We start from the raw sequence: 72,089 nt of genomic DNA, 5'->3' as shown, positions 1-72,089 counted from the left end.
ACAATTTAAAGAAGTCTAGAGAGTATAATCAATCTGCCTACATCAAGTTAAAACTCAATATGATTTTTTAAAAAATTACAGATTTAACAATCTAGGGTTTCCCCATGTTTACCTTGTTCTTCCTTTCCTCTGCGTCGTCTTTGTAATCCAGATTATACACCCAGATTTACCTTTTATGTTGCATTCGAACTCACGTAATCACTATCACTCGATTTGCTCTTTCTATGATCACAAATCCTCAATTTATCTTTCGATTATCAATTGCAGGTGAAGAGAATAAGAAGAGATAAGGAGAAGAAGAATAATAAAGAACGAAGAGTATGAAAATCTGGAGGAGATAGAGAGTCGGCAAATGTAAGTATTGTCCACTCCAACGACGTTAATTAACGTCCAGTTAAATATTCGGTGTAAACAAAGTGTAATGAATTATTCAGGCACAAACTCCGACAAAATTATTGTCTACCCACCTTTATCTTAACTGTGTTACTAACGGCCGGTTAAGTACAGGGTGCAAACAGAGTGTTATTCAAATTTTAATGCTCTCACCAATAGAGTCCCGCCACTTGTCCTCTCTAGAATTGCTCTAATTCAAAGCTTTTATCTAATTTAATTTGAGAGGGGTGTCACACTCACCGTGCGACGTGGGAGCTCATATGACTTTGTGTTTTAAAGGAGCGGAGATTAACTAAGAACCAAAACTACATGGAACCTAAGCAATTCATGCGGAAAAAAAAAGAAGACAAGTACAAGTGAAAAAAAAAAGAATCTGACAAACCACATGAGCCAGACAAACAAATTAAATACATAAATGCTCTCCGTGATGATTTAATATCCTGGCTAAATTGGGGCCTATGCCACTTAATTGGGGCTTATAGATTACTTCATCTACCTAATACACAATGATAAGGGGTGTCTAATATTTACGTAAACTACCAAAATTACCCTCAAATAAATATTAATATTACTAAATTGCCCCCATCAATCCTTAATAAACCTAACTAAAAAAAATCAATTTTCATTTCTAACCTAAAAACCGATTCTTCATCTCCTCTACTCCCTCTCTTTTTATATTTTTGAAACCGAAAATCGACGATGATCGACGATTCAAAAACGATTAATCGTTTCTTTCTTCTATAAAATGTCCAAACCAAAAACTAAGTATGCTACTAACAGGAATCATTCTAGTGCGGACAATCCCGGACTTGTTGAAGCGATTCGAAATAGAAAGAAGGAAGTGCAAGAACAATCTGAAACCTCTCGTATCGCACAAGAGGAAGAAATGGGTCGAATCAGGTACTTTTCTATCAACCCAATGCTCTAAACTAGGTTTTAGTAACATGCATTAAGTTAGAAATCGAGAATTTTGAAATCAAAAAATTTCAGTATTCACAGAATCGGGTTACGTTAATGTCGAAGTAACCCGATGCTTGTTAGAAACGGATTATGTTCTTCAACTTATACACCGATTGTTCTGCATGTTAAAAGGAATCGGGGATCGTTAATGTATAAATAGCCCGATTGTTATATCCAATATTCCTGGATCTTTATTTTGTTGGAATCGGATTACGTATGTCTTCACAAAAACAGATTGTGTAGTTGGAATCAGACTTTATATGTATATCGAGTAAACCGATTTCTGGAATCGGTTTATATTAGCACTTAACAAAAACCGATTGTGTACCTTGACTTAGAAAAATGCATTCGACTCCATTGTTGTTTGTCGAATAACTCCGTATTCTACATGCCAAACAAGGACAACCAACAAAAGCAAGCCGAAAAGAAATATAAGAAGAGACATGACCTTGCTACTCCTAAGCCTTTGGAACCTCGTCGAAAAGGCGGTCAAAATTTGAATGCTTCCCACCGAAGGGCCACGGGGAGTAAATCCAAAGGGATCAGCATCAATGACCCACCACCTCCAGCGGAGCAAACAAAAAAAGAATCTGATTCTGATACACCTACTGCACAAGAAGGTGGTGAGGAGGAGATGAATGTAGAAGAGGAAAGTCGTGGCAAGAAAGGTGTTGAAGAAGAAAGTGATGAGAGTGAAAGTGATGAAGATAGTCGTGGCAAGAAAGGTGTTGAAGAAGAAAGTCGTGGCAAGAAAGTTGTTGAAGAAGAGAGTGATGAGAGTGAAAGTGATGAGGAAGGTGGTGGCAAGGAAGGTGGTAAAGAAGAAAGTGATGAGAGTGGAAGTGATTAATAAGAAGTTGAGGATGAAAGTGAGAAGGAAGTTGATGAAGAGATAAGAGAAGTCGTTCAAGAACAAGTGCAATACCAAGGAGGAGACGCTCAAGAAAAAGGTAAGAAGAAAGAATGAGCAAAGAAGAAGAAAGGGACCACATGCCCGACCCGCTGAAGATGTTTGCCCGCGGTCCTGATGATCCACCTTTAGGGATACCCGGTGATGGAGGAAATGTATTATGGGATTACAAAAGCAGTTGGGCCTCCGTCGTTTATAATACCATAGTAAGTACCTAACCCTTATGCTATGTGATGTAAACATTATTATCCGTGTAGTGTTCTGATTATCCATCGTGGTTGTTTTGTTTTATAGGATCACAAGGATGTCGTTCGTCTTATGAATCCAGGAACGTCAGTGAGTATGATGAGGCAATGGCCACTTATAGAACCAAAATCCACCGAAGGAGAAGTTCCGGAAGTAGTCGATCTAGTCAATTCTACGGGGTTGGTACCTGCGGTCGACAATTTGGACCACCTTGGTTACGACAGACCTCTTTGTTCCGCCTTTGCCGAGAGATACTACGTGGAAACAAATACTTTACATCTTCCGTTTGGAGAAATGACGATAACTCCAAATGATGTGAAATTCATTACCGGGCTAAGCATAGAAGGTAAAGTCGTGAAGCACAAAGGGTACACGCAAGAGCTTGCGTGGGACAATATTTATGCGTGGACCAAGGAAGTGTTCCAATGAGATGAGGAGAAGACCAAGAAGGAGATGCTAGTAGGCAAGCCAAAATCAGATGATATTCCATCTCTCGAAGCTGAGGGACAACTTCATGGGAACAAAGAAGCTTCGTACTCAGGGAAAAGAGGTGACGCCACAACGTATCATCGCCACGGTCAATACGTCCTCTATGTCCTGGGAGATGTTATATTCCCCGACATTTCCGGTGCGCGTGTGAGCGCCAACTTTATCCAGCTGTTGCAACCATTTGGCAAAATGCACGAATACTCTTGGGGAACTGCCATGCTTGCACACTCGTTGAAGGAGTTGAGAAAGGATTCTAGGGCAGCCAGGAACCAACTCGGAGGGAATATGGCTTTTCTGCAGGCGTGGATATATTTGCACTTCCCAATATTTGCTAAAAGGGCTTTTAAGAACAAGGAATGGGACGGAGAGCATTATGGAGACAAGTACAACTACAGAAGTAAGCCGAAGAAACAAAAAATGGGTTTTCTGAATTTGAGACGCCAGTTAGACAACTTGACGACGAAGGATGTTGTCTTTGATCCTTACAAGCAGGATTTGGCTAAAGGAAAAGGAAAAAAGGTTGGATGCAGAGAGAAAAGTGAATATTGTGGGCCTTTGTTTCACCCAAGAGGATATGTAATGTACAACCCGACGAGAGTTGCAAGACAATGCGGTTACGTACAAAAAATCCCATAGGCGCACAAGATGTTCAACATCAATTGGACAAGAACCAAATCATATGATAATGATATTGTCATTGTTCACAAGCCTTTACCATCATGTGATTACTGGGACGACAGAGCGTTTCACAGATATCCTTTGGATGGTCCATCTCGAGCAGATGACGATAGATGAGAGGCCCAAGATAGAGGACAAGGATACGGCTCTCGATTACTTGGTGTGTATTGTTACTCAATTACGATTTTGTTAATGGTTTTAGCATTATATATTGAATGTTTGTTATTTTAAATTGAAATAGAGAAGACGAGTCGGACACTTGATAACCCAGGCAAAGCTAGAAATCAGGGAAGGGAAAAATGTGAAGGCCAATGAAAAGTTAATTGACGAATTGAACGGTCTCGAAGATGTAGAAGCTGGTGGAAAGTTTGGGGAGCAGGAAGAGGATGATGATGATGATGATGATGATGATGAGGAGGAGGAGGAGGAGGAGGAGGAACCAAAGAAAAAAAGGAAGAGAGCACCCCCAAAAAGGATGTATGAAGGTGCATCGAGCAGTGCCTAACCTCCTAAACGAGGACGCAGTGGACGTGGTCGTGGTAGGGATGTTGATGAATGAATGGTTACATTCATGTTTATATCTTTAATTATGGATAATTATGGAGTCAAAACTTATGTCTCGTCTTAAACTTATTGTCGAATTATGTTTGGTTATATTCCTAGTTTATGAATGACCTAATCGGGTCTCTTTAAAAAATTGTTTGTGTTTGTCCAAGACGCGATAAAATAACCAAAGTTATATATCAGTCAGAATCGGTTTACATGTAACTATATATAAACCGATTCTGACAATTTCCCAGAGATCCAATTTCAGAATCGGTTTTCATGTACCTTTATAAAATCTGATTGTCATGAAGAAAACTCCTATAACTTTTGAAACCAATAATCGGTTTTTATGTACATAAATGTAATCCGATCGCTAAGAAGAAAAGTTTTGTAACTTTTAGAATCAGTTTAGATGCATAAATATGTAGTCCGATTTTTATGAAGAAAAGTTATGTAACTTTGACAATCGGTTTACATGTGCATTAAAAAAGCCCGATTATTGAGAGGCACAATTTATATGATTTTTTAAGGACACAATCGGTTTATGTGCACATACCTAAAATCCGATTGTTTGATTTGAATTTGAAAAAAATAGCTGTTGAGTCCTTATCTATATAAGGACAATCTCTTTCAGCCACTCCCATATCACACACACTTAGCCTAGAAAATGGAATGGGAACCGTTTGAAGATTTGTGTCTCGTTAAATCCTTTGCTAATACGTTCCGTGAACGTCCGAATGAAATCTATTCAATGTTTTGGAAGAGAGTTAAAAATTTCTTTTACGGGCGTACCGGGAATCCCAATAACCACAAATGGAGAGACTTGGCATTTCGATACCAATACATTAAAAGTGCAATGCGAGAGTACATAAAAGTTAGAAATATGGTGTACGACTATCATCCACGAGCTCCTCTTAGGGAAAAAGTGAGTAATGCGATCATTTTTATACCTATGTCAACTACACTAGTTCACATACTAACATATAAGAATTCATTGAATTTCAGCTGGAACGTTTCAACGGGCTATGGAGAATTCATAATGGGGAAAGAAAGTTCATTCACCACAAAGAATACACGATGTTGTACCAACGTGCTCGGAGGTTCATTGACGAGCATTTGATGTGTCAAATTCTAGAATTCCCATATTGAATCCTATATGTATTGCAATAATTTCCTAAACTATGTAATGAATATTTTGTTCCTGAAAGTAAGGAATACGGATTATATAGATATATATAAACACTGATTTTGTGAATCGTTTTATTTGGGTATTGTTAAAACTCCGATTCTGGGTTTACTTGAAAATACTCAACCCAGAATCTATTTACAAATTAACTAACATAAACCGATTCTGGATCGAGTCTTTCGAAAGAAAATTAAAAAATTTGACAACTGTTGATTATGCATTAATGAAAGTTAATTTCAGGATTAGCTTGATTAAGTATTATTTAATAATCCGAATTAGCACTAATTTAACAAGGGTATATTAGGTATTAACATAAATAATGGATAAGGGGTTTCTATGAAATATTTCTTAATGAGCATATTTTGTCATCTAGCTATATGCCCTAATTAAGTGGCATAGGCCCCAATTTAGCCAGGTTTAATATGGCAATATATTGTTTTATTATCATTTATGTGCACCAATGTCACTTTAAAAATCAATGTAGACTCAAATTTGAAGGATCAAATTCTCCAACAAAAGAAATATACATTTCAAAATCCTCGCTTGATTGGGGTATACCTAGATTAATTGGGGTATACCCAATTTTAAGTGGACTCTTTTTAAAGATTTTAGGGGGAGTCCTAATGGGTAAGTTACAAAAATACCCTTACCCTTTATAATCCTATTACCCTAAATCAGTTTTATTATTTTCATTTCATCTTCCTTCTTCTCTTCTTCTGCTCCTCCACAACCATACCGGCTCTCTTCTTCTTCTCCATCAAAACTCGAAATTCGTCGATTAATTCATCGAAATCGTCGATTCGAAAACTCCGATTAATCTTCAACAATGGATTCGCCAAGACGTAAAGCTACTCGTATGAAAGACGCTAATCGAAAACCAAATGAGTATAACCCTGGAATTGCAAGTTTGGTTCAAAAGAAAGTGAAGAAAAAACGGTTGAAGAAGAAGAATTCGTAGCCGCTGAAACACGAGAAATGGTGCGATTAAGAAAGTAAGGGCATACTTAAACTCACTCCAGTACTTCAATTTTATTTTTGCATGTCAAATTAGGTCAAAAATATCAAATTTGTGAATCTGCAGTTATACCGCCGGCAGGGTATTACGTTATCGATCCTGCCGACATTTCATATTTAGGGTTGGCCGGCAAGCTATTAGGTTGAAGATCTCGCCGGCTGTTTAATATCTGTAACTGCTACTTGCATGGTCGGCAAGGTATTCAACCTAGAACCCTGTCGGCATCAGTTTTTTTTTAGCCGGGTTGGTTATATATTTTTACCTTGCCAGCGATACTTCGTTTTTTTTTGTGTCTCATGATGCCTTGAATTTTAAAAGTCGGAATGGTATTTGGATAAAACCATGTCGGCTGTGTGTTAGCCGGCAATGTGTGGGTAATGGACCTTGCCGACTGGTTTTGTGGAAAATCCTTGTATCCCTTGTGTTTGCATAGGTTGTTATTAGCCGGCAGGTTATGTGAATATTACCTTTCCGACCTCTGTTTAGCCGGCATGCATTATTTAGTCGACCTTCCCGACTTTTATGTAGCCTACAAGGTTATATTTGTCGACCCTGCCGACTTATGTATTTTTTTCTTAATCGTTCTTGTTCAGGTTGCAAAAGGAAAAGAATAAATCTCTGAAATCTCTTAGTCCTCCTTCAAGACCTCCTCGTGTTGGTGAAAAACTCTTGACTTCAACACATTGATCGAATTTTATATAGTGGTAAATAGAGTTGTCATTCACTCGGACTTGATGAATTGATTTTAAGAATTAATAAACTAAAAGAAAAGAAAAAATATACACAAAATATTGTCACAGGATGAAGAGTGTTACTGGGACTAGGATTTCGTCGAATTCATAACATAGGGTTCAATTTATTTATTCTCAATAATTAAATCTCAATGAATAAAATTAAGATGGACTCTGGTTTTGCCAAGGTAGATTCTCAAAAGATTAGTTGTAAATCCTAAGCATGATGTATCAAAACATTTAAGCTAAGCATACCTCATCAAATTAAATGACAACCAATTAATTCAAATCATATTTCAATTAAAATTAATGCAAAAGTCTTAAAAAAAATTAAATAATTTTACCCATGTATGAAATTCGTCTTCCTCCGTCGTCCCAGTGTTGGGGTTTAGCTCATCACGTCGAAAACACACTTGAAATATTTATTCTACAAGATGATGAAATGTAATGAGAAGAATAAAACAATGATTTTGCTCTCCCAAAACTCCTCTCTCTCCCTCCATTTGTTTGGTCCTACTAGCACCCTATTTATACACAATAACCCATTACTCAAACATCTTTTCAAAATCTTCTTCCATAACTCCATCAGATCTTCTCTTTAATGAAAGATATCTCATGAATAATTTCTTTCTCTGTTATCACAAATCTTCTTTATTTGCTAGAATAAAATCTTAGGGATATTATTATTATTTTTTTTTAAATATAACCCCAGATTTTCTTTCTCCTTTTCAATAAAAACCAACTCATAAATATATTATCTCCTTAACCTTCAAGATATGGAAACTTTATGTATAATAGGCAAGAAGATATCTTTGCCTCGAATCTTTAAAATATCCCATAAATTCTGTGAATTTGTTTCAAAATGAAGAAGGAGAGGGTGCCTCTATCCATTTGCTGGGTGCCTTTAACAAGATTGGTGCTTTTATCTGAAATGAGGATGCCTTTAACACTTTTAAGCCAATTCTTCCAAAAATGTTTATTCCCCAAAAATACCTAAAAACACAAAAAACATTGTAAATAAATACGAAATCGAGTGCCAACAATATATAGTATTGAGCTCAATTTAGACACAAAAATGTGTCTATCAAATACCCCCAAACTTATTATTTGCTAGTCCTCGAGCAAAACTAATCTTGAAAATAAAATCCTAACTCATTAGGTGGCCCTAGTGACCGAGTTAATCTCGGGAGGGTTTACCAGAGGTGTACCCACAAAACCGTTACTCCAGATCCTAACTATCTACGCTGAACCTTGGAAGGCACTAAAGAATCTCCTTGGTTATCATACTTATTGACTACAGGAGGAAGTACCCTGATGCGAAATTCCAATTGATGTACACGAGTTTTCACTCAAGCATACTAAAATTCATATAAAGTGACAGAGCTCTACTCAGATAGGTTCTGAACATCATAAACCGGAGTCAACCAATCACATGGATAGATTAAGAAGATGGATGTAGAGAAAAACGTAGATGATGTTAACTAAGGTGCATCTATCCTAATGGACTGAGATATTGGTTTGGACTATTATCAACACACCGGCATATACAAGGGAACCAGTGGTCGATAATCCTAACTCTAGGTCAACTCAGGTGGCATATACAAGGGTACCGGTGGTCGACTTTATTGTATTTATTCCGGTTGGTCTGGTGGTCTGGTCTCAATTTTTTATTTTTTTTTGATCTCAGTCGCTCTATTTCACCCTAGCAATGGTAAAAAGAAAAAAAAAACTGATCAGGATTCTTTCGATGTTTCCATCACAAGGATATGGCGAAACTACCATGTTTTTTTTTTCTAACACCTGAGCTCTGTGCTTTTATGAATAGACTCTTTAGATGTTTCCATCTAATCATATTGGTTCCTCAACTCCTATAACCAAGATGCTTCCATCCACTTAGATTGGTTAGTGCCATCCTTAATAAGCATAAATTTCTAGGCTCTGGAGTTTATTTAATGCAACTAAAAAGTTTCTCCCATACCCCCGAACTTAAATCTAACATTGTCCTCAATCTTCTAAAGATAAAATTAAAAGCATGAACGAGGAGAAACTATTACCACTTGAAGCAAAAGATATAAGGAAAGATATTACCGAGTCGCATGAATATTTGGTTACCTCCCAAGAAGTGCTAAGTTTAAAGTCTTCAGCCAGACTAAGAAAGGATTAGTCACCACGAAGAATCATATAGCAGCAGCCGGAATAAATGCGGGTCATCTGAACCAAAAAGTGTTACCCAAAATAAAAGAAAATCGTATCAGACCATGAAGATACCGAACATACCCTTATTTAACTTTAAGACAACAATATCTAGTTGTGGTTCAGGTTCAGGCTCTATAAAAGGGTCTAGATAAAAGGTTTTCATTAGCTGGACTTCCTCAAAGGAAGGATCCTGAAGGTCAGGTTGTAGAGTCTGGAAATACTCAACTAAGAATTTATAAGCACATAAAAGTAACCTGAATAACTGGGGATCCTCTAAGTCAATCAAATTTGACTTACACAGCTGACTTAAACAAATGTGTCGACCTTAATCTCTTAAAGTAATTATGTTTAGTCTCAAAACTCAATAGCCGACACATCTAAAATTCAAACGTTCCCACAATTGGAATAAAATTTTTTGGTGGGAAAACAAAATCAATCTGGGTATCATATCCTGGGTAAACCACATCAACCAGAGGATGGGTTTCTAACAACTGAACTTCTTCCTGGACATTATTAGGTTCAGGAGAGCTAGTATGAAGGTAATCTGGCACAATGGTTGAGGCACATATATCAAGTCCCAAGTGAGGGATCTCTGTAAGAGATAAAGGTAAGGCACAAGGAGAATGATAATCACCCCCAAACTTAGAGTTTTGGGTGTCTCTAGATAGACTAGCTACAATTTCCCTAATTTCTAGATCATCGGAATCCTGAAAATGGTCAATTGCTTCATGTAGATTATACTCAGGTGGTGCATCCTCACTCATATTTAAAATCTCTACGATTTCATCTTCTTCGTCTAAGACTAATGTTTCTAAATCGCTAGACTCTAAAACATTATTCTCAGAATAAACTCGTTCCTCTAAACTATCAATGGCTTCGTAATCATAAGGAAATACTACATCTTCTAAAACAGGAGTATCTCTAGTCAAATCCTTGTCCTTTTGAATATGTGAATAATTATTAAAATTATTTGGATTTGAACAAGAAACATTATCATTATTAAGTTCAATTGGAGTAACAAATTCCTGATCATTATGCCTACTTATTTCAAATTCTTCATCAACACTATCCTCATCATAATCATCATTATAATAACATGAAAATGGTTGGACCTCATCTAAACAAGTAGTGTTACCAATTTTATCCTCTTCATCTTGATTATGTGAATAACTATCTTCATTCTCAAAGGTATTATTGGATACACTATATTGGAAATTCAAGTTATTTCGAGCAATACTTTCATTCGTCTCTAACTCAAGTCTACGTCTCGACTCAGCTATCCTCTCAAGGGTCTCCTCCAAAGAAAGTTCCCTTAGTGTTGGATCAAAGTTTTGAGTTAATCTATTGAGGATATCTTCTAAAGATTCAGTCGTTGTTGCAGTCCTTTCGTCCATAACTACGTTATTCACCTCAGCTAACTTACATGTCGATTCAGCTAACTTTCGTGTCGACTCAGCTAAACTCCTGAGAGACTCTTCTAGAGAAGGAATAGGAACTGAAGGATCATAAAAATGACTACTTTTCAAAAGTTTGATTGTATCCTCTGAATACGAAGAACTAGTATTATAATCTTCTTGCTCGTAAGACTGATGCGCATGCGGATAGTAATTGGGCTCACCATGGTATGACCCAAAATCTTGAAAAGGTTGGCGTGCCCAACCACTATTCACACTATGATCATAAAAAGAGTAATTTCCATGTTGCTCGGTTGGATAATCATTGTATTGGTTATACCAGTTCGACATCCTAACTGCAAGGGGATTCTAAACAAGCACAAAGAAGGTTGACTCGACCACAACAAGCCTATTTTATCTAGAAAACAAAAAGCATGATGGCTCCACTTAGATTGTTTCTAGACCAGCTTCTAATCCTTCGAAAGGGAATTCGTTACAATTTAAGCAAACCCCTCTGGAATCAATCCGAGTCAAAGTAAGTTGAATAGAGGCGAGGGAAGCTGCGTGGAGCTTTGATACCCAAGGCCTCACCGCATTACAAGGCGGCGCAGTCACGCATTCAACTCACAGAAACCATCATGAACTTCGAAGTATGCTTAAAAGAGTAACCAATATTTTTCGAATGACTTTCCTATTAAGCTCGTTACTCTATCGGTCTCGTTCTAGTCAAAATTTTAGGCTTAGGTTCGCGTTTGGTTTCGTTTTCCTAAGGAGGGCAAGAATAGAACGGTGATGAAATCCGAACCCTTATCTTGTATGGCCAGGCCTTTCCCTTTACCAGGAAATTAAAACAGCCGTATTCGATTCCTCAACATATATGCATATAAAATCATCCAGTAAACCCGCTGACATGGGATTCGTGGGTGTTTAGAATTCTTACCTCCCGTTCCAGACGGGGGATGAACCGTTGAAGTCGACTCAGGCCACAACTCCTATGTCATGTACGAACCCGAGGGGCCGAGGCGATATCGTAATCGCCGTCCTTCCCTGTGTAGTTTATATTTGAAACTACCCTTCCGTAAGGTTTTAAAAAAAATTAATGTCCAATGTTCAATTTCCGGAAAAAAAATTCCAAAAATAAAAGATTACAAAAATAAAAACCTTAATTACAATTTCTAAAAAAATAAAAATAAAATAATATACAAAATCTTCTTCTTCACTCCTTTTGGATTCCTCTTTTCTTTCCTTTTTTGGCTTCGCTTTTGTTTTCAGTACTTTCTCCCTTTTTCTTTAGCTAAGCTCCAAATCTGAAAACAAATAAAAAAATACCAAAAGTCGTAAAAAAGAACAAAAATAATAAAAATAAAAATAAAACTTAGAAACAAATCTATACACAAGTCCGTGTCGGCGGCGCCAAAAATTGTTCGAATTTTATATAGTGGTAAATAGAGTTGTCGTTCACTCGGACTTGATGAATTGATTTTAAGAATTAATAAACTAAAAGAAAATAAAAAAATATACACAAAATATTGTCACAGGATGAAGAGTGTTACTGGGACTAGTATTTCGTCGAATTCATAACATAGGGTTCAATTTATTTATTCTCAACAATTAAAGCTCAATGAATAAAATTAAGATGGACTCTGGTTTTGCCAAGGTAGATTCTCAAAAGATTAGTTGTAAATCCTAAGCATGATGTGTCAAAACATTTAAGCTAAGCATACCTCATCAAATTAAATGACAACCAATTAATTCAAATCATATTTCAATTAAAATTAATGCAAAAGTCTTAAAAAGAATTAAATAATTTTACCCATGTATGAAATTCGTCTTCCTCCGTCGTCCCAGTGTTGGGGTTTAGCTCATCACGTCGAAAACACACTTAAAATATTTATTCATGGCTCAAAAAGTGTTTACAAGATGATGAAATGTAATGAGAAGAATAAAACAATGATTTTTATCTCCCAAAACTCCCCTCCCTCCCTCCATCTGTTTGGTCCTACTAGCACCCTATTTATACACAATAACATATTACTCAAACATCTTTTCAAAATCTTCTTCCATAACTCCATCAGATCTTCTCTTTAATGAAAGATATCTCATGAATGATTTCTTTCTCCGTTATCACAAATCTTCTTTATTTGCTAGAATAAAATCATAGGGATATTTTTTTATTTTTATTTTTTAAATATAACCCCATATTTTCTTTCTCCTTTTCAATAAAAACCAACTCATAAATATAGTATCTCTTTTACCTTCAAGATATGGAAACTTTATGTATAATAGGCAAGAAGATATCTTTGCCTCGAATCTTTAAAATATCCCATAAATTCCGTGAATTTGTCTCAAAATGAAGAAGGCGAGGGTGCCTCTATCCATTTGCTGGGTGCTTTTAACAAGATTGGTGCTCTTATATGAAATGAGGATGCCTTTAACACTTTTAAGCCAATTCTTCCAAAAATGTTTATTCCCCAAAAAATACCTACAAACACAAAAAACACTGTAAATAAATACGAAATCGAGTGCCAACAATATATAGTATTGAGATCAATTTAAACACAAAAATGTGTCTATCACACATAGAGGGGCATACGTTGTGTCGGGAACGCTCAAGATCCGTGTACCGAATGATTTTGAACCACCATCGGAACCCAGTGATTCAGAAGAGACTCCAGATGAAGACCAATCAATTCCATCTGGTAGAAGAGGTGTTGATGATGATGTTGATGAAAGCACTCCGGATGCTGGAGGAGGTAACAATGATGATGATGATGGTGATCAAGAAATGCCTAATGTTGGAGGAGGTGATGATGATGTTGATGATGATGATGATGGTAATGAAGATAAAGATAAGGATATCGAAGATGAAATTGTTGAAGAGGCGGTGGAAGAAGAAGAAGCAGGAGGAGATGGAGATGGAGAACAAACTCTAGTTATTGCTCAACAAACCGAAGCTTCGACTTCAACTGAAACTGGAAAGAAGGAGAGGGTGATCACTAAACCAACTAATTCCCACATGCCTCCCCCTCACTTGATGCTTACACTAAAAGAAGGTGAGCTTCCAAGGGGGACCCCAAGAGATGGTGGAAATGTTCTTTTTGGATACAAAGACTCATGGGCATGTACGATCCATAATACTATCGTAAGCAATCTCAATCCGTCTTTGTTTTTTATTCAAGTGTGTATTTATCTTAATTTGCGTCAAGTGTTTGTATTTATTTTCATTTTGTTTTTTGGTATTTAGGATCACAAGCATGCCGTCCGTTTCATGAGGCGCCAAGCTTCATGCTCAGTGACTAAGACTTGGAATCTTGAGGATGAATGTGAGGAGGTGAAAGTGATTGTCAAGAACTACGAGTTATGGCCTGTGGTGGAGAGTTAGAATATTGAGCATGATAGAGTTACTGTATCTGCATTCTATGAGAGGTTCTACGGAGAGACTGATACAATGTTATTCCCATTCGGTGAGATGGCGATAACTCCCGATGATGCTCATCAAATTCTAGGCCTCGAGGTTGAGGGAAAAGAAGTCAGTGAGGTATTCGATGATGATTTTTCTTTCAAGGATATTTACAAATTGAGTCAGAAATTTTTCGGTTGGAATCAGATTGAGACGGAGTCTATGCTTGAGAAGAAAGAAGGTCGTCTAAGCAAGAAGTTTAATCTGAAGCAGTTGAGGGACACATTATCTGGGACCAAGAAAATATTTGATAAGGAAGGAAGGGTGAACCCGGTGCGAATCAATGCTACCGCGTCGGCTTATTTGCTATATGTCTTAGGCAAATGTATCTTCCCCGACAGTTCCAGAAGCTTGGTCGACGTCAGTTATATTCCACTAGTGGATCCCTTAGATAAGATGCGTGAGTATTCTTGGGGTACTGTGGTGGCCGCCTTCTTAAACAATGAGTTGAAAAAGGGTTCTAGGGCACTCACTGCGCAAGTTAACGGAAACATACGTCTCTTCCAGGTAATTTTATTGTCTAAATCATTTATATTTGCAAAATTCTCGTAAGATAAGATTCTTGCTAAACTTTGTGTTTGCATAGGTTTGGATATATGACCACTTCCCTTTTTTGGTGAAATCCAACTCCTACATCAAAGTGGATGCGAATATTGCGGTTGATAAGCCAAGAGCGCAAAGGTACAGTTTTAAGGGTACTCAAGATAAGAAAATGCCACAAAATCTTATCAAACTCCGAATCGCCATCGACAAATTGACTGCGGGTGATGTGTTACTTTATCCGTATCGAGATGCTAGAAATCAAGGTTTAATCCAAAGGAGAGATGATGTTGCATTATACTATGGACCCTTAATGACTGCGGATGGTGGATATTCAATGTACGATCCACATCGGATAATGCGACAATTGGGTTACGTCCAAGAAGAACCTCATTTCGATGAAGATAAGATGTTCTTTACTGTGTTAAAGGCTAACTGCTCCACGTCCCAAAAAACTATTAATGTCGCTTACGATCCACCGCCAAATCAAGAACATTGGGACGATAGACGTGGTCGTATCATCGATGTGAGTCTTTTCAACGAGGTGACAGAAGGTCATGAAGCTAATGAGAAATACATGACGTGGTACTTGGGTTGGGATCGTCCTACTGTGATTAGGGAAATGACTGCTGAAGAATTGGCTCGTAAGAGGAAGATGGCATCGAAAGACCCAGCAACAAGTCTTAAGTTCTTTGTAAGTATTTTAGAGTTGCTATTACTGTTTTAAGATTACATTATCGAATCATTCTATTAATTGTTTGTTGTTTAATTGAAAATAGAAGGATCAGTTGAAAACCTTTGTGAAGGTGTTGTGTTGCGCGAAAGACAGAGGAGAGCCTTTGTCGATTGAAGAGCAAAGCAAGCACATTGACTATGCTTGCAATATTGACAATGAGGATTCCCATGAATTTTTCAAGCAAGCTGATGTTGAAGTAAAGAGGGAAGAAAAAGCCAGGAGGGAAGCACAAGCCAAGATGAATGCTGACAAAAAGAGGGCTCGTAGTGATCGTGGTGGTGAAGGTAGTAGTAGTGGTGGTGTTCCTAAACGGGGTCGTGGTCGTGGTGGTGAGTGAATGCAGTCTCGTTTATTTCTTTATGTTGTGTTGGAAAAACGTTAAGGTTAACGGTTGGACAAATGTTTTTTTTTAAGGTTTATGGGACATGTTTTCGTATTTTGGACAACAAGTGTTGGATTTCTAGTTGTTGAATGAATGGTTTGTTTAGCTATGTAAAGTTTCAATACTTATGCCAGCATGCTTTTTTTAAGTTACAGTGCCGACCACACCAGGGCCGGCAAGGTTTTGAACTGTCAGACTGCCGACCCTGACACCAGAAATTATTTGCATACCAGGGTTGGCAGGGTAATCAGATCAAAACCTAGTCGACTGTTAACAAGACGGCAGGGTAATATATTATCGACCCTGCCGGCTATGTGTTGCAGCAAAAACCTTCTCCTGATGCCTAAAATCATCATAAGGCCGACATGGTAACAAAATTCCGACCCTGCCGGCCGGACTTAGTCGGCAAACTGGGGAAAACAAACCTCGTCGGCGAATTCAAAATTCAAATTTTTTGCAAGTACAATTTCATTGATTGACTTGTACTTGGGCACTATAACGTCCAAATTTGGCCACCATCCTATAAATACACTGCTTATCTCTACCAAACAGCACAACTATTTGCATATACTCTCCAAAGCTCATATCATCATACACTCCATCTAACTCACCCAATAACTCTCTACATACAACAATGGCTTCATTTGATTCAAACGAAGATTTGGCAATCACCAAAGCGTGGTACGCGGAAACTCGAGTTAGACATGAGTCCTCCGTAAGGGTGGATGCCGTAACCTTTTGGCTAGGGTACACAACAAATTTAGGCAAGAGTTTGGGAATCCGAATGGAAGAAGTGTGCAACAAGTGCATGATAGGCACTTAGTCATTGAAAATGCGATACTCGCTTTTTTAGCTCTCCAACCCCGGATTTTCAACGCTACCAACTTCAACTGTCCATTGAACAATTTGTAAGTGTTTTTGTGGTTTATTTTATGTGATCCATGTTGTTTGATCTTCCTACTAAACACCACTAACAAATTAAGTTTGTGTTTTGTTTTTGTATCATGAAGCCGTGAAAGCGCGCTACTTGGAGGAAAAGGGGGAAGCATTCGCATTCGATGCAAGCTATGAATTCATGGTCTCCAAAATCCCGGAGTATGCCTCGGACTTCATGCAGCCCGGAGATGAATGGGATTCCTCCAACGAAGATTGATGGTTTTAGTGTAGGTTTTGTGGGTAGATCTCTATGTAAACTCTCACAAGACTATAACTCGTCAACTAGGGTCGCCTAGGGGTTCAAAGGCTTGATGCACATGCTAAGTGCATTCGTTTTTCCGTCGACAAGGAGTTGTATTTTATGTTTCAATCAATATAGTAATCAAAATTGCATGAATAAAGTGAATTACATCTTCCCATATTCTGTTTTCTGTTTGGTATAAGTACACGTCGACAAGGTTATAAATCCTTAGCATGCCGACTACATGTCAGCCGGCAGTGTTATAAATTATGTGCATGCCTGTAGGAAATATTTACATGCCGACCGTAAGATTGCTGGCCCAAGATAGTCGGCGTATTCTTCATTCAAAGACCATTCCGGCCTAAAAAAGGCCGGCATTTTCTTCATCCAAGGACCATGCCGGCTGTATTTGGTCGGCATGTTATTCAAACGTCGACCATGCCGGCGAAACATAACCGGCACCTCATTCAAACGTCGACCATTCACATTTTCAAAACCAAATTTTTTGATCGAAATCGAACTCATAAGACGGATTAAATATTTAATCTACTAAATTCATAATTTCAAAATTTTAATCTAAACTCAATTAATTAACCTAATCAGAATTTTTAGTGTTAATTAAACAAAGGCATATTAGCCATTTAGAAAATACAAGGTTAAGGGTGGATTCTTTTACTTCATAATGTCTTGGGTTTTGTCTCATTAGGTATATCCCAATTAATCTGGGTATATCCCAATTCAGCCGGGTTGAAAATCGATTTCTTAAAACTTTCTTTACATAATTATAAGTTTGACTCTTGTGAAGAACATAAGAAGGCATGTTGCAGGCCTAAAAACTCGTAGGAAAGAAGATATTTTGCATTATTAATGATAGCAAAGCAACGTACACATTGCAGGGTCATGTGGAGGGGACTTTGACCTATACGGATTGGGGTGAAGTATTTGTTTCCATTCCAAAGTGAACAGCGGGGATATAAGAGAGACTAGGTTATTGCTTATTGGTACGTCGTCATGTGAAGTGATATCCTAGGAGGGATAGAAAGTGTCTAAGTTATTTGTGAAAACTGGAATAGTTGAAACTTCAAATCATCAAGTATATGTTTATCCGAACTCATGTCCGATACATGAATCATGAGAGCATCTTCAATACAAGGGGTCAAGGTCTTAAAATTGCATCATACATGGGATTTATAAATGTAAATAAAAGGTCTTAGATAATATCTTGGGTATTGGAGATTAATTTTAGGGAGTTCCCATTTTGGTCTTACATGAACTCCCTTAGAGCAACTGCAATGGACGAGTAAACCCAAATTTTCAGTCGAGTGGGCTGGTATAGTGGGACGGACCATCGATCAAAATTTGATCAAAGAGTAAAATCCAGACCAAATTTGGTCTGCGATCAAGACCAAATCCAAATATAGTCGGGTGTTGATATAATCTCCGCTACACATCGGGCGTTGATATAATCTCCGCCATTCATCGGGCGTTGATATAATGTCCGCTACACAAGGGGCGTTGATATAATGTACCCCTGAAACGGGGCATTGATATAATGTACGCCCGATGGGGCGTTGGTAAAGACAACGCGCGAAATGGGGCGTTCATATACTTAACGCCCCACTTTCACAATTTATGAAACTTGCATGGGGCGGGCTTTATACCTCCGCCCCATTTTTTTTTTGTTTCTGAAGCGTATACTATACCAACGCCCCACTCGCGCGTTATCTTTACCAACGCCCCACTCGGGCGTTATCTTTACCAACGCCTGATCCCAGACGTAATGTTTATCAACGCGCGACCAAATATACTCTTTTCCCCGTACGCCACATGACGGACTAAACCCAAATTTGGTCTTTTTTTTTAGTCTTTGGTTATACTCGCACCACTGTGGACGCTCTTAGTCCCTTATATTTATTAAAGTCTGCCTTTTGTCTGTCCGTCAGCAATTCTTATATCACGTTTGAATACTATTGTGAAATCTCTTGAATTGATATGAAGTAGATATTCTTATACAAGATTATAATCAGATGTATATTACAGACACAACTAAGGTGTATTTATATGGCTCAGACAGACTTAGTCAGTCAAGTCAACATGACTTGACTTGACTGGACCTTATACTCCTAATACTCCCCCTCAAACTTTACAAAGAGAACCGTAAAGTTTGAATAGGAAAACTAAAAAATCAACAGTCACTCAAACAAGAGCCACAATTTGTAAACTACACATACTCAACAAGATCCAATGTGACACAAAGAAGAAAGAAAAAGTAACAAACTAAATTGTACTAAAAAGAAAGATAGTGCAATGAAACTGACACACAAAGACTGCAGCAAAGGTAACACAAGCAAAGCCAATATAAACTGCAAAGGTAAGTAATACTGTTAGCAGCTAGAAGTAAGCAGTCGTGTCAGTGTCCCAAGTCTTGATGACAACACTTGAACTCGTAAAACGATGCAGAACTATCAGCAATAAGTAGTCATCAAGTGACATGTAACCACCAACTGAAGAAGTAGCACCAGTTGTTTCACTAAGGAACACCAATAGTTGCAGAAATACAAATAGCCGTAATTGCAGCATCACTTATACAAAATTTGATGAAGTAACATCACCAGTACTTAATATGGCAGCATAAAGCAATGTTGGCAGCAACAAAAATAAATAAATAATAACTCTGACAAATTTTGTAAAGGGAGCAAAGGCAGGACAAGGAGAGAACCATGTGCACAAACAGAAGGTGCATGAGAAGTACTAGTGACAGAAGTAGTTGTTCAAGTAGAAGCAATATTGTCAACAACTAATGATAAGCACCAAAAGTAATGTTGCCAGCAGCAAAATGCAGGAATAACAAGCTATTGAGTTTAACTTTGAATGCATAATTTCATGAAGTAACAACACCATTTGTTGAAGCACCAGTAGAAGTATTAGAAGTATGAACAACACCACTAGAATAAGCAGAACACAAGGTGGATAACAACAAGTACAGTAGCTTCCAGTATTCGTTTTGGTGTTCTCTGTTGGTTAAGAGACTCAAAATGTTGTTGGTGTTCTCTGTTGGTTAAGAGACTCAAATTGATATTTAGAAACTAGTGTTTGTAAGACCAGATCTGTAAAGGTATTGATATGACTTGTTTTGAAGTAACAAGTCATATAACTAGTTATTGAAATGTTTTTAGGACCAGTTAGGTATTGAAAAATTATTACTCCATATGCGAAAGACATACAAAAGAAGTAAAAGTGAATAGATGGGAAAAATTTTAAGAAGTTATTACCCATATGAATGTTGATATACCCGGAAGCTGCTATTGTTGTTGAATTGATGATGATGTTGCTGCTACTATGGCATCAGTTGACACTTTTGTTGTTGTTGTAGTAAACTGGTCTTCAATTTACTTCAGCTGCAAGTGCCGTAGGCAATTTTGTTGCAAAAGTAATTCTTTTTGATGTTGCAATAAATAAATGAGCAATTTTTGTTGCAGGACCTCAAAAATCATTCACAATAAGCTTACAATGAAGAAAATAGCGATGGAATAATACAGTTCCGAGACTCAAAATCATGGAATACTCAATTTTTGTATCAGCAAAAATCGTTACAACTGTTATTACTTTCACTAATCCACGTGATTGAAGATCAAGAGAAGAAGACATTATAGAATAACCTCTTGATAAGATGAACTTGGAAGCATTAGCAATTTCAGTATCAAATTCAGAATAATCATTGGCAGAATAGAGTAATCATCCATGAGTAGTTTGATAAGATGGATCAAAATAAAGATCCAAAATCTATAATAACAGATTCACTTAATGCAATTTTGCCTCCATTCTCAAAACTAGAAACCAACAAACTCTGATTTGGGAACAAAGTAGGAATTTTAGTACCATAAGGAAGTGATTTTAGGGTTTGAATTGAGAACTTCAATGGTGAGATATGATACTGTAATAGATTCAAACTAGATTTTCCTAAATTGACAAACGAAGTATCAGAAGGAGCAAAGAACACTGTAAAAGATAATAAGTGCTGCTTCAGCATTACCAGTAGCATAGCAGAAGAACTAGGAAAGTTGGTTAAACAAAAAATCAGAAGAATTACCAGAAGTAGCTCCTTCAGCAGCGGAAGACAAGATTGATGTTGATATTGTTCTTCACCAGTAACGATTTAATTGAAGAAATTTTCAGAAAAGAATAACTGAGTTATTCAAGAACAGATAGGGTTTTGAAGTTATAAATTGAGAAGATTGAAAAATACGGTTGAAGATATGAAGATTGATGTTGTATAAGATTTGAAAGTGTGATTGAATAAACTAGATAACTGCCGCAGCAGTAGAGGGACGACCAAAGAAAAAAAAGAACAAAACTAAAAAGTAACAAGCGATACTTGTACATGTCCGTGATAATCTTTTTTGCAAGGCATTTTATCAAACAGGTTGGATAATACTGTTTTGTTCCTACTTTTTTTTTTGGCACATAGAGCAAATTTGATTAGGAGTCATAAAAAGTGATAGAAGAGATACAAAATCTATATTAATCAAATTGACACATTAGTTCCATGTTAGTTAAAACCTTAACACACCCACTTCTCAAAATCACCCATTCACTTAAAATTAAAATTAGGATACAAATTACATTTCCACTGTTCATAGTAATAGAAATCAAGAAGGATTTTGGTTAACAACCCCATACCTTTGCCTAGATTTAGCTCAACATAAGAAAAAAAAATTTGTCGTTTTGAATTGTGTTCGTTGTAATTGAAATTCTTCTGAGTACTGCCTGCAAAAGAGAAAGTATACAGAAGTATAAAAAAGTGGTTTATGGATTTCGGGTTTTAACCGAACCACGACTGTATCCGAACCGCAACTCCATCTTGTTAATCCGAAAGCTGAAGAACAACTCTGTTTTTTTTTTTTGTGATAGATGATCAACTCTGACCGTATATAATTTCTTCATATGTAGCGTTTTCAGTGGTACAAACCAGTGATTCCTTCACTATTAATTCACTTGTAAATGTGGGTTTTGAAAATGAATGAAGTATAGCTGTTTGAACTATCAAAATATGATTGATTTAGCAAAAATTGGAAAATTGGAAAAGTGATTTTGATTTCCTGATTGATCAATTCTGATCGATGTAATGGATATCTTAAGAAATCTTAAACTGTAACTCTGTTTCTTTGGTAAGACTTGAATGTAATTCGCAATCAATTTAGTTGATTATCTCAATTCGAATGTAAATTTGATGAAATTGCAAAATCAAAAAACCAATTCAATTTCTCTGCACATTTGTTGTGACGAACAACATTGGTTATTTTTCATCACATAAGGACTCCCTTTGGTCGTCCAATTAGGTCAGGATCGAACGATAATACGATATATTACAGACACAACTGAGGTGTATTTATATGACTCAGACAGACTTAGTCAGTCAAGTCAACATGACTTGACTTGACTGAACTTTATACTCCTGATAACTATTTTACAGTTACATCTCGATACCTAAAAAAGAAAAAGTCAGAAATTAGTTTGGTTACACAATTCTAGGATGACTTCTAAAAATAAAAAGAAATAGATTGTTTCGAGACCACTCCAGAAGTTACTTTTTTGACTCTTGAAAGCAGAAAAGTCGGAAGTTAGTTTGGATACACAATTTCTAAATGATTTCTAGAAATAAAAAGATTGACTTCTTATGAAACAAAAATATTTTTCTTCCAACTTCTACTTCTACTTCTGGTATTGAAACACAATATTAATTTTTGCGAATCACCTTACCTCTAATATCAAAACGTCCTCGAAGTCTCCAACTTACAAGTCCTCTGGTGATCAAACAGGCTATTGGGACAGGTCGAAAGATGATGGGTCATGAATCTCATGATCTCATGCATGCAGTCTCGGCTGTCTCGCATATAAACCGGTTTTGGACTGGATGATGCACCTACTCTTCCAATAAGTGTCCCAACTAACATACGGTACCCCAACTACACATCCTTGCCAAGCGCATTTTAGCCCCAAACAGTACTTCCCCAGTTTCTGTTTAATCAATAACAAACTAATTTAATCTTCCAAACCCTAAGGTGGAAGACCAGTAAGTGAAAAAACCAACACACAGAAATCCACAAATTCCGATTCGATTCACCAGAAATGGTGAAGAAAGGTGTACCAGATTGGCTAAACAGTTCTCTGTGGTCATCTTCAAACCCTTCATCGGAATCTGATGATCGTGTTAACAATAATAATAATAATCATCGTCATTCTTCTTCTCCCAAATCAACAGCATATAATTTTATTGAACCACCTTCTCCTCCTCCGATCCAACCTCCAATTCCTGAACCACCTCCAAAAATTACTGTACAGAAAGTGGAATCACCTGAAAATGATACATCATCATCATCGTCCTCGGTTATTTCAGCTGAAGAAATTTCTCGTCAGTCTCAACTATTACAAGAGGTGCGCGGCTTGTTTCATTTTAGGGTTTCTTTTTGTATCTCATTTCCAATTAGTTATTATTTGTGAATTTTAAAGTGTTTAATTATTGAATTTTGTTTGTTTTTGATTTTTGTATCTCAGCTTTCAAGGAAAATAGTTAATATACGTGAATTGCAAAAATTGGCATCACAAGGAATACCGGATGGTGCTGGGATTCGGCCTACTGTGTGGAAGGTAGTGTGATTTTGTTTGAATTTGTGGGTTGGAATTGAACTGAATTGGTTTTCCATGAGAATTAGGGTAAAGAAAAATGAGATTTATCTGTTTATATTTTTAGAAGGCTTATTTGTACAATGTGGGATGTTTTGCAGCTATTATTGGGATATTTGCCAACTGATCGTGGATTATGGATGTCTGAATTAGTTAAGAAGCGATCTCAATACGAGCATTTTACTGATGAGCTTCTTCTGAATCCTGTGAGTCGAACTTAAGCATATTCTTAGTTATAATTTGCTTATTTGTTTATTAAGCATGCATGGTTATATATGTTGTTCACTGTGATCATAATGATGACCATTTAGCTTTTTCTTGCCTATGACAATTGTTAAAATTGAAAGTTATGCCTACATTGGCAACTAGGTTTAGAAATGAGCTTTGTCTGTCTCTTTGTTTGTCTTGGAACTATGAGAAGAATATTTGGACTGAATTCTTATGTGGCTAGTTAGTCAGAAGTTACTAGGAGGATGGAGAAATCTGCATCGGGAAATGATGGCGAAGGGACTGGAATGCTACCGAGGGCAGAGATTACTCAGGACGAGCACCCTCTGAGCCTTGGAAAGACTAGCGTATGGAATCAGTTCTTTCAGGTACCTCTCAACTTTAAGTAGCCTTGCATTATGATTTTCCTTTTCCAGTCAATAACTGAATTTCTAATGTTGAACTCGAAAAGTCGTACAACTGTGACATCTTTAACCCATCTTATTGTTATAGGACACTGAGATCATTGAGCAAATTGACCGTGATGTAATGCGCACTCATCCAGACATGCACTTCTTCTCGGGGGATTCATCCTTCGCAAAGGCTAATCAGGTGAGACCTAGTTATATTTTTGTTTTTGCAGTTTCGTTAGTCCTACATAGTATAGGCTCGAGGGATTTGGCTGATGCATGTTTTAAACCCTATCTTGCTTTCAGGAAGCCTTGAGGCGTATACTGATTATATTTGCAAAGTTGAATCCGGGAATAAGATATGTTCAAGGAATGAATGAAGTGCTGGCACCTCTTTATTATGTGTTCAAGAATGATCCAGATGAGGAAAATGCCGTAAGAAAAGCTATTCATTTCTTGTATCTAATTTCTGTATCCCACATATAATAAGTCACTCATGCATGGAAACATTCTGCAGTTTACATTGCTGTTGTATCTGAAACCTCACATTCCCGACACCATCATATTGAGCCTTCGATTTTACTTCCTAGTTAATACATTGTCATTTAATGAGGAATCAAACTAGTTCTTATATGGAGCTATTATCGTATAATTTACCAGTCTTTGTTCGTCAGAAATTTTTTCCTTAGAATACCATGAATTTTATCTCACAATTCTTTAAGCCAATTTCAAACACCAGCTAGTTGAAAATCCATATGAAACAAACAACAACTATGAATACGAGAGCAAGCGTAAAAAATGGTTCAAGTTTGCATAAGAAAATATTTCCTGGTAGTGGTCGTGAAATTTAGTGACATTATTTTCGTGGGAAAAAAAATTAAGTCTGTGTTTTAGGAAAAGGAGCATTCCTTTATTCTATTCACCGTTGTCTTTTTTGTTTTGATGTGCAGGCTAATGCAGAGGCAGATACCTTTTTTTGCTTTGTTGAGTTGTTGAGTGGTTTTCGGGATAATTTCTGCCAGCAACTTGATAACAGCGTTGTAGGCATCCGTTCCACAATCGGTAAATTGTCACAGCTTCTAAAGGAGCATGATGAAGAGCTCTGGCGTCATTTGGAGGTTACTACAAAAGTAAGATATGATTCAACTATGATATTGTCAGCTTTAAGTTTTCTTATATCTTTCTACAGAACATCTATGAGCAGAGCCTGAAAGTTGCTTTGCAAACTAATCTAATAATGCCACATGTACTAAATTTTGGGCCTCAAAAAATCACTGGCCGTTAGGATACTTGAGTTCCACCAATCCCTGATCTTAGTTGCATGGTATGTATCAACTATTATGAGCACATCATGGTAGAAATTAACTGACTGTTATCTTAGTTAAGAGTGAAACGTACAGACTAATATGAGCATATCATTTTACCAATTATTGTGTGGTCTTCTGACTTTCTCCAACCTATTTTGATTATTCGAACATTTGCATTCTCATTTGAAGATACTTAGGTAAAGTCTCGTATGTCGGAGTTGTAACAATGATGATCTCTTACTTATCACTCTTAACCAACTTGTATTGTCTTATCCTGTGACACGTTCTAAGCTTGATACAGTATGTCGTCTTTTGGGTTATAGATACATGGGATTCCTCGAGCTGCATTTGCTAGTAATTAAATTGGTCCAAATTACAACATGATTTTATTTGCTTCATCGCTTTGAGTTGTCAACCTGGATTGCCCACACCTGTCTGACATTGTCCTTGCAAGTAGTTTAAAATAAAGGTTTAGCATTCATTATCAATCTCTAAGATGTTTAAAAAGATTATTTCTAGTTGCTTGAATAGATATATTGCATCTTATGCTGATCTGCTCTTCGTTTGAACTGGCAGGTCAATCCCCAGTTCTATGCATTTAGGTGGATAACCCTCTTGTTGACTCAAGAGTTCAATTTTGCAGACAGTGTTCATATTTGGGACACCCTTTTGAGTGACCCGGAGGGTCCTCAGGTAAGCTTTGTTCTTTCTAATGGATTTGTTAGGGGTAGCTCTGGAAACCCTTTTATCCTGTCTAATTTTGCTTTGAGTAGAAAAGTGTGGTCAGTTATGGCAATTATTGCTCTTAGACATTTTATCTCTTAAACCTTATTTGTTTCTTTTTGTGATCTTTGATCGAAAGCCTTTTTTTTTTCTTTTCTTTGAGTCCAACAATAGTTTTCCTGAATATGAGATCTATATTTCTGCAATTCTACAAATACGAGGCCTCTTTATGACACAGTTTCAGAGGCAAAAACATGTCCTCTATCTAACTGCTTTTTATGACATTCTTTCACATTCAGGAAACTCTACTTAGAGTATGCTGTGCCATGTTGGTTTTGATCCGCAGACGTCTAATAGCAGGGGATTTTACTTCCAATCTCAAGCTTTTGCAGCATTACCCTTCAACAAATATCAGTCACCTGCTTTATGTTGCTGACAAATTACGTGTTCGATCTGCTGGACGCCTTTCATAATTGTTGATTGATTTTCTTCTGTTCCTTTGAATGCCCTCAAATTTAATGTTTGTAAAATTTGGTAGCTGTAAATGTTTGCTGTGGTAACATAAATTTGAAGGAAAAAAAGAACAGTGCTTAGTATCATTTTCGTTTCTTTTTACTTTCGTAAGTTCTTATTTGATAGTGGTACTGCATCTGTTCAGTGTACGAGAGTTAGATCTGAAGAATTTGCATCACATACGCATGGATTGTTTTTGCTCTAAGCGCCTACTAGGACAACCTTTTTTTGATCCGTGTCTTCTGTGAATTCATTTTGGCTGTAAGCTTACTGTTACCAACTTACTACAGCATACTTTTAGAGCCGATTTGCTATTTGCACCCACGGGATGCTGCAGTGACCGTGGAGTTCCCACAATGCAATAGTTGTAGGATGGTACCCTATTGTACTCGATGCAATCAACTTGGACAAAGGAACCTCCATTAGAAGCAAATTAATTCTTTGAGCAAGCAAGGAACTCGAATAAATCTGAGTTGTACCATTTGGTGAATATGATGGTTAAGACAATGCTAGAAAGCAATTAAGCTAACAAAAAGTACATCATAATCACATTGAAGTTCTCGCATTCTATTATTCTAATGCAAGAACTGCCGTAAATTGTTGGATTCTGACTGAAGTTTTGCAATTCTAATGAGAGAAATGCCGTAGTTTCATGGGATGAAATTGTTAGATTCTGACTGTTGTGTTGCATTTTGATTACGATACAATAACAATTACTTCCCCAAACAACTATCTACTGACTGCCGTTTCCAACTTGTTAGAAAAAAAGCTGAGGTTGAACGAAATGCTATGGATGATAAGAGACGGAACCAATTTGCAGCCACATTCTTCCGTTAAACTTTAATCCTTTGGAAACAAAAATAGATAATGTTCTTGACGTTCTGTATGACAAAACAGTTCAAAGAGGCAAAATTAAATACACCTGCAACACTTTCATGCCAGCTGTAAGATAAGACTGTCTTCAGGACTCGTTAGAACAAAACAGGTACAGGTATTGAGCTTCAAACTTAACCCGCAGCGGAAAACAATCAACGGACAGCCATCATTTAATTTCCACATAAGGCTTGATCTTAATACTTGCGGCTTCGAACTTGACCCGCATTAGGAAATGATCAACCAGCAGCTGTCATTCAACTTTTCCGGGCCAAACTTGAGCATGGCTGAAAAGAAGATTATAATTCCTTACTTGGTTGTGAGTCGAACTGTAACTGTTATCAGGACTATCTGTATGTACAAGGAGGAGGATAAGCCTAGATGACGCATTTGACAGACCCGTCAATATATCCAACACTACGTCAAGCGACTCTGACTTGGATAATGAGATGCACATCCTTCTTGAATATGGATCTCAGTTCTTCATTTGCTTCCATCCCTATTCTCCTGTTTGGATAAACCCACAAGTACACACAACAACTCTTCGTCAGTTGCCCAAAAAATCAATCCCAAGCAGTATAGGTATACAATATATCATTTTCTCAAATTTGGCCATGTTTGGTATCAGGTGAGTATCTATACAATGTAAATGCAAGACATGCCATACTTTGAAGGGAGGAAATTGTCAGATTCTGACTGTTGATATTGAGACTTCATAAATCAAAACACCAAAAGCCTGAATATTCAGAACTTCTATAACATGAAAAAACTCACAGCCCGTTTTCACTCAATTATTATCCAATTTATAACAACAACTCATAACCGAAACCAAATGACGAAACTACAAAACAAATAAATTTCTAATACTTGCATCACCCCTATATTAACCAATACCAACTGTAGCAAGCATAATTAAAGAGAAAAGGTATAAGGAACAATCCAAGAACAATTCAGTCAAGCAGTAAGACTACCATTTGGTACTTTCACACGGTGTCCAATCAACAAAGCTCTGAATAGAATAACTAGATTGGACGACATTAACCACATCCATTCAAGCAGAACTATATATATACCCTAGTAGTGTTCACCCGCATTGCCTATGTTCTTTGGAGTTAAAGAGGCTGAGATGGGAAAAGATCTCAAGGAAGAATACTGCATTTTTGGCCTACTTTAGATGTCGAAGAAACTTAAGTAAACAATTGAAGGGGTTATTATGTTAGGATTAGGTAAAAAAGAAAGAAAAAAAAACAGACCCCCCCACTCAAATATATACTATATAACATACTTAAGTTTAATTACTAATGAAATTGCCACAATTTCGTTCCTTTTAAAATTTTCGTACTTTTGTTGTCTCAAATAGCTTAAAATAATTCCAGAGCAAGGACACACGAATAAATCTGGGCGAAGAATTAGGGATATGTCGTAAGTTAGATTACCCTATTTTAGAGCCTTTCTTTCCGATAAGTATTCTGCGCTGACTTGGTTTAGAAACAATCAAATGCTGCTCAATCCTAAGAGAACCATCTTTCAAATCCTTCCAGTCGATCAAGCGATGTTCTAGAGTATAAGGAATTTCCTGAGAGGAAAAAAAGAAAATGTTACGAGGAGCTCTTGCCCAAGGCGTAACTATACCTTTAGAATACATGGAAAGAACATAATCAATACCTGGTGAATATGGTCTAGCAACTTTTCACGCACAACTTCTAATGATATATTTTTCATAATATCTTCAGTCATAGCAGTCGGATCTTCTTCCCACGGTCTTTTAACTGCCTAATCATGATAAGCACTGAAAGGTTTAGACATGAAGATTACAAAAACATCCACTCGATGTGATTTTAACAATGATGTTTAATGATAAATACTGAAGAGTTTTCTAAGAAAATGAAGGTCTTGGAGTAATATATCCAATTGATTGCATGAGTACCAAATCCATTTTTTTTTGTTGACCTTTCACTACGATGCCATTTTTTACGACTCTATGATGTAACCTGATGCTTTTATATGATTAAATGAGTACCAAATCCAATAGTGTTAGATCTACTAACAGTATATTAATTTGTACTAATGAGATCAGGAAGTGGGTACATGCCTGCTCCATCAAATATTTAGAAAGATCTTTAACCCCCGAACCTTTGAGCCCAGAAATCATAAAATATCTATATGTACGAGGATTAAAAGAGAAATTAGAGAATAAATCGTAAGTAGAAGATCAGCACACCACATAAAATTCATTATCAAACATAATAGTAAGCCAAACCTCTCATAACCAGGAAGATCTCCAAATTCCTTGGCAACCTTCAACAAATCTTTTTTATTCTCGACTAAATCAACCTTATTCATGCACAATACCCGCTTCTGTTTTGGGTGTACCTGAGCTCCTACGTGGTTGATCAATCTTATCACCCTCTTGTCAGGCCTAGATATGAATTTAAGAATTAGTCCATGATTCAGAGTATAATACCCAGTCATCAGATAGAAAACTAAAATGCATTCATATCTTACTTGGAAAGATGTCTGTAGACGTCAAAAACAACCATAAGCACATCATAAAGATTAACTGAGCTCCAGGCGCTTTCAACCCGAACTCCTACATCTGTTTTACAAGGATGACCGCTACTTCTTAACATCAACCCCGGTGTGTCAAAAAAGCACTGTGTACAACAAGCAATTAATAAACTCTCAAAGTAGATTGCAGTTTCGCAACATAAAAAGAAGAGATACCACCGAGCTCACTTCTATGTTGCCTCATTAGCAGTTGAGCATTTATCAAGATTAATAGCAGGGGAAAGAACCTAGAAGAGTGTACACATTAAATTTTCTTACTTTGAACTGTGAAGAATACTCAAATAGAACCAAATCTTTTTTTAAGGACAAGACAGATTGTACATACCCGCACAACTAATAATGTAAAGAAAATGTCATTTCTGATTTCCCTCCAAAAGATACTCTTAAATTTGCAACTTGATTTCAGATTTTTATCCTTTTTTTGCCTAATCAATTGAGATATTGGGTGCCACAACATGAGGATTCTGATTCAATTTCCTGATCCAGCCTTTAATACCTTCATTTCTACTGATGCAATCTTCATTGTCTTTCGAGCAATGGTTCTCATGTAGACTAGTTTTAACTTGAGTCTGAGCTGAATAGCGAAAATGAACATTTGCTATCACAACACAACTCAATATATGATTCTTTTCTAAAGAAAGAAGTCTAGGAGAAGCTGCCTGAAATTCTGTGACTGAAAGCATGATAGATCTGATGCCGATGTTTCTGTCACTAAGTGTCCTCAATTATCTACATTGCCAATGCCTACAACTTATCTAAACTTAATAGCGTACCTTCTCAAACATTTTCTAAATGTGTGTCCTTAAATCTAGCTGAATACATGATTATAGACCCAAAAGTAGAGATTAATAATGGAGAGCTTTAGCTGACACTTATAGATTGGGATGCAAAGATGATATTTTAGAAAGACAGTTACGTTTATATCTGGTGTTTGAAAATTACACGAAGAGACAAATGAAGATAATGGACTAACCATTTGAGTGTTTCCTTTGGTCATCACTCCTAAAACTTCGTGCGTAGTTGTATTTGTCTTACGCGAAACAGCAGCGACTTTTGATCCAACCTGCGTAGAAAAATCATATATTATGAAGAGGAAAATGGCAAGTAGAAACCTATTGCGAGTATTATTCCGATAGTTAAACTACGAATCAGAAGTGATCATCTTTTGATAATGATCTCTTCAAATACTACTGGAGAAAAGGATATCTAAGGATCAGTATGCAGTGTAGATAGTGTTTCTTGGTGACTGTTGCTTACCACATTTACAAGTTAGTATTATATCTTTTCACTTTATAGCTTTAACACCTTTGTTTATGCTCAAGTTAGTATTATATCTCCAATGTACTGATACATATTCTAGTAAAAACAATATAATCAGTGAACGTGTTCTGTGGATGAATTCTTCACAGAGACCAAAGCAATTTTACAGTCAAGTCCATCTACTGGATACAATAGAACATAAATTATCCTCCTCGCCCCCACCCATACAAATTCTAGTACATAATTCTGGATTCTCAAGCAAGTAATCTCCTTTATACATGCTTATGATTGCACAATAACCTTTCTTTCCAAGTTTTAAAATTATCAATCACCACATCAGATAGTTTACTAAACCAGCTTCCCAATTCACATGATCATACACACAAAACCCTAAATCCACTCATTAAATAGTCACAAGAAATAGGAATTGAAAATCCTCATTTCGGGTAATAATAAGAATGAAACAAGAAATTACTAACCATGAAATTAGTCAAAGCAGATTTTCCAGCATTAGGAGCACCAATAATCCCAACAGAAAGAGATTTCTGATCTTCCTCTTTAACAATCATATCTTCTTCCTCTTCAACATCAGATTTTTCCATACCCGCTTCAAGCAGAGCTCTCGCAAGGATTTTAGCTCTTCTACTACTCTCATCGGTTTTCAAAATTGATTTCTGCTGAATCGTGTCTTTACCAAAGATTACTTTATCAGCTTTACTTCGATGAGATTTATCCCATATTGGTTCTTGGGTTGAAGGAGCATCAACAACACCAGTTGGTAATGAATAATCACTGCTGTCAAAGGAAGGAGGTAGTTCGTAATCTTCGATTGAATCATTTTCTGATTGAGATTGCGCCGAGTAGAATCGGAAGAGAGAAAAGGAAGAAGAAGTTGAATAAATATTGGGTTTCTGTGACGAGAGGGCTCTGAGAACTCTCAAAGCTTTCATCGAAATCAAAGATTGTTGTTTTTTCTCTCAATATATTGGATTAGGATTAGCAAAAGAGGAGATGAGAACTTGATGCAGTGGAGATTCAGAGACAGATAGACAAGAGAAGGAGATGAATTGAGTTCAGGGTTCGTCTTTTTGTGTTCAGCTGCTGAGGTTTAAGGGTTTTACTACCGAGAATACCCCTCATTTTCATTTTATTTATTTTTCCGAAAAAATACTCCTAGAACAAGAAACCAAGCTGAACAACAATGTTTGCACCAGCTCTGTCAGTAGGTGGTGCTCTCCAGAGGAGGATGAGATAAAAATTACTGACGGGGCTTTTGTTTGGGCCACTCTGCTTGTGCAGCTGTTGCAAGAGACCACCAGGAGGCTAGCTTTTGAGGGGTGTTGCACTGATGCTTTTATTGGTGCTGAGGGTAGATCATTTGTCATGACAATGCAGCTTGCTGGTGGTTAGACTCTCCTCCATGCATGTTCCCATGGTGACATTTCCTAGTCTGTTTTTCTGTTTTCCTAGTAGCAAAAAGGAAAAGAAAAAAGAATGGTTCGCGAAAAAATAAGAACAAATATCGTTACAACCTCTCAAGTACACAAGCTATATAATGTGGAATAGTTCTTTTTTCTTCTTCTAAATTTTCTGCTTGATTAATAGAAAGAATGTAGGTTACAGATCCACAATTTTTTTTACATTACAGCCAAACTTGGTTGCTCATTATATTCCAAAGCCCTAATCTAACCACTGTGTTAAACTTAAAAAAGTACAAAGGGCTGCAGAAAGTGGTCGATGCAGAAGCCTTGTCCTTCCCAGAAAATTAACCGCCAACCATACCAGACACAACTAATTTCACATCATAATCTGCATCCTCAACCATCTGTCATATTTGATGACCTCATACCTTCTTCACTCTGAAGCCGGCTGTTTAGATTCTCAACTACATTTTCTGGTGGGCATTTATCCTCTGTATTTTTCGGATTCATTTGGCAGAAACACTCAGGCCACGAGTTTACATAGAATGATTCTGGAGGGATCCTTTTGTGGGGTCCTCCAAATTCTCTGTTGTACATCACACGTCTAACCGATTCTTCAAAATCAGCTGTCTGACCTTTCTCCCTCTTGATAAAAATAGGGGCAAGAGCCTTTCTGTCAGGCTGGATGATAGTCCTAAATCCGTAGTATAATCGATGCCCCATGACATTGTTGGCGAAGTTGCTTGGACCGTCATAAGTGGGCAAGAAAATGTCTGATAGAAGACAAACCATGTAATCCACTGCGGAGCCTAACATCCCACGAGTACCCTCTGCTAGTTCATCTGCTGAGAGTCCCATGGTATTGTGGTTTGCAAGGCGAGGAAATAGCGCTCTAAATGGCTTCATGAATCTATCACCACCAAAAAGCTCGCCAGCAGCAAGGTAAATGCGGGTAGAGTTTTCAAATCCCATTGCACGTAAGATCAGACCTACCTGCAGAGAAAAGTGCCTTTAGAATGCAGTTACCAAAGATAACCAAACAAACTTCGAAGTTTCGGCCAATCTCAATAAGAGAGGTAGACAACATTGACAAGACAGTATATGATGATTGCATTATCGAAAAATAAAGTGTGCAATAATTTAAACTAGGCTTTCTCTGATGGCATATGGTTAAAAATTTTTACCAAGTTTTGTCACACAATAGTTAATTAGCAACAAACTACATCCTAGAACAATAATGTTACTGCATATATCCAAAAGAAGAAGTCTTCATACATCTTGTGGCAACCTATGGGAGACTCCCATAGAACTTAAGGCAAGCGAATATATCAGTGGACTGGGAAATATTTGTTGATACATAGATATGTGTAAGAACATAAATCAACAGAACCACAATGGATAACCTAAAATAACTACTGGAGGCTCAAGACTGCATGCCATAATTACGGTGGCAAAAAGAAGAAAAGAAAATCGTATTAGCACTCGGTAGGAGAGGAATTCAGGCTTGTATGTTTTCTACATCCACACTTCTAACCTACTGAAGCTGAAATATGCGCAATACTAAAATTTCAAGTTGATAGAAAGACTTGCCTCTTCTGGAGTTAATGGACATTTCCCAATAGCCCTTCTTTCATTGTAAACGAGTTCTTTCGGTGCAAAATTTTCTTCTCTGTATTTCTTTAATATTTTCTGTTCTGCAGGTGTAAAGATATCAAAGCACCTGTAGTGTTGCACAACTATGAGATGGTTAGAAAGACGAATTGTTGTTAGCATCAATCAAATCTAGTTACCAAAAAAAAAAAAAAAACGACATCTCCAACAGAACCCAAATGCTGGTAATGAGATCATATTTTAAGGATGTTGAACAGAAATGCACACTGACTCCATATCTCAATTGACATGGTGGTATAGTGGTACAATCAATTGCACAAGATTGGACTAATTTTGCAAAACCAGGTGATAAGCGCAATTCAAGCTAATCACCTCATTGATACAAAGAGGAATAACCTATTTGTCAAGGAAGAAAGCATTATTGTATATTATCTAAAAATCATATGGAGTGTAAAGGAGAAGTCTAGTGTGATGATAACTTCTTTCCACTGTCCTGAAAACATAGAGGTCCCAGATAAAAATGAATGAGAGAGTATTATACAGTTACCATCATAATCATTCACACTTTCTCACAGGTGAAGAGAATCAATGTATAATATTAAATTATAAAAACCCAGATGGAATATATGTTTATAACCCACAACTAGATACATAATGTTCTAACGTACAAAGCCAAACCACTCCATGAATATGAATATTAACACTATAAGAAGATAAAAACTCACCCAGCAAATGAAAGCATATCCATCTCAAACCGAAGATGTATTGACATGAAGTGGCCCTGTGAGCGGAGTTTGCTGACTATCGCCTGACTGAGCTTCATAATTTGAGGCTTAAACCGAAGGGCGTGATAATTCACTCTGCACCTCAGCCTCTGATACTCAGCATTGTCAATCTCTTCTTCCAAACGATGTGAAAAGGGGGTGAGGTAAATGGCACCGTGTTCCTTCATGGCTTCTAAAGCAACTGTTTTATACCAATTAACAGGAGCATCTCTAGGGGGGCGAATCTAAAAGAGAGAATTCAGAAACAGGCAAGAATTTGAGAACCTAAAGGACAGGACTAAATACAAATTTAAAGCATTTAAAGTCACAGTGAATGTTATCTCTCTCTCACCTGATGTGCTTTCAACTTCTTGGATTTTCCATGCTTGCTAATTTCAGGAAGGGTTTCCACAATACGCACGTCATATCTTAGTGATTTGATGAAATGCTCAACATCATAGATTCCCTGGAAACCACTGGATGCAAAATAGGTGTCATTACAATTTTCTTCAATAATAACATTGAAATGGTTGAAAAGAAAGAGAATACTCTTTTTTGGTCCTGAAACACATTGTCTTTAGACACATGAATTGCCATCATAACAGTTGCCATATAGTCTAACCTCGTACATGAAAAGGAATGGCCCGCACTTTACACTGTTTTGAACAATATATGTGAAAAGAAAAGAAAAACGGTGCTTTCCTTTGGGATGTGCTACACCAGCTATTTTCTTAGTTACCATTTGAACAAACTCAAGACCAGTTCTACCTATAAACACACTCATAGAACACTCCAACAATAATTCTTGGAATGAAAAGAACTGCACTAATAGGCTATCATGCATGAATCAAACATGCTAATAGTGTCTATCAGATTAGAGAATAAATAGATCGAACTACATTAATCTCACAAATGTAGTGCATGTTAGGAATCTGGTACCTATTATCATTCCAGTAAGCATTTGCATCTAACTCTGGCAATACTAGTGTTGCATTCATGATCCGTGCAGCAAGAACTGCATTGCATATCTAGAATGTCAAAACAAAAAAAGGAAAAGAAAAACGATAAATTAATTATCTGATACAGACATAACAGCATAGAGAAAACGGTTTTTCAAACATAATATGAATAAATAAATAATTACCAAATTTTTAGATTCTAGGCTATGAATCATTATAAATTTGCCAATATGCTAGAACACTCACTCATGCATTTACAGCATATAAGTTGCAGTATACTATCTAGTTGGCACATGCATATCATGTGATTCATGTATGACTGTTCATATGTCATGTTTACATTTTTGACCAATGTGTTTGCTTACAAATCTGTCCCATAATTATACAGAAGCAGAGGCCGCATTTGAAATAGCAATGATTGACCACCAATGGCTTAAGAAGTGAACCATGGTTGGACATGTCATGCGCTGTCCATGTAAGTCGCAACTCATGAGTTAAGTAAATGGTTGGGTACATATACCTTGACCATCTAATGGCAGGACATGGCAGGACGAGTTGAGTCATTGTCTAATATAGATATCAGCATAAAAAAAAAACTATTAATTTAGAAGGTTATATCACCAAGACGTCAAATATGTGCTGCCACAGTAAAAAAGCATTCATAAAATGGGAATATGATCTTTCACATTAAAGTGACAAAAAGAAAAAAAATTGTAAGTAGTAAACAAGAAGCAAACACAAACCGCAGTTCTTTGTTGATTCAAACCACCATTGCAACGGACGCGCAAATAACCACTAGTCTCAACCGGAGGGGCTGCCACAAGAGAACAAACAGATTGAGGCTCTATAAACATGTTATATTCCTGTTAATAACTTAAAAAAAAAATACATATTAACAGTTTCCTATGATACGAAAAAACAGGTTAAAAGGAACTACGAAACATACGAGGCCAGTCAGATCGCGGAGCAGATGATGGTCTCCAACCTCCAGATGCAGCAGTTTCCCATAGTTCATCCACGCTAACCGGTTTCTGATTATGGTCACATTTGTCAAGCTCAAAACTCGTTTAGAACAATAAACGGAAAAACAGATGAAAAGCAATTAGCTAGATCACAGTATGGTTCATGAATTGTTTTATTTCAATAAGCAGACAGGTTTACTGGTTAACAAGGTGAACACCCAGGTCATGGTATTCAGCTTCATCGTTATATTAATTTGGTAGCCCATAGTCTTCACTGAATTTCTGTTCTTAATGAGACATTATACTTTCTCCAAAAAATGAAATGTGGCATGTCCATTTACAATACTAAACATACTCTGTGTAAGTTCTATACTACTATCTAAGTAGTCATAACATTTTCCAGTGAGCTTTTCTAATCTAGTGTAAGAGTCATTAGAAAAAGAAAATAGGTTCCCTTTCATATCCTCATCATCATTCCCTATATTTCCAATCCTTAAGATAGTGCCCAACACAGAATACAACAACAATTTGATAATGATGATAATTTCTTCCAAATCTGATCAAATATAAGAATCTCAATTCTGAGTTTATAATATCAAAAAATCTTTTCTGCAATATATCTAGGGGCTAACTTGATTCCTGTCTATGAACGCGAATTGAAACAAAAATGAGTTAAAGAGTGTGAGAGAACTTACACCGGAGTGAATCCCAGGGCGATTGGTAGTACTCTTGAAAGTAGTGAAAAGAGAGATGCAACAGATCAAAAGAACAATGAGTGCAACAGATAATCGTTCTAATATACCACGAAGTCCCCAGAGTTGTTTAAGCTGTCGATTTCCTCTCCTCCCAAACACATCTCCAGCCCTGAAAAACAAAAGCAAATACTCAGATGAGATGAGATCAGATCTAATGAGCAATTCGAACTATTAAGACATCGAATGACAAATTCGTACCTCCTCATTTGATTGGATTTCAAAATGCGAAAAGGGAAAACCCTAGAATTTGAAGCTGGAGCTAGTGTTTCTGATTCGACATGGTTGGGTTAATATTTCAGGAAAAGAAAATTTTTAGTGAAGTGATTTGCTATTTTTCCAGCAAAGAAAAGTAGCAGTAAAAAAGAATTGGGAACCCTATAAAGTGATGAAAATATTAGGAGATATTTTGTAAAATGGTCAGCATCTTTATGGCAACGTTAGGGTCGGGGTCGTAGAAGATGCGGTTGATGTATTTGGGTCGTTGACTAACTGTGACTGTGTATTTTTTTTACTAAAATACGCTTATCAATTAGTTAAAAGGACGTAATATCTTAATCTTAGTTATTAACATAACCGAGTTTAGCCGACCAACCCATTTAGAAAATGGACCCGATATATTTGAATTTGGTCTCTTTTTATCGGTGTATAATACAGTTGGCTAGGGTTAAATCTAAACAAATCCGCTCATAACCTCACTGATGAGTTTCAACAGAAATTTATTTCAGAAGAAGATTGTGACATGATTTGGGTTCTTCCCGATGGGCTTTTTGGAGATGGTAAATCTGAGGTTGAAGAATTGATGTTGTAACTTTGGTTGTTTCCATTTTGAATCAATCCGAGAACCAAGTTGCTCCAAACCCAACTAATTTAAAGAGGCTTTTAGATAGACTGCTAAAATATTTGAATTTGGAATCACTTTAACAAGGGGAAGAAGAGATTGGAACTGCAAAAGCTCGTGGAGAAAATTGAGAGAGAGGTTGACTTCTTAAGAAATTTAAAAGACCATAAAATTGGTAAGAATTTTCTTGTTTGCTTGCAATTGTTATGATTGAATTTGTGACACTTTGGATAAGGGTTAATATAATTTTGTTAGGCAATTGATTTTCACTTTTAATTTGAGCAGATTTGGTTCAGGTTGATCTAATTTTGATAAGGAGATGCCCAATTTTTTGTTGATTGATAAGGTTGCACAGATGCACATAAGGTGTTTGGTTTTAGTTCTTAGATATGATGTTTGTCTGTTTGAAACAACATCTGTTGATTTTAATGAAGCCAAAAATTTGAAATAAGATGAATGGTTTCATGGGAAAGTCTGGTGATGATTTTAGGGGTAAAACAGAATCCCCTCGTCAATACTTAAACAGTCAGCACAGTCAACTAATGGTCAGGGGTTTTGTGAACATTGGAAAAGTCAGCTAACTGTTTTCTAACAGTCTTCAGTTAGTCCACGATCCAAATACATCAATTGTAAGTTCTACGACTCAGACCCAAATATAGCCAAAAAGATACGACCCTTTTACAAAATAACTCAAATATTAGAGGTCGGTCGTCCTTAGGGAATTCGGTCATTGACTCGATCAAACCCTTTTGACCTGATAATTTTTTTTTAACCCTTTCGACCTGACAATTTTTTTTAACCCTTCTGACTTTTTTTTTGACACGATCAGCAAACCCTTCTGACTTCATTACTCATTGTCACAAACATAGTACTAAAAATGACACGGCATTTTTGTGGATGCATTTTTTTTAGTTAGTCTATAATAATTATGCGTCGTAATGGCACGTCATTTTTGTGGCGGTGACAGTGGTACTCATGGCGATGGTGGGAAAGCTAGGCATTAATATGTTAAAAAAATGGTTTATCTAAAAAAAAATGTAACTGTAAACTTTATTATGAATGCAAAGAAAATTCTAAGCAGTAATGGCAGTAATAGAACAAATTAATGAGTTGGTTCTCAAAGCTCATTGGCATCTAAGTTTCGTTTCCTGGCTTTGTTGTAGTTGATGCATCCAAGTTTTGTTTCCAGAACCATTTTGTACAAAAGCCATAATCAAGCTCCAAAAAGACTTTTATGTTTACTGTTTTACACTTGCATGGAAGGTCTATAAGAAGAAAAGGAACGCCCACTTAGAGCTAGCACTATGGTGCACTCTATCCCTTCCCTATCCCTCATATGTAGGGAAGGGATAGCACAAGGAAGCCAATCTCACTATGGTGCCCTCCTATCCCTTCCCTACATGAAACAGCAACTGAGTATTAGTATGAACAGTGTCAAACGGCTACTGAGTAGCCGTATCAGCCAACTCGTTGACTTGACCGATACGGCTACTTAAGTCTGCATAAGCGAGCTCGGGCTTCCCACTTCTTCTTTTTCCTTCTTCTTCTTCTCTATTTTTCTCCTCTCCACAACCTCTTTCGATTTGAAGACCCTTTGGTGCGATTCGGGAGCTAAGATTCAATGGGTTTGTTCCTTAGTATACGGTGAAGCATTTTCCTTTTTCAATTTCGTGTTTCATCAACAAAATCGTCCAAGGTGAGTGCTTCAAATTTTAGGGTTTAAATTTAATTTCAGTTTGATTATGATTAAATTGGAGATGTTAGGTTCATTATAATGTGTCCTTGTATGTTATTTGATCGTTTGACACATTGTTGGTTGAATTTATGGTATATTGTTGATTGAATCAAAGTGGTGGTTGTTTATGGATGATTCTTGATATATATATGGTATTGTTACTGATAATTTTTGATTGATGGATGATTAAATGAATAGGTATTATGTCTAGGGCAGATTGTTGGATGAGAGATTGTATTTGGATGGATAATTTAGGATTGATTGATTATTTTGTTCTAGTTTGATAGATTATTTTGTACAATATATATGCATTGTAGAATTTTTGCATAAAATGGATTGTTTTGTGATGATTTTGTGCACATGTGTGTTGTAGATGTACTCCGATGATTTTCAACGAATAATGAATGATACAATTCCGGTTTCTTCTAAAGAACATAGTGATCATAAACTGAAAATCCCAATCTCGACAGATGAGAGGCAGAAAGCTCTGAAACATCAAAGTAGTGTAAGCCAACTTCATGAAATGTATACCGTAGTTTCTAGATTTCCACATGCTAGACAACTTGTAGAAGACTGTGGGTTTAGTTCAATTTTCAAGATACATTATCCGAAACTACAAGACAACTGCCTAACTACTGGTATATTTGAAAGGTGGTAGCATACCACCAATACATTTCACTTCCCTAGTTTTGAAATAGGGTTTACCCCATTAGACTTCACTCAAATTACCGGAATTCCAATTGGCCGAGGAAATCGCATATCATTGGAAGAAATTAGTATGAACCAACTGCATGAGATTGCTCCCCAAACCATAGATTGTTTGCTCCCATATATTAACGCTTCCGCTACAACAAGAAGAAGGAAATGAGGTGATATGGTGATTCTTGGAATAGAAGAAGTTAGCCAAGAAAACTTAGTCGACAAGAGAGTTGAAGTTGTGGATAGATGCAGGGGGATCAAGAAGAGTTTGATTAAATTGTTTCTTGACCATAGACTCGGCGTAGAAAACGATGTTCTTGAACATGAGAATATTGCAAGATGGTTTTTGATTTGGTGTTTTGGGAATATCCTTTTCCCAAACAAGAACAATGTTGTTGAGATTAAATGGCTTAGTATAATGAGAGATTTAAATGTGTTGAGGCATTATGATTGGGGTTCGGCTTTGTACGGTAGTATGCTATGGGGCTTGAATACTGGAGTAACGTGCAACAAGCCTGGATTGCAGTTCTTTTCGTATCCATTGATGGTAAGAATTCATACCACTTGTAATCTTACTTTCCTTACTTGTTTTTTGTTGGTGACCGTATAATTCAATTAGTTGTTAATAATAACTAATATTTTTGCAGCCTTGGTTTTGGGCATATTTCCGATGTCTATTTCCCTATACAAAGGCGAAGATGAAAATATGGATCCGTGGCCAGCGGGTAGGTTATATGATGGAGACCAAAGAGACTTGAAAAGAGGCACACAAAGTGATACAAGTACCCATTCAGTGACTACTGTGTGTTACCAGATTGATAACTTCCCATTCGATTCTGTAGTATGGTCGCCATGGGAGGATAGTGAATGGAAGACTAACCCCGAGGTGGTAGAGGCTAAACAAATGTCTGTTGTAACACCCCGAGTTCCGGACCAGGGTCAAACCCGTATGGATATCCGAACTCAAAGCGTTACGGGTCGGAAAGAGACTTATGCATATAACTCTTCTAATTTATTTATTACAACAAACGTAATTTAACTTTCCTAACGTGAATTGAAACATGTGAATTCTCTAATCATCTTTAACAACATTTCAACAAACATATTTATTCAAAATACATTTCAAGCGATGCAGGAAAACAATGCAATCGACAATAAGATAACTAACTTCTTAGTTTCCACTTCCAACTTCCATGAAATCTGCAAGAAATGTCAATTGGGGTGAGATGACAGCTGAATAGAATGCATTCCGATTCTCAAAACATGTGAAAAAAATATCAATCAATCAAAGAGCACATACAACATGAGAATTTAACACAACTTCAAGGATTTACTTGTATATCCATTAAAAAAACTCATTCATTTATCTTTATGCACGAGTTTCCTCGGTTCGTGCCCCGCATATCCTCTTATCAGGGTCATTCCGACAAGTTGCACGAGTTTCCTCAGTTCGTGCCCTGCCAATACGCTTATCGGTGTCATTCCGACAAGTTGCACGAGTATCCTCGGTTCGTGCCCCGCCATCAAAACTAACATATCGATTCATGTTTAAACCACAATACTAGCGAAACATGACAAACATCATATATTTCTTTGAAGCATTTAAGCAAACATAATAACTGTATAATTTTATATTGCAGGTTTCATAATGATTCTTCAATCTGATCGTCTTCAAATTTTAGGTGAGAATTTCTAACATATGTATCTATGTCATATAAAAAAATTTACAGAAACCCAACGGTTTAAATGAAAGTTATTGATTTTATACGATCATTCTAAAATCTGGGAAGATTACATCATTTTACCAAACTATTCACAGTAAATTCATAATAATTCAAAATTTAGCAAACTCAACGCACAATTAAAGATAAGAGATAAATATACAACTTTTATTAAGACCTCAAATCATTTTGATATCATCAAGATTGCCGAAACACAGCCAAGAACAGACAAAGCGAAAATGTACAGAAATTTCAGAAATCAACATCCAAGTTCAAACAAACATTCAACGGTGAATCTGTGGTGAAATATCCTCAAACTTTAACTATAGATACCTAAGCATGTTATCTATCAATATTAAAAGGCCGATCATCAGTTAACTTCATATATTTAAATAAATAAATTACTGAGATCTAATTATATAAATTCAAAATCAAGTGTAACAAAAACATAAAGAGAAAGGGGATCTAGCATTCTACCTTTTGTTGTTTATTAACTCTTGTTTTTTTTTCTTTTTCCTTTTTCTCTAAGAACTCTAACTCCATCTCCTTCTCATTCTCCCTAACTTTTAGTTTTCCATTCTCCAAAATCATTTCCAAAATCTTTTCTTCCAATTTTATCACAAAACCCCTATTAATACTAATATTAATAATTATATTTACTATGTTTGTAACCTCTCATTAATACTAATATTAATACACATAATTCTATTTTTTTTTATTTTGTTTAATTGTCTTTTCATTTTTCTCTAACTTTATATTTATTTCAAAATTAATATCAGGTGATTACATTTCCACCAAAACCTTTCACTAAGTTAGGAATTCTAAATATTCAAATTTAAATGTCATAACCTAGACTAAGGCAATGAAGTGACTCAATTCAACAACTCAAATAACAAAGTAATCACATATGTCGGATAAAGCCCGCCCCGAAACGATAAGTAAAAATACAGGGTATTACATCCGTAACACGGAGGGTCTTTTTACGATCCATTTGGTCACAACGCCTTTCTCCAACAAGTTCTTGGTATGACAGTAATACCGTGAAATCCTCCTGATTCAACAATAGACATCAACAATGCCTATTTGTACACCAACAATCAACTTAATTCCTTGCATTATGTTTAAGTACCCGATCATGAGTATAAACTGTGGTGGAAGGAGAGGTCAGTTGGTAAGTACTCAGGTGTAATTTTACATGAAGGAAACATGGATTTGTATGGTACGCAGGATAACGATGCTTATGTACGCAAACCAGCACCGCAACGAAAAAGCACATACACAGAAGAGTTGGTGCCCGTCAATCGTCATCTCTTCCCATATCCAACAAAAAATCTGACAGCTCGAGTATGCGGCCCTGATTGTAAAGCGATTGATATGCCTATTGGAATGGAGTATTTGGGGGAGTATACACAACCCAATTATAGTGTCAATCAGGGTACAGCTGTGAGTATCATATGTTCATTATTTCTTATATATTCTATTTGTGGAAAAAATATAAACTCATGTCGGTGTTTACTGTATAGAGGAGATGTGGTGTCAGGCATGTCAGGATTCGCAACAACAACTCATGGCTCAACAACAATTCTATTTCGACCTCACAAAGGAACTGCAATACAAAATCAAATACGGTCCATAATACCATCAGAGATGTGTGAGAGAGTATCTACCACCACATACAGGTGAGTCTTCTACACCGGGCCAGTCTCGTGATTCGGGTCTGTCGACGGGTTCTTTTGTTCCAAACAGTCAAGAAGACTACCATCCTTATAATTCGTCGGAGCCACTCAATCAAAGTACAACCATGTACCAACATCAGGGTCCTGAAAATGATCCATGGTTTTAAATGTAAACGACTAGTTTTTAACTTTTTAACAGATATCTTTATATCTCTATGCACTGCTCATTTTCACTGTATAACGGCTACTTTTTTTGTTTTATTTGTACTGGTAATATTTACTGTATAATGGTTTTTATTTATTTTGACTTCTATATCCTCTGATCATATCTCTATATATAACAAATCACTTTCCAAAGTGAAGCTATCCCAACATTCTACCATACTTGTGTTTTATAAAAATGAGATTCAGCAAAGAAGAAGATGTTTCTCTTACGCAAGCATGGATTGAAGCAAAACAAAATATTCTGAATGCAACTCATAACACTACCAACCAATTCTGGAAGAGTGTATTGATTTTTTTGATAACATAACCGGAAATCCAAATGCGAGAATCCAAGGAGGTCTTAGAGCAAGATGGAGCAAGATCAACAAGGATATCATCACTTTTGTCACGATTCAGGCCGAAGTTAACATACGTAATTCTGGAATGTCATATGAACAAAGGGTAAGAAATTATTAACAAATTTCTTTTATTTCCTAAAATCTTAACTATTTTAAGCTCAGTTTATTTTTAAAAATTTCAGAAAAGTGCTGCTCGTTTAGACTATCTTAACCAGACAGGCGACGATTTTCCGCATGTTGGATGTTATCAGCTACTGAAAGCAAGCTTTGAGGCCTATAATCTCGACGAAATGTAGGTTTATCACCGAGATGTTCTTGCATCATATGTTGATCAAGTCTTCGAAACAACAATCCTGAAGAATGATTATATTTGAATGTTTTATCTTAAATTAATGTAATTTTCTGTCTTTGTGTGTGTGTTTCTGCATCAGATGTTAATCAAGTCTTCGGAACAACAACCCTGAAGAATGATTATATTTGAATATTTTATCTTAAATTAATGTAATTTTCTATCTTTGTGTGTGTGTTTCTGCAGCAGATGTTAATCAAGTCTTCGGAACGACAATCTGAAGAATGATTATATTTGAATGTTTTATCTTAAATTAATGTAATCTTTTATCTATATTTGAATGTTTTGTCTTCTTGCAATCTATATATGATTTGATGTTCTATCTTTTATTTAATTAAAGTTTAACATAAATAAAAACTAAAATTCCACAAAATAGACAACATGTTCAGAACCATTGAATAAAAAACCAAATCACTTGTCGTAGTAATCACGATTGCACTTAGCACGTGCAACAAGCCTTTAAACCCTAGGTGATCCTATTGGACGAGTTATAGTCTCGTGAGGGTTTACACAGAGATTTACCCACAAAATCTACACTAACATTTATTATACTTTCAATCTTCACTGGATGAAGAAGATGAATTGTCCGGCGATTGATACTCTGGAATTTTGGATACCATGAAATTATAGCTCTCATCAAATGTGAATGCTTCACCATTTTCCTCAAAATAACGCGCTTTAACGACTTCGTTCTACAATAACACAACGCAATATACTTATTGTTTCAATTTAAAATCAATCAATTAGTTTTGTACGAAAGCAACTCTAAAATACTTACAAATTTTTGAGGGGACAGGCTAAGATGGCTTGCATTGAAGATCCGTTGTTGAATAGCTATAAAATCGTAAACGGATTTTTGGATAATCTGGTACCTATCATGAATTTGTTGAATACTTCTTCTTTTTCGATTCTCATAATCTTGACTATATTGGTTATATATCTTCGCCCAAAAAGTTTCGGGCTCTGCCATTACAGGGGACTGATCTACTACTCAAGTTTCTATGTACCATGCTTTGATGATTGCTAAATCTTCAATTAAATTAAATGATCCCATGGTTTTGATCATACAAAGACTTATGAGAGGTATCGAAATATTTGAGAAGTTTTGCAAAGTGTATGAAAATAGGTGTTTGTTGTTTGGAGATAGATAACACAATTTATAATATGTGTAAAAATAAACCGATATGAAGCAACCATTACAGAGTAGCCGTTATAAACTAGACGTTGGGATATAGTCGTTTGAAATTAGCCGTTATAAAAGTACATTACAGTTATTGAATAAAAACCTAGGTTACCTGTCATAGTAACTCTGATTGCACTTAGCACGTGCAACAAGCCTTTAAACCCCTAGGTGACCCTAGTGGACGAGTTGTACTCTCGTGAGGGTTTACACAGATATGTGTAAACCCACAAAATCTTAAACAACAACTGCATATACTATTCGTCAGGTCCGTCTTCTGGAGGAGCGCCGACAATCATTTCCGGATTGTAATATTCCAAGTTAGGCATCTTAGCCTTAATGATTAAGTAGCACTCATAACATGTAAATTTTGTACGATGATCTAGTCGGTACACAAATTTTCCTATTTCCTCCTACGTAAAACAAGCATAATACAATAGGTTAGTGTCTATGTGGAAACAACATTCGAAATTTCATAACTATTTATTATCACCTACAGTAATCGTAGTTGTCATGTGTTGTGGGGCGTAACCATGAATCTTTCTTTGTATTCTAACATACTTGCGGACCTGTATTTGAATTTGACAAATCCGTTGTTGAAGTTGTCGTCTGGTTCGGTTATTAACATTTCCAAACGCTTGTACAAAGCCGTCAAACACCAGCGTCCATTTTCATAGACGGTGAGTTCTTGAACATCTTCAGTAGGCAGAGTAGCAGCATTAACAAAAGCTGTGGTGAGTGCAACATCTTCTTCTACGGTATACCTGACCATTATCATGTTATCTATTAAGACCAAAAAAAATATGAGACACAGATGATACTAATGCCAATTATTTTGGATTGTTTGTGTTGAGGAACTTTTTGTCAATTTACAATATGCATTGAAAGTGGCCGTTGAAAATTAGCCGTTACTAAAGAGTTGGTATAACAAAATATAATTCAAATTATTGTGATTAAAAATATATAAATTAATGTTACTGAAAAGGAAACTACATTACCGGAACTGAAACACGGCTTTACTTAAAAAACTAAACATTTAAAATAAGCTATTAAAAATAGAAATGATTATTTCCCTTGCCTCTCCATCTGCCTGGCCAATATGACATTCTGTTTTAATTCAAAGTACTTTTTTGCATTTGGAGCCAGCTTTTCGAGATCGTTATTTCCCTTTCTTCTTTCTCTCGAGCAGCTTCAATTTGTTGTTGTGTTGTCTCTAGCAACTTTTCCATAGTTTGGTTTTGTTGTTCCCGACGAGGTGCGACTGTCATTCGGGATTCTTTTAGAAAATCAACAAGTTTACTGCCCGCGTCGCTCATCTGGGAGTCTTGGGAGGATGGTGTAGCGGGTTTGCTTGACCCAACGACCTTTTTATTAATTTGGGCTTTTTTCGCTGCTCTAGAAATGCGTTTATCTCCTGTAAATCCACCTGACGACGTTCCGGGTATTGTACTTGGGTTCGTACCAGGGGTATATCCTAATGGAATAGGGATACCGCTAGGGACATTATAAGGGTTTTGAAATTGATTTGCAAATGGAGTCTCGACGAATTGGCTTGTAGGTGGATTTTGAGAAAATGGGTTTGGAGAACTAAACATATTAGAGAAATTTCCATGAATTTGAGATGACGGAGGATTAAAATCTTGGTCCATATCTTCAACTACACCCACTTGTACATTAGGAACATTTTCAAGCAGTTCATACTCGGCATCTCGCTCAATTTTTTTTTTTTTGTGTATTTTAACATATAAACTTTTCGAAATTAGCATCTACACTAATGTAAACAAATCATAAATAAGATACGCATAAATTAAACTATGGCAAATGCTCTCACGCGCGGCAGTGCAGGTAAGTTTTGTAAGCTAGCACGTGTTAGCCGTTGGATGCTAATGTTTTTTTATTTTCAGCCGTTGATGATGAATAGAAAACTGTCATTAAATATGTTTTCAAACACGCCCTCTTTTTAATTTGATAAAATTAAAAAACCCTTATAGAATTCATTTACAAGATCCTTTGATCGTTAATGGTGGGAAAATCTCAAAACCTTGTCATACTCTTTTTGCTCGTCTAATCCCATATCAGTAGGCATAAGAGAATCAACTCTTTGTCTCTTGATTTTTCTAAAACGATTATGGGTAGTAACTTTGCATCTATTGGGTTTCAGATTTAAGTGATTAAGTTAAACATGGTATAGAATTTTATTTTATTTTCAATCCGATCAAAGATGTAAACAGTGGTGTCGGAGATCCTTATAGTGTTTTTTTTTTCTTTTGAAAGAGGAGATCCTTGTATTGACATGCAAAGCATCAAGATTTGCATACTACTTCTTTCAGCAAGATCCTTGGATGGTGTAATAAGGTACACCCAAATTCAATATCACACATTAAAAGATAAAGTGAATGATCAACTTAAGATCCATCAAGACTATTGCTTATAAAACTTACCGAAGAATTAACAGGTATGGCAAAAAATGAAACATTATATGTTGATCAGTACAAACAAGTAGCAACTCAGGTTGAGGATGAATTTTTTTTCGTTGTGTTCAAATTTTCAAAGTATTTCACCAAGAACCGAAGTAAATCTGATCTCAAATTCGTTTTTTATTCCATAAAAACAACACTAAGCCTGCAAATCGGAGGAACGGAAGAAAATAACTTAACATTGGACTTAATATTAAATATAAATGAAATTGAAGGATTTAGATGTATTTATAATAATGCTTACCGTACAGAAAAAAAATTTTGTACAGAAAAAAATTGCTTTTTAAAATGGGGACAGCAATTGAACTTCAGTATTAAAAACCGTCTCAGCTGAGAAGTTGTTAGTGTACTCATAATACAGAACCCCCCCTCTGATTATACATAGTAGGAAATGCAGACACTTATAAGGGCACCATACACCTGTAACACGACGTTGCCTGGTGGAAATAGACAACTGAAGTTATGTCTGAGAAAACCAAATTTTATTGTGTCACACACAACAACTCATTCTCAGTAAAAAAAGAAGAAGAGAGATTTACATTACATTGCGTGGTCCATCAGTAAGCGCCTAAGTCCATCTGTTTCTTCCTTGGCTCCCGCCAACCGTTTGGAACTGGTCCCTTCTCTCCCTATTAGTGTTGGGTCTCTCCCTATTAGATACGGTGCTAACTTTGTAGCTCCAAACATGGTCTATGGATGTTTCTTCTATGCAGTCGGCGATTCTTTCGGCTGCTTCTTCTAGCTCAATGAAAGTCTGGAACCTGAAATTGATCAAACTCCCCTTGAAGGCTGGGATCATCCCTCGCACACAAATCTCGACGAGTGTTTCCTCACTGATGTCTTCATGACAATCTAGTGCCAAGCGCCGGAACTGTAAGATGTACTTTCCTATTTCTTCTCCCATCCGTTGTCCGCTCTTGCTCAAGTCTATTGTCGTGATCTTCCTCTTGACTGAATAGAATTTCCCGAAAAAGAGCGTGGACATGGTTGGCCAAGAATCCACACTTTCCGCTTTTAAGTTGTCGTACCGGGTGAATGATGTGCCTGTTAGTGATTTGGGGGACTCTTTTAGACATAATTTTTCATCAAAGGCTCTGTCGTTCATTGCTGATAGGAATCGGCTAAGATGTTCTCGCGCATTCCCTTGTCCATCGTATGTCTTGAATTTCGGAGAAGTGTAATCCTCGGGGTATTGGTATTCTCGGATGTTTGCTGGGTACGGGCTACTTACGAGGAAGTGATTGTCTTGTTTTATCACATGATAATTTTGCTCCAAGTATTTTTCCATTTCTTCCTGTGACATCGTTGTTACCTTGTCATTTTTGTGCCCTTCGTCTTTCGTTCCAGGAGTGTTTTGTCCCGCTATTACCGCGTGTGCTATCCAGTCAGTCTTCAAGCTCCTGCCTTCTTTGTGAACGCTCTTCTAGTTCCTTCTATATGTCTTGCAGAGCTGGCGACGTGGGTTTCGGTAGCTGGATCGCTCGCCTGTTCTTTCCGTGTGTTGCTATTATGTCTCTGTTTTGGGATCCATGTCCCGCCGATTGACTACATTGGCTGCATGTGCTTTGACTTGTATCTTGTTGATATTCAAACATCATAAGCGTACCGAAAATTAAGTGCATTTTGAACTCTAAATTTTAACTCTATACATAGAGTCTTGAGACTGAAGCACAAAAACAAAAACAAACACCGTAAAACACAATGGCGAACACCAAAGAAGAATAAATAATACAAACTTTAATTGCAACGCATTTAGGTTATAAAATCTAGATTTAAAACCCATATATTTGTGTCGCCTCCTTACACATGTTTTATTACTGATTACATTTTACCATCGTCTCCTAATTAAAGAAAACATCTTACAAACTACTATTCCTATCTTTTTGATCTTTCATGGAACCTACTATAATCTTGCTTTCTTTGTTTCTTATTCCTTTACTAGTTTGTTGTTTCTCCACTCTTTATTTCATCTTCTTCTCATCATCTAAAAACAGATTTCAACATGCTGGTCCTCCTTCTAAATACCCACCAGGAAAAACTGGATGGCCGATACTTGGTGAAACTATTGAATTTCCGATGCTGGAAAATTCATACAAGAACGGATGATCCTGCCGGTATCGAAGAATTAGCTGCACTTTTGGAACAATTGAGAGCTGGACTTTTCTCTCGCTCCCAATAGATTTACCTGGAACAGCTTATAACCTTGGGTTAAAAGCATCAAAGTTCTTAATGAGTAAGTTAGTGTTGATAGTCAAACAAAGGAAGATTGATCTGGAACAAAATAAAGCTCCAAGAACACAAGATTTATTATCTTATTTGCTATTAGAAGTTGATAATGATGGGAATCTCCTGGATGAATCAGTTATTGCTAGTAGGATTTTAGGGACGTTTATTGGCGCTCATGAAGCTTCTGCTACTGTCATTACTTTCACTATCAAGTATCTTGTTGAGCTTCCTGGTGTTTATAGTGAAGTCCGAAAAGGTACGTACACATATCATACACTCTTTTATCGATTGATGCTCATTTGTTAATATTGGTCTTTTATGGATACCAGAACTGATGGAAATCAAAAGTTCAAAAGCCCCTGGAGATTTGCTAAATTGGGATGATACACAAAAGATGAAGTATTCATGGAACGTCGTATGCGAAGTGATGAGATTAGTGCCGCCGATTCAAGGAACTTTCAGGGAAGCGATTGTTGACTTCGACTATAAAGGATGGAAGGTAATTACCAAGTCTCACAAATCTGTATTTGCTTAATAAACATTGGCTCATGGAGTCTTGCGAGACTCTTTTTGATAGCACAGATTAAATATTTTGTAACTATACAATTTATGTAGCTGTTTTGGAGCACAAGAACTCAGATTACTTCTCAGAACCAGAAAGATTTGATCCAGCAAGATTTGAAAGTAAAGGACCAGCACCATACACATACATACCATTTGGTGGAGGACCACATTTATGCCCAGGAAAAGAGTTGGCGAAACTCCAGATATTGGTGTTCATGTACCATGTAGTGACCAAGTACAAATGGGAGACTGTATTACCAGTTGAAAGAAATTAATTTCCACCCATTTCCAAAGCCTGCTCATGGTCTCTCTATTCTACTTCAACATGAGACCGGATTTGTGTTTGGTGTGTGCTTGAGTAACTATTCTATGAAATAATTAGCCATTCGAAATAATGAATTCCAAATTCTGCTCAAAAAGTATCGCCGGAAGTCCCACAAAGTGGCCGGAAGTTTGCCGGAAATACCAGTTTGGTCCATTTTTAGGGTATTCATTTCCAAACATTTCTATCATGCGACACCTAACTTCACAAAACAGAATACTGAACCGTAAACAGTATAAATGATTTAATAGGTAAAAACTAAGGTTTTACGTATTCACCACCTATAATTTTCCTATTTACCACCTACCTTAATTACCACCCCTAATTATCTTATTTACCACTCATACAATTTTTCATATCTCCCAAGTACAACCCATTGACCATTTTACTTACAGCCGATATCTAAAACCACCAAACAACTGGCTTAAATAACTTTAGGTTATAAAATCGTAACCAGTTCTTTCCTATTGACCGATCAAAAAAGAAAAAAAATCGTAACTAGTTCTTCTTCTTCCCCACCCGCCAACCAACACCTCTTTTAGTTCGTCTCCACCAACCCGCCACCATCTCCAATCACCTCTTCTTCTTTTTTCCTTTTTCTGTTTATTGATCTTGTTCAAAGAGATATGGCACGGTTTCTATTTATAAGATATAGCACGCATATATTTATTGATCTTTTTAGTTGATAATTGTGCGTGGCTTATTTTGCTTTTCAATTTTCTTTAATGCAATAATTAGAAGCAACATAGGAGTCAGATTCCCGAAAAATTAAAGGTATTTTTATTTTTTGTTAATTAGTATTGCATGATGTATGGAATGAGGATTCCAGGAATTGGTGAGAACTAATGAAATACCTTGTGCCGGTGCCTAAAACATCAACGTATTAATCAGGACATTAATCAGATCATGTGAAAGTTGCGTTGTTGTTGGGGTTAACACTTATCATAGATTCATATACAGAGATCAACAAATGATGTGTGTTGGTCAGTTATGAAGAATATCAAATCATCTCGAGACGAACGTGTACCGACTCTAAAAACAATGATAGATATGGGAAAGGTATCGTGATGGCTTACCACCTGCAGTAAAATTTATCGGAAGCTTAATGGCCTCAAAACAGACAAACGCTGCTGGTTGGAAATCAAAGACGATACTAATCTGTGGAACTAAAAGATCACTATCATTCACGAAATTAAGCTATGATATGCTATCTTCCCCTTCAAAACAATGTTTCAGTATTTCCTAATTGATGGTTTTTCCTAATCAATGGTTTTCCGATAAATTCCTAATCAATGGTTTTCCGATAAAAAGAATCATAACAGTTATAGTCAAATTTAATTTGACTTTTATAGGTGGTAAACAGGAAAAACTAGAATTCAGAACTAGAACTACTTTAGAAATTGGAGGTGGGTGGTAAATAGGAAAAGCATGGGTGATGAATAGGTGAAACCAAAACTAAAACTTGCAACTTTACAGCATTTTTCTTCTACTCTTATACGTTATACTGTACAATATTGACATCACTGCCATGCCGAAAAGCTTTACTACCAAAAGTTACTGATACGAGAAGAAAAAATTTCTAATCACTGGTTAAATCTTGACTACGCAATTTTAACATGGCCACTAAGAAGCAAGGTTAGGCTTTCTATAACCTGTTGACATCAAAACCGTCAATTTCAACATGCCTTGCTGGCATAGCCTCGCTGGGTTCTTGAACACTGTTACTTTTGTATTGTTCAAATCTAACAAAGCAACATGCAAGATGCTGAAACGTTCCCCCTTCTCGGTTGCAAATTGCCATTCCCTCGGTGATATATTAAACCAGTCTTTCGTTGGAGACCTGGTTGCTTTAACCTCGATGTATTCTATGTTGTTTCCATCCTTCCCCAGAAGGATATCGTACGGTGAACCCGTCTCTGTTTCTCTATTCACCCAATTAACTACTTCCTCCCCAAGCTTTTCTACCAAGTACTTGAAAGCTACAAACTCTCCCAACCTCCCAGTTACAGCTGCTTGGTGCTCATTGGGTGTACTAAAAGGAAGCGGATCTTTCTCATTTAATGCTACTTCTGAAGAACTACAGCCTGCGCTTTCCGTCTTAACACCACCAAGTTGTAAACCTTCCATAGCCTTAGGTTCTTGCAGACTTGCCTCCATGTGTGCTACTGTATCATCTAGGATAATCCAATCAAAACCAACTCCAATAGGAATTCCATGCTTATCAGTGTATGATGTCATAACTTCAGGTTTTCCTTCTTTCTGACAATGACTTTCATTTGGTGGAATGGTTGACGATGGACTTGTAATTGGCTTATTTGCTGGAGCAGAAGAACAAGTTGAATCAACTCGCTTTCTTTTGGACTTTGACTGTTTCTTTCCATTTACCATACCTGAGGAACAAGCTGTTTGTGAAATCTCAAGATCTTCCTTGGGTGGGGATAATGATGAAAGAGACCAAATAGGTTCATTATCAGGAAGTTTAGGGATATTCTGACTATTTACAACAAAGAACTCTATTTGCTCTTCGGTGCAGCCTGATTCAGCCATGGATGCTATCATGTGAAGGAAATTAGCAAGGTGTAATTCAGGGATTCCATGGTAGAATAAGCGAGAAAGTTCTAGGAATATCGAGTGGGAGTCAGCCTTCTGCTTTATGTACAGGACATTCTTCTGCAAAATTACAAATAAAAGAAATATGGGTTACATAATTTAAACAAAAAGAAAATTTCTTAAGCTTTTCCATCCGTTCTTTAAATAAGAATTGTTTCTCAAACTAGAAAATCTTTCACTTCTAAATGCATTTTAGATTGCTTCCCTTATCTGAAGTAAACACGTAAAGGCTCATTACTTCCTTACTACGTAAATTTTAGTCACAGGCGCAACACGAAGCCAACGTCATTGACCAGCATGGGATATGCATGAAAAACCTATAATCATTGTGTGATCATGTAAATACGAAACCAAGACTGCCTTGGAAACCCAAACCTATAATAATCATTATGTGATCATGTAAATACGAAACCAAAACTGCCTGAGAAATCCTTATGCCACTGGCTATCAAACTTCCGGATCATTTGAGGTTAAAAAAATGCCTGCCTGGTTTTGACAAAAACTTGCAACACTGGATGGTAGAGAAGAAAATTGGGATTTAATGTATTGGGTTGAATACCAACCAATAAGTAGGATGCTGAAGGGTAAAACCGATCAACCTTTTGGATTCATAATACATGGAATGGTGAAGGATTTCAAAAGTTTAACCATATTAAATGACATTGTGTAGTATCTGTGGTTTTAGAAGAGCTAGCAAACATTAATATAATCATCAGGGATTCTCATATGTACACTAAGTTTCTAGCACCAGCTTCACCTGTTTACTTTTTAATAAGAAGTCGACACTAAAACATATTGGGCATAAATGGTTCTGTGCTTTTGCTTAACAGGGCCGACTCAGTAGATCCAGAATGTTTCCAGGAAAACCACTGAAAGATTAAATGCTATATATTTGAAGGAAAAGAAACCCGAAGTGGCGCCCGCCGACGTCACATGTACAAAAAAAAAAAAAGCAGTTCAGCTCACATACCTGGAGAAGACATCTGCACTTCAAGCATTTATTAGATGCAGTCTTGCAACCTTCCAAGTTATACCTGTAAGATAGCTTTTTAACCACAACGATTTGTAGTTGACTCAAATTTTCCCCTCCAGACTGCTTGAGTTGAAGGTACTGATCAGGGTGTGATTTGTAGATATAGCGCTGAGCAAAAGGAAGAACACGGTCCATCAATAAAGCTTTACTTGTAAAATCTTCCACACCTTCATATACTGCTATACGAGTTACGACCTACACATAGGAAATGGAGCAAATTGTTAACTTCAAGGAGAAAGAGAGAATGGAAAAATCTAATGACTGTTCATGTTAAAATGTGGAGGAAGCCTGCAATAGCAGTGTAAGAAATACAGAAACACAGAAGGTAGAGATCATCTACAATGATTTATGGTACTTAAACCAGATAAAAAGCCGTAGGCTCAACTGATCTTATCCTTTTCCATCAAATGCTGACTCACAGTTCTCATGTTTCTGACGACACATGCAGAGAATGAGACAAATTTGTAAAATCCACAGACTATTCTTGGAACTCTCACAGATGAATACAACTAATACCTGTCATTACTGCCACAGCCTAACCAATCAACAATTACATGCATCATTTATCCAAAGATACAACAATAAGTCCACCAGAAAGTACAAGTTTTTATGCAAGATAATAGTTCTAAAATCTTACTAAAAGAAGAAAAGATGTCAACATAACAAAGCTCCCATGATGGTAAAAGAGTGACATTGTCAAAACAATGCCAAAAACATTATCCTGGTCATAAAGTACCTCTGGAAATTGATACTTTTACATTAATTATTTTTTGTAAAACGGATTAATGTGACATTTTCATACAGTGAATACAGTGAAAGTGTATCTAATCAAAAAATAAAATTCTGGTATACTCGACTTGAGCTAATATAGAGATGATGAAAATCTGAAAGACCAACTAATTCACCTATTCAGTAGATTTCTGTGCTAATGTCATATGCAGCAAACCCATGTTTCTTCATATAACTAGCAAACTCAATCCATATAATTTAACGGTTAAGATCTTTAGAAGCACAAAAGTGAGGGTTGAGCATTCAGCTTTCACGTTCATTTAGACTCTAAACGAATAAATAGATTGGCTTATAATTAATCCATGTCAAATACCAAATACCAGAGTCATAGCATTAACACAAAAGCTTGGGCCCATTTTCTAAAGTGCCCGACTCAAAATTTGACCTTGCTATGATAAATGAACAGGTCAGCTACTACTAGTACTAGACCAAATAAAACTTAGAGAATGTGTAACTTTGATTAACGCATAAATCTATTCTTGCTGCTGAATGGATAAAAGTATTACCTCAGAAAGAGACGGAACTCCAATAGCCTGCATGAACATAGAGAATTTTTCTGGGAGCATTTTTTTCTCATCATTGCTAAGTTCTCCAAAGTTTAAGAAACAAATTTTGTCAGATATTGTAAATTGCTGTTTTAGTTGCTCATCATCACACCAACAGACCAGGCCAAATTTACGCTGAAGTGAAACCCATTTATCCTGTACAGTCGGAAGAACTGTATTTTTCTTTTTCTGAAGAAATTCCTTCAAGTAAAGAACATCCATGGCCCCCAGCAAGCCAGATTTTAAATCATTTGCCCACTTCAAAAAAACTCTAAAAACCTGATAGCACATTAAAAGAAGTGTTCAGGTAAACCGTAACTTAATAAAACGTACTTGGTACCACCCCTGATACTCAAAAACATCAAAAACCTCATTATCACAAGGAAACCTGAAGCTTCTAAGAAAAAACGCATAAACATAACTAACAAAGCTCACCACAGTATTCAATGAGCAAAAAAATATTACTATACATTTCCTAATCTGCGCTGGGGCAGCCAATGGACCCCATTGAGGAATCAAACATACCTCAGTTCACAACTATGATATTCCCTATATTCTTTAGAACCCATAAGAAAGCCCTAATGTGATCCGTCTAGTAAGTCAACCATGCATTGGAGTTTTAAGTGATTAACATCAATGCTTCCCTTCAAGAGTGTACTGTCCTGTAACACACCAGGTACAGCATGATTATCATTTACATGACCCCTCAGTCATCACAATGACAATTCAAGGAAGCCGATCCAAGTAGCCAACCTCAGGCAACATATCACAATCTATAATACTCACTCACATATTAGTTCACCATCTCCATTTACTTATGACTCCTAATTCCCAACTTACCACGCTATCTTATATAGTTATATGCTAATTTCAGTACACTAATATCCATAAGCTAGCAGAAGACATTATTAACTTCTCACACATCAGCCCATGGAATGATATCAACATCAATCAATAGACTGCCATCTACATTGCAGTAACACTTACGCCTTACGGAGTCCGACCTAACCTAAACCACTCTGATCAAGTCAATTAAAATCAAGTATTATACTTCTTATTTTTCTTAATCCAGTATTGAACAAATCAACGTTAAAAATATAGGTTAAGATGGGTTCAGCCTGCTGCTGAAAGGTTTTCTTTTCCAACCAAAGCCCGAACTCTCTCCTACCACAGGTTTTTTTTTATCTACCTCCAGGTCTATATAGTTTAAATAAAAGATTAATTTCAAAAATAATAAAAACCTAAGGTATTTAGCTATTTTAACCAACCGTTTGAGGGTGGAAGAGATAACCACACCCCAACTCAAACAAATCACCACCAAAACAAAACAGCTTATACCCCACAGCTACGACACTAACTAAACAAAAATGGTAAAAAATAGAGGGCATACAACTTGATTTTAATACGCATAGATACTTACTGCAGTAGCAGCCTGTGAAGGCAGAGCAACGTTTGATAACTGTAGCAAGATCTGGATATAGTTCTTAAAAGGAGGGATCTCGCGTACCCTACACTCATCCACAAAAAAATCATGAAAACCATGATAAACTTGTGCCAGTGTGTTGATTAGATGGCAGTTAGACCCGTTAATTAAGCCATGCTGAAGAAGCAGCGCTTTTGCTAAGTCCACAGATCCAGTTGGGTCGTGCCAATACACATCATCTCGAGACAAAAACATGCCCTTCACCATACTCTCGTGTCCCGACACAGCTTCATATGGAACAAATATTGAAGGCCTTGAACTGAACTCCTCTAAAATTTTACCCTTGGAACTCTCTATCATCGCATCCCATACGAACGAATAAAACTTCGACATTTGTGTAATGCTGCCATAGAATGAAACATGTATGTTAAAGAAACTAAAAAAATAGCAACTCAATGAACTTACTACTCATGTTCTCAATGAGAAGCAACTCACAGATCTATCAACCCCTACATATAGAAAAGATGTGTCCATACCTCGCTTTGAAAGGAGTCTTGCATCTTCTCCATGTATGGAGAATTCGCAACGCATCATCAAGGGCAACTTGGGTTTTAAAACCAGCGTCACGTATCAATTTTCTGCTCTTCACCTGTTTTCAAAGAGAGTTTAAGCCAACAAGGCAGATAGCATCAACAACAGACACCACCTAAATATTTCTGATCCAACGGAAGACGTTGCTTATATTAGTATGACCACTAAATTCGAAAGACCTACACATAAAAAAAATTTGAATGCCCCGAACGGAATTCTAGGAGCCATATGGGGATGAAAGATATTTTTTGGTTGGCATGCCTTAATCACCACAGAGATCATAGTCGATAAAATATTGTTCAAACACCTTTTAAGGTTTCTTGAAGCATTCCTGTCCACAACTGCCTTGTGACTATTACTAGTATTATAACGACGAACCTAAAGGCCATTGAAGGGGTACGGCAAACTCTAAATGGGAAATCAAAATTTTAATTTGTGGGAAGAATTAGGAAAGAACACTAACCTGTGGCACAGCATATGGTGCACCATCTCCAAGGATAGACCGGACAGCCTCACAATCGATGAATAAGTCTTTAGGATAGTGAAGCTCTTGATCTGTACTCGATACTACCCACTGAACACCGTGAATGCTCTTAATGAACGACGACTCAAATGGTATCCCATCCTCGTTCGGTTTTGAAATGCAGCAACCTGTTACTTTTGAAGCAAAACAATCATCCCACATATCATCAAGAACTTCCAGCAAATACTTACATTTTCCATGATTCTTCTGTGAGGATAAAGTAAATAGTAAGCAAACCAACTCCGCTGACTCCCAATCTTTAAGTACTAAACCAGGAGAAATATGGATTTCATTGTGATCCAAGTTCAGGGGAAGACCAGCTTCATTCTTCTCAACTTGAATTATTTTAACAAAATCAGTAATGCCAAGTTCCTGGAAAAATTCTCTCCAGTTCATTAAACCAAACAATGGTGACGTGCTGATGTTTGCATGTCTCAAGTATCTAACGTCAACTTCATGCCAATTAGATTCCACATCCACGGCATCAAGTAACTTGCTCACATCTACCGGATTCCCGTACTCCATGCTGAAATGTAAATATATTTCATGGGGTCTTTTATAGCCATGATTTGTCAGGATAAAAGCTTTGGTTCTTAATTCAGAGATAATGTATTCCCGTTCAACGCAGCATCTAGGGCAACTAGACTGAAGGTGGAGCATTAAAAAGGATACATATTCTGTCATCAAAATATCATCTCTCTCTGTGGGTATATCATCCGTAATTGCTGGTAAAATGTGCACCACTATAATATCATGCGCAGAGAGCCGTCGAACACCTATTCTGTTTAACATTCTTATGCAATTCTCCACCTGCATCTGTGTGTCACTGCTCTTATCCTCGGATGGTGAAGAGAGGAAAGCAGGATTTACGGTACGAAGTTTTGCATATAAACTAGGGCAAAAATCAGGACCATGCAAACCTTCAAATCCAATGTCATCAGAAGGTAACCATATCGAACCTTCAGCCACAGAGCTATATGTTCCGTCTGAAAGTGGAATGAACGGTATTCTCGCAAGTCTCTTAAAAATATCTGAAACTTCTACTCTAGCAGTTGAACTAATCACCAGCATAGAGTAAAGTGAACTGAGACACGACGAAAACCACTCCAACCCCATTGATTTTATACCACCATAATCAGCTTGTTGACATACTGATGACATAACATCAACCAGGATTTTGGGTCCATATTCTTCGATGCCTAAAGCATTTGCTAAAGAATCGGACAAAACTACATCCTTATCCAAGTAACCGAGCCCGAGATGCTGTTTTAGAAGTCTATCAGGTAAAAGATTGCGAGCTTGTTCATCCCAACCTCTGAGGGCCTTGCATGGTGGAACCCATTCCTTCTCATTATGTCCTTCCAAGAGCATACAGTTTGAAGCACGTAGTTTAGACATAATAATGAGAGGAAGATGCGACAAAGATCCATGAACTTCCCCCACAAGTGGAACATAACTCAAATAGCTCGTCAAAGCTATCCCTGGACTCTCTCTAAAGCAAGGGATGGCACAGAAGGATCTCTGTGCACTGACAAACAAATTTGGAACCTCCGACAACAACCACTGGTTCCAAGCACTATCTCCGTCAATCTCTTCCCTAGATGAAGGAAGAACAAAATCTCCTTGAAGAATAAACTTCAGACCATATGTTCTTAGAGGAAGAAAAGCGAAGACAGGTTGTTGCTCTAAGTGTGGTTTGTATTGTCCACTGGCCAACTCATCTAGGGTGAAGGCTATAGCAATCTCTGTAGTTTGAACATCAGGCCGAATGACACTAGCATCCAACTTCTGAGATGCTACAAACCAACTTGTTTTTTCTTTTCCCTGAGAAACTCTTATGATGCCGCCTCCTAAACTTTCTCTTCTCATGACAAAGTATTCACTCGTGAACAAATTCACAAGCTTTATACATCGAAGGCGATGAAGAAACAGTAGCAAGGAGGGGTGAAGATCTGAAAACACGGATAAGATAGAGCTTATGTCTGTTCCTTCTTTTAGTTTTCGTTTGAAAGGAAGAATGATGCAAGTCTTCCACTGGCTGCTGCCACTAGACCGCCTGATGTTATTATCATCGGTCCCATCAACAACTTCGCTAGGGATAAGTTTCTCATAAAAGTCAATGTCGCAAGGAGAGACAACTGTGGGCAAAACAAAACCAATATGACCTTCACTTGTGTCAAACTTGACATGAAACCCATTGGAATGAATCTCTGGAGCATCGGTAACCTAGAAATATACAATCAGTTTCAATTAAGGTTAGAGCCATTCATTATTAAGCCAACATGAAGTTTAAATCTTAACCACTTATGAACGAGAGCAGAATGCATTACAAACTAAGACGCAAAAATCTCGGAGATACCCTAATTTACTGGTGAAGATGACATATAAATATCTCAAGTAACAATATCACTACATTTTGGACTTGGCTATCTGACCCTTCCAGTGATATAAGCTTCCTGTGCTGAGTACCCTTTTCATTACTTAATAACATAAAGTACCATCACATATCATTTTATGTTAACAAATACAATAAGAAAGAGTTATTTAAGTTGAACATTTGCACCATTTCTGGTATCATGGTACAGTATACATACAATGTACCCATGCGTCACGGGGTTAATTGATTAAAACTCATTTAATTTGAGAAATTTTCTTTTACATAATAAGTTTGCACCTTTGCACCAAGAGCACTTCTAGGGTGCTGCTTGCTAGCATTTCTCTTAGAGTTGAGAATTTGCATCTTTTCTAGTATCATATGATAGTATAATTTACAATATACCTAATTCTACTGACGAACTATCGGAGCTAACATTTTACTGAGTTTTGCATCATTAAGAGCACTGTTGCAAAACTATTTAATTAGCTTTACAAGATGTCCTGCAACCATGATCTTAACTGACCTTACTCTCGACTCAGCAATTATGATAGCTAAAACATTCAAGCAAACAAATAACCACCACTAAAAATATAGAAAAAGAACCGAAGAAAGGATTCCTGGCTAAAAAGAGTGATAAGAGTTAATAAACTTCCATATTTTGAAAAAATGCTCTTTTCTACTTACCCTGAAAACTGATTTGAAGCCTATGCCCTTCTGCCCTATATATCCAGCAATGGACCCACCTTTTGTTGAATTGCCGACATCACAAAGAGCTCTAACGTTTTGAGCAGAAAAGCCTTGTTCGTTATTTAGCACAGCAGTGCCACTAGCCTGAAGAATGAAAACAAGAGTAGGTTCCACGCTTTCAGGGTAAACATTATCGTCTGCATTTTGAACCTGAAGAACAAAGAAAATCAGTTACATCAAAACAGATCCCTGATAGCAGAACAGTTGTGTGATGCATCTTCTGCATATCTATTGCCGTTTATGAAAACAAACATCTGTAGAAAAACAATAAACACCCACCAGCTCGAGAAGAAAATGAGAATCCCGTGAATATAACTCTCGTGAAAGACAGTGAAGAGCCCTCCCTAGACGAGCATGCTGCTTCTTTAACATGTTCATCTCAGCATGTGAAAGATTTGGGATTAGACCAAATTCCTCACGCCTAATAGATTCAATAACACTGGTCGCATCCTCATTCTCATCATATTTGGATGAAGCTCTTACAAAGCCGTCATACATATCTTTATTAGACACTTCGCTTAGATCTCTCTGAACACAGACATCACTATGGTGAATGTCTGCCTCAGAAAAATCCTGACTCTTCAATGCTTTCAGTTCATCCAATGCGTCCGTGCTAGATCCAGGAAATGAGACTAAATTGTTTGTCTTCACAAGGGATACAAGCAATTCATTGGTGCCACTAGAACAAAATGTATGGTAGTCACCAATCCATTCCACTATACCAAGAGTCAACCCAATGTCATGAAGCATCATACGTTGATTAATTTGGGTGCATTCATGTAAAATAGCTGAAGGACCAGTTCCAGTAAGAGACTTGAATCCTGAAAGAAATATATCTGCTGCAAAACTGCAAAATTCAGGAGGTAGGCAACCAAGAATATCGAGAACGAACCTTGACACAACAGAAATTGCTTTATTAACTCCAAATGTTCCTTCGCTCAAATCTTGGCTTTCCATAATTTGTGAAATAGTACCCACAGGGTTAAGAGGAAGTGGGATGCGCTCAGTTTGTCCGCAACATACTTGGTTTGCTCTCAAGGCTTCTTCATGAATTTGAAGATCCCGATAATTTGTAACTTCAGCAGAGTTTAAAGAATTCTTTAGGATGACTTCAATTGCTTGGCGCGCATGGGACCTAAGAAGGGACATCGGAACTTGCTTGTCCCCTCCATACAAAGAAACCAAAGACAGCAATTTTACAGCTGTTTCGAAAGAAGACCCTTGGAGTGCAGCTGCCAAGAAGTCGTCTATGGTGACAGAGTGATCGACTCGAATTATTTTCCCATCTTTTGTCACTAAGCACATCAACTCTTTAGTGTGAACTACATTTAACAACCAATCTGCAAGAGGACCAAGTGAAGGACCAAATATAAGGTCCCAATGAGACCATGATAAAAGATCGGTTAACATTGGTGCTCTGAGCAAGCACTTGAGTGCATCCTTAGACGAAACAGATCCAAGAACCCCACACTTAAGCCCTAAATCAGACTTCAAACCAGTTGTACCCTCCAGCAAATGGCATGCAGATGGTGCGTCCAAATAACATGAGCGCAACAAAGTAGCAGAAAATAAAACACAACTGGAAAAGTTACCACGACCCTGCTTCTTCAAAAATTCAGCCATGTCTTCCAAGAGATCGTCACCACCAATTTCTAAGCTGATTGTAGGGAATTGTTTTCTTAGTAGAAAAGATATGTGGTGCTTTGTTATTACACCGTTCACCCACAAGCTACTAGCAGCTTGCGATAGCAACAGTATCAGCTGCTGCCCAAGCATGGTTACCTCCAGAAGAGACTTCTTCCTTAAATCTCCAGTAAATCTTCCATATAGTTCATAAGGAAGTTGAGAGGAGTTTGCCTCCAAAAATTTGAAGAATGCACCATGACCTAGAGTGTCAAAGTCCTTGACCGAAAATTGCTTTGTCAACCATACCTCGCAATCCCGTAACCTTCTTGAGCAATCAAGTAGGTTGTCCAGCGGGGAATCTGCTTCCTTAGTGCAATGATTCATTTCGAAATATGTCCCAACTTTCTTCAAAATCCCATCAACAGTCAGACCTGCAGAAATATTTCAGAAGATACATGAAGGTTCTTATTAAGTTTACAAACATGAAACCACGTATGAAACCCATATTTCACAAAATTTATTAAGAATGCGACAGACCAATACATACAGGTATATAAAGAAACAAAGATACTCAAACAGTGTAGGATGCTGACAGATTCTAATTCAACCCAGTAATATAGGATTTAACAAAACAAATTAGTGTCTTCCAGGATGAGCGGATCGCATAACTCACCAAAACTTTAAGTATTTGATTTTAACAGAAGTGATGCATATTAAACAATTTCTTTTTTTAATGCATCTAGTGGCGACAATACAATAAATCTTTTTTTCAAGTTCTTTTTGGGGTTGCCTTGACCCCTTTTTCTTGTTCTCTTAGTAATTAACTAATCTTAGCTGGTAATAAGAAATTCTGACTTAGCAAAAAAAAAATGGCCATAACAACTCCTACACAGCTTATAAATCTCCTCAAGTTTCCTGTGCGCTATATCAGGGACAGCAGAAAATCATTTTCACCTTCCCAGTTACTATGCAGGTTGCAATACCATATGTCTAATCTGGGTTGAATTTGGAACCCTCAACCAGGTTCAAATGATGTGTTTGGGCAGTAAAAGTCTGGTACAGTGGTATATCCTCTAGACATATTCTCATATAGCAATAACTGTAATCAAGACCTATTATTTTAACGACTATTAGCCAATACAGTTGATGCAGATCCAGATAAGATGCAGCACTTAACGTGTCCCTCATCAATCAAGATTTGTGCCACAAAATCAAACCGGTCCAACTCAGACAACTCACAGTTAGGTAAGCTTTTAAAAGAAACCAAAGAAAAATGATTTTTATTTTATTTTATTTAGATATTATTCTAACATGCAATCCAATCCAATCCACTGACCACTTTCTTAAGAAAAAACTTTAAACCTAAGAAATGCATCATACTAAACCGAAAAAGAAACTAATAAGTGAAACTTGAAAGCGGTAGTTGAAGGAGATATACCCTCCAATAGTCCCATAAATAAACCCAAGGATCACAAGACTGAAGGAGGAGAAAAATTGTGCAAGATTTAATACAAACATCACTCACTGTATTCAGGTTGAGAAGAGCACTCATTTGCAGATAATGAGTCTGTCTTACTCAAAATTTCAGCTTCCCTCCTTTTCCAATCAGTGAAAGAAGAGAAAGTTGGAGTCCTACATCCATGTTGTCCCATAGTTTGTGAAGTATCATAGACATTATCCCACATCCCGCATTTAATAGATCTAATCTGCAATATCAGTATCCAACTTCACTATTACATTTAAAGATGTATATATATATATATTTAGCGGTTACGTAAACCTTTTTAATGAGAGATATACACAATTGACTGAGGGGGTGGGAATAGAAAGAATGAATTTGTTAAATAACTAATGGAAAGAACAAAAAATGAAAAAAAAAAACAGGAAATGAAAGATCAGAAAGGAGAGACCAGCTAACTGTGAATAGGGAAATCAAAGTAACATTAAGCCTGAATTTTGGTTCACTGCAATTGTTTTTTGATGCTACTGACCATCTTTCTTACTGTTTTACTTGTAGTTGTTGGTAAAAGTAATCATAATCATAATGCATTCTGTTATATCAAATCCATAAATTGGTAATAATTCATGAAAATAATAATGCACTTCTCTAACATTCGATTGTCATGGATAAATCTTCCTAAGGGCCACTTTTCAGAATGTACCTTTTGGATAAAACCAAAAGAGGTACCTTCCTATTTGCAGAGGGTCCCCAGAATGCACTGCAAAATCCATTTAAGGATGTGTCCCAGTCCTCTCAAGGACAAGTCTTCTTAAGGACGGGCCCCATACTCTTGACGACAACATTGACGTTGTCTTCATGAAGATTTCCTTCTTCTCAATATCGGAGACCCTGTCCTCTTGATGAGGAACAGGCCCAGGTCCTCTTACGGATGACTTCCACTTCAGGACAAGTCTAGAGTATGACAATCCATCACGTTAAGGACTAACTAACATGTTCAAATCTTCGCTCTATGAGACTTCAACATGCATGTTACTATGTTAGTATCACCATACTAACATTCGACACTCATATATTTTTGGTACAAGCTAGTAATATACATGAACAAACTCTTAATAACATGTTGACATTAACATCACTCTAAAGTTAATGTACTACACATGTTAGCATGTTCATGACAAGATCTGGGAGCCCACTAACACTTCAGAGTGCTCTACAGGTTATGGCTTGGCAGTTTTACAGCAGTGATTAAGCCACAACAGACCTTTCACAACAGGTCGAAAGAGAGTACACTGGTAGTGCTGTAACTGTACGGCCAGTGGGTACGAAAACCACCCAGTCTCTACAAATTACAACTTCCATGATGAGAGGTACCGATTAACCTGCGATGACATCCACTCACTAACTATGAGTATCGGTACTATGTTGCCTGGGACCGGCAGCTCACGCATTGCCACCGAGGATATAGTCATTGGAGTTCAGTCACCATGGTACAAGTGCATTATATGTACCGTGGCCGAATTCTATCACAAACAAGAAATAATTCGCCTAAATTAATAAGTAGTACTAACTTACTAACAGCTAATAATTTTAGACCAGGTATCAGAGCAACACAATCCAAAATAAAAGGAAAAAAAAATGCCAGATACCAAGCAGTATAAGAAGTTCTAGCTCCAAAGCGCCTCAGATTCCTCTGGGTGACACTAAGCGGGTGCCTAGATGTGCATAAGCAACAAACACCCGAAAAGGAGGATCTGACCTGAAGCAAATCACTTGAAGCCAAAACTGAGCACCAACATATATCCGCAAGGGGAAAAAAAAAGTTGCAGCATCAAAGAGGATGCGCTGCTCACATATTTCGAGACATTATAACAAAATCAAATGGAGGGAGAGAGGAAGCCAACTTACAGCGACATTCAATAATCCAATACACGGATAAGTTGAAGTTAATGATTTTATTTGCCTTCTTAGACATTGTAATGCATAAACTGAAATTTTCTTTCTTCCTTGAGATGATTTTATTTGCCTTCTTAGACGCTGTAATGCATAAACTGAAATTTTCTTTCTTCCTTGAGATGGCGCATTATAAAAGTTGATCATCCTTTCAAAAACCTACAAAAAAAAAAAAGTTTGACATGTAAGGCACCTAACTGGAACTGGATGACCATCCTCCTAAAGGCCTTCAGGATACATCTTATGCAAATTCTTCCTATACTATTTCCAGACCACTAACTTATTGCATGTTATCAATAAACAGGGAGTGGTAACTAATCATTGTTTGCAAAGCATAAGAGCATGAACTGTATGCATGCATACCAAATTTGGCACAATGACAAAACATCTGTGTAAAGATAAAAATGTACAGGTACAAGCTTTAGACTATCTTTGTCTTATGTAAATATCTTAGGAGCAATTGTCAATATAAAAATCATCCAAAACAGATTACCTAGAACACTGAACAATTGTAAGTGATAAACATATATCAGCAAAGAATGGGCAGTTTTACTTAGCATATTTTGGAAGTAAGATGACAATACAAGGAAATCAAGGTTTGAATGAAAGCAGATATACCTCGTCAACAGAATGCACCTGGCATGCGTCCTTCCACGTGCTTATGAACTTATTCACAGTATCATCAGTTAGAACAAGGTTACAATTATCCACAGCACTAAAATCTGCCATTTCAATCTGAGCATCGGGTGATCTTTCACCAGCATTCTCTTCAAGACAATTCCCAAAGTCATCCCCAACACCACGGTCAGCAGAAGAACGGCTATTGTGCATTGCAGTAGGAAAATCGGGATTCTTAATGATCCTTGGATCTGACTTATACCTTTTAGAACTCCTAGACAAAGAGTCGTTCGTAAACGGATAACAGAATCTCGCTTTCTTATCAGATGACTTTTTATTTGGGTCATAACTTAAGGGATCTATAGAAGGAGAACACTCATTCACTTCAACTCCAAATCCTCCATTTTGTTCTTCAGATGTAGATGGTAAAGGGTAACTATCAACATGTTGATCTGAATATTTTCTATCTTTTGATGACATTTTACCATGACTACTTAAAATAAGATCACTATCCGTGCTATTAATAATATTATTATCACTTAAATCCTCCAAACGCTTGCTAGCTAAATCAGAATGTATAGGAATCGGAGAGAACGACTTGACATGTTGAGTGCTGAATTTGTCCAGCAACTTTTTCTCTGAAGTAATAGCAGGTTGGTTTGAAACTTCATCTTTCACTTTTTTGTTATGATCGATGGACTTCTGTTTCAGTGCTTGAGCAGAACTCTTTAGTATCTCCCCTTCTGCTTTGCTTGCATCTCGGATATAATTTACATAAGGTCTGTGGATAGTAAAAGAATATCAAAGTCAGACCATTAATGCTACATATGTAAATATTTACATTGCAGAAAAATACAAACAATTAACAAAAAGAACAAAGAAATATCTGTTTCTTGATTTCATGGCAAAAATGTCATGCAAGCTTTGGGTTTTTTATGAGGTCTAATTTTAGGTTCATCTTTTACAAACTAATACATAGAAACATTCCAGGGCTAAAAACAAATAAAACTGGCCAGGATGGAGTGGAAGGGAGTACCAACAAGAATTTGGTGTATATCCATTTATTAGAGTACAAACCAATAAGCATCTAAACCCTAAGAGAAATCACATTCCTATACAACAACTCTTTACTCTTCCTTTGCAAGAATTTTTTTTTATGTTGCATGACTTACATGATAACCTTATCTTCAGAAAATAGAGTTCATAAACTAACAGGAGGAATTTGGAAATATGATCACCCATGCTAATGGACCTTAGGCAAATGCTACACTAATTTGCTTCTTAACTAATCAGAAATAAATAATCTAATCTTTTAACCAATTAAGAACACTAAGTTGATCAAACAAAAAACAAACAGTTCAAAAACACACAACATTTGTACACGATTTATCTCCTGTTTATATGCCTTAGATAAATAACAAAAGAGATTTATTTCCTGTTTATATGCCTTAGATAAATAACAAAAGAGTAAGAACGTACTTCACGTACTGCGGAATCCTAACACCAAGCCTTGCTGGGTGTGCAACAGCTTCTTTACTTGCTAGAAACTGCAAGAACTTTTTTTTCTTGACACTTGTTATCTTATTTACTTCTTTACTTACTTCCCCATCACAAGAATGTACGAACTCGACAAGGTTAGTAACAATTGTTTCACTTGTTATCTTATGAACTTGTTTGACATCCGAAGGAACAGAAAAATATTGAAGAACAGCTGGATGCTTTAAGAGAGGTCCCAATTTTAGTCCTTCAAACTTTTCAACACCCTCATTTTTACAAATTGCAATCTCTAAATCATACACTGATGTAAATCTCCGCGCCAGAACGAAACAATCGATATATGAATTAACCTAAGCAAAGCAATCAAAACACAAACATACCATAATCAACTAACAAGTTAATACAAAAAGAAATACTAAAACTAAAATCAAGAGCAACAAAAAATTACCTTTGCTTCAGTGCTCATAAGAAGGCTCAACGAGGGAATTTGATGTATTTGAAAACCTAGTGAAGCCCATGAATCTACTTGAAGATATACAAGTGCAGCTTGAGAGACTCCCCATGCCGTAATAGTATCACCAATTGCAAGAAGATTCTCATGGGAATTCTTTACAGCGCTTTCAATTCTATCCAGAGTTTTATCGGGGTTTGAAGATGTAGGGTTAGTGTTGGGATGTTGTTGGATTGGAAAATTAGGGTTTCGGATATAAGGATTTTGGCGGTGAATATAGAGGTTTAGAGGAACTGATGAAGAAGAAGAAGAAGAAGAAGAAGAAGAAGAAGAAGAAGAAGAAAAAGGATGAGTTAGGAGGTGAGGGTTTTGGTTGAAAAAATCAGGGTTGATAGTATATTGTGGTGGCAAACCAGGAACGCCGCCGTACGGCGGCCGGAGATTGGGGTTGTTGCCGTACATGGGTACGGAGAAGGAGGAGAAGAAGAACAGCGGGAGAAAAGGGTTGATCTCTCTGTATCGGTGGTATACCCTACATCATATACCTTGGAGAAGATGTCGGCCAAAAAGATTTTCGTTCAGCTCCAACCCTAGTTAGTAAGTTCGCGAATGATTCGCGAATTTTTCCCTATCACGAATTTTACCGTCTTATTCGCGTATATTTACAACTCCGAACCCAAGTCGCGTATTATGTGGCATTTCCGGATTATTCGCGAATCGTTCACGAATTTTACGTATCCCGAATGATACGTCCGATTAATTCGCCATAAATTCTTTAGCTTTTACTTTTCAAAGACTCCACTTTTTGGGCTTTACTGCCTCCCGAACATACACGACCGGATATTAGACGTGTTGTAATTTTTATGAAACAAAAACGACTGAAGAGATTTGAAGGTGAAGGTGAGAGATCTCAAACTCACTAACCAAGCATCTAAACCACCATACGACGTCCTCTTGGATAACTAATGTTGTATATATTATTAATATCATCATATTGAGTTTATTTTTTCCTTAAATAACTCACACATATGCATAAAAATTGGTCTATGACCTTATAAATACAAATTATTTGTTATATATAGATACCGAATTTTCAGAGCCGAACTCACATTTATAAATCGAATTATACACGTACGTATGCCGTTCCGAATTAATGACGAATCACGTCCCGTTGACCGAATTTTGGACCGAATCTGGATTTTACAAAACCGTATAATACTCGTACGTTTGTCGTTCCGTACGTTTGCCGAATCCCGAATTGCTAACTAGGGCTCCAACAACGCGTGCCTCAATTAGTTTATTATTACGATGCCTGCTACGAGGGAGACCCGTTTTTCCCAAAGAACTACTCACTTTTTAAAATTAATTGCGAACTTAAGCACCAATATCGTTTATTTGAAAAAGTGCTCTGAGGATCGGGCGATTGCTGGGTCGACTCACA

The 72,089-nt window shown here is 36.8% G+C and overlaps 5 protein-coding genes across 5 annotated transcripts; 2 read left to right on the top strand and 3 right to left on the bottom strand.

The window, feature by feature from the left end:
• The first annotated feature begins 22,998 nt into the window (after positions 1 to 22,998).
• LOC113296768 (TBC1 domain family member 13-like) lies at positions 22,999 to 27,032 on the top strand. Its single transcript, XM_026545095.1, has 9 exons — positions 22,999 to 23,474; positions 23,595 to 23,687; positions 23,825 to 23,929; positions 24,179 to 24,319; positions 24,444 to 24,542; positions 24,647 to 24,775; positions 25,291 to 25,470; positions 26,224 to 26,340; positions 26,670 to 27,032. The coding sequence occupies exons 1-9, from the start codon at positions 23,169 to 23,171 to the stop codon at positions 26,841 to 26,843; spliced, it is 1,344 nt and encodes a 447-aa protein (XP_026400880.1). The 5' UTR covers positions 22,999 to 23,168; the 3' UTR covers positions 26,844 to 27,032.
• Positions 27,033 to 27,730: 698 nt separating this feature from the next.
• On the bottom strand, positions 27,731 to 32,665 carry LOC113296767 (GTP-binding protein ERG-like). Its single transcript, XM_026545094.1, has 8 exons — positions 32,064 to 32,665; positions 31,298 to 31,387; positions 30,262 to 30,410; positions 30,017 to 30,175; positions 29,849 to 29,915; positions 29,422 to 29,529; positions 29,193 to 29,332; positions 27,731 to 28,263 (listed from the first exon to the last, which is right to left on the bottom strand). Exons 1-8 carry the CDS (start codon positions 32,532 to 32,534, stop codon positions 28,179 to 28,181), a joined length of 1,269 nt encoding a protein of 422 aa, XP_026400879.1. The 5' UTR covers positions 32,535 to 32,665; the 3' UTR covers positions 27,731 to 28,178.
• Positions 32,666 to 33,137: 472 nt separating this feature from the next.
• Positions 33,138 to 38,417, bottom strand: LOC113296765 (O-fucosyltransferase 1-like). Its single transcript, XM_026545092.1, has 9 exons — positions 38,255 to 38,417; positions 37,997 to 38,165; positions 37,286 to 37,370; positions 37,083 to 37,153; positions 36,320 to 36,408; positions 35,733 to 35,856; positions 35,342 to 35,625; positions 34,596 to 34,725; positions 33,138 to 33,998 (listed from the first exon to the last, which is right to left on the bottom strand). Exons 1-9 carry the CDS (start codon positions 38,260 to 38,262, stop codon positions 33,402 to 33,404), a joined length of 1,557 nt encoding a protein of 518 aa, XP_026400877.1. The 5' UTR covers positions 38,263 to 38,417; the 3' UTR covers positions 33,138 to 33,401.
• A 10,214-nt stretch (positions 38,418 to 48,631) lies between these two features.
• LOC113294410 (beta-amyrin 28-monooxygenase-like) lies at positions 48,632 to 52,359 on the top strand. The gene is made up of 4 exons (XM_026542808.1): positions 48,632 to 48,662; positions 51,474 to 51,776; positions 51,850 to 52,019; positions 52,147 to 52,359. The coding sequence occupies exons 1-4, from the start codon at positions 48,632 to 48,634 to the stop codon at positions 52,357 to 52,359; spliced, it is 717 nt and encodes a 238-aa protein (XP_026398593.1).
• Positions 52,360 to 53,839: 1,480 nt separating this feature from the next.
• LOC113296764 lies at positions 53,840 to 71,157 on the bottom strand. Its single transcript, XM_026545091.1, has 13 exons — positions 70,646 to 71,157; positions 70,180 to 70,547; positions 68,701 to 69,481; positions 68,038 to 68,241; positions 66,196 to 66,376; positions 63,324 to 65,101; positions 62,982 to 63,194; positions 59,861 to 62,146; positions 59,343 to 59,455; positions 58,804 to 59,209; positions 57,345 to 57,662; positions 55,987 to 56,244; positions 53,840 to 55,076 (listed from the first exon to the last, which is right to left on the bottom strand). Exons 1-13 carry the CDS (start codon positions 71,108 to 71,110, stop codon positions 54,030 to 54,032), a joined length of 8,418 nt encoding a protein of 2,805 aa, XP_026400876.1. The 5' UTR covers positions 71,111 to 71,157; the 3' UTR covers positions 53,840 to 54,029.
• Between the last annotated feature and the right edge of the window lie 932 nt (positions 71,158 to 72,089).

This window comes from Papaver somniferum, chromosome 7 (assembly GCF_003573695.1).
Source record: "Papaver somniferum cultivar HN1 chromosome 7, ASM357369v1, whole genome shotgun sequence".
NCBI lineage: Eukaryota > Viridiplantae > Streptophyta > Magnoliopsida > Ranunculales > Papaveraceae > Papaver > Papaver somniferum.
Note: the sequence above shows the minus strand (reverse complement) of the source record. Positions and strands in the feature narration are given on the sequence as shown.

Excerpts from the sequence above, each read along its gene's own strand:
- LOC113296768 (XM_026545095.1), top strand. The coding sequence starts at position 23,169 with ATGGTGAAGAAAGGTGTACCAGATTGGCTAAACAGTTCTCTGTGGTCA. Across the intron at positions 24,776-25,290 it reads ATCCAGATGAGGAAAATGCC|GCTAATGCAGAGGCAGATAC; the intron begins GTAAGAAAAGCT and ends TTTGATGTGCAG. Across the intron at positions 26,341-26,669 it reads GTGACCCGGAGGGTCCTCAG|GAAACTCTACTTAGAGTATG; the intron begins GTAAGCTTTGTT and ends TTTCACATTCAG.
- LOC113296767 (XM_026545094.1), bottom strand. The coding sequence starts at position 32,534 with ATGAAAGCTTTGAGAGTTCTCAGAGCCCTCTCGTCACAGAAACCCAAT. Across the intron at positions 31,388-32,063 it reads CTGCTTTGACTAATTTCATG|GTTGGATCAAAAGTCGCTGC; the intron begins GTTAGTAATTTC and ends TTTTCTACGCAG. Across the intron at positions 29,333-29,421 it reads TGCTAGACCATATTCACCAG|GAAATTCCTTATACTCTAGA; the intron begins GTATTGATTATG and ends TTTTCCTCTCAG.
- LOC113296765 (XM_026545092.1), bottom strand. Across the intron at positions 36,409-37,082 it reads TGAATCAACAAAGAACTGCG|ATATGCAATGCAGTTCTTGC; the intron begins GTTTGTGTTTGC and ends TTGACATTCTAG. Across the intron at positions 35,626-35,732 it reads AGAAGTTGAAAGCACATCAG|ATTCGCCCCCCTAGAGATGC; the intron begins GTGAGAGAGAGA and ends TCTCTCTTTTAG.
- LOC113294410 (XM_026542808.1), top strand. The coding sequence starts at position 48,632 with ATGGCAAATGCTCTCACGCGCGGCAGTGCAG. Across the intron at positions 51,777-51,849 it reads TTATAGTGAAGTCCGAAAAG|AACTGATGGAAATCAAAAGT; the intron begins GTACGTACACAT and ends TATGGATACCAG. Across the intron at positions 52,020-52,146 it reads TCGACTATAAAGGATGGAAG|CACAAGAACTCAGATTACTT; the intron begins GTAATTACCAAG and ends GCTGTTTTGGAG.
- LOC113296764 (XM_026545091.1), bottom strand. The coding sequence starts at position 71,110 with ATGTACGGCAACAACCCCAATCTCCGGCCGCCGTACGGCGGCGTTCCT. Across the intron at positions 70,548-70,645 it reads TTATGAGCACTGAAGCAAAG|GTTAATTCATATATCGATTG; the intron begins GTAATTTTTTGT and ends TGCTTTGCTTAG. Across the intron at positions 56,245-57,344 it reads GAGTTCCGTCTCTTTCTGAG|GTCGTAACTCGTATAGCAGT; the intron begins GTAATACTTTTA and ends TCCTATGTGTAG.